This window comes from Physella acuta, unplaced genomic scaffold (assembly GCF_028476545.2).
Source record: "Physella acuta isolate Inbredline_101_S28 unplaced genomic scaffold, ASM2847654v3 ptg001628l, whole genome shotgun sequence".
Lineage (NCBI taxonomy): Eukaryota > Metazoa > Mollusca > Gastropoda > Physidae > Physella > Physella acuta.
This window is the reverse complement of record NW_026733142.1, coordinates 257,345-326,231: the sequence shown is the minus strand read 5'-3', so window position 1 is coordinate 326,231 and position 68,887 is coordinate 257,345. Positions and strand designations below refer to the sequence as shown.

The following is a 68,887-nucleotide window of genomic DNA, read 5'->3' as shown; positions in this document are numbered from 1 at the left end:
AGTGAATGGCCTTGATGTGTGTCCACGTGATTTTGTAATTATTTTTGTTGTTGTTGTGTTTGTCACGTGATGGGGGATGTAGATCAGTGGTGACGTAGGTGTATTGTAAGTCATCCGTCAAACAGGTGTTGCTAGACAGGTCATCCTTCATACAGGTGTTTGCTAGACAGTCATCCTTGCTAGTCAGTCATCCTTACAAACAGGTGTTGCTAGTCAGTCATCCTTGCTAGTCAGTCATCCTTCAAACAGGTGTTGCTAGTCAGTCATCCTTCAAACAGGTGTTGCTAGTCAGTCATCCTTGCTAGTCAGTCATCCTTCAAACAGGTGTTGCTAGACAGTCATCCTTGCTAGTCAGTCATCCTTCAAACAGGTGTTGCTAGACAGTCATCCTTGCTAGTCAGTCATCCTTCAAACAGGTGTTGCTAGACAGTCATCCTTGCTAGTCAGTCATCCTTCAAACAGGTGTTGCTAGTCAGTCATCCTTCAAACAGTTGTTGCTAGACAGTCATCCTTCAAACAGGTATTGCTAGACAGTCATCCTTGCTAGACAGTCATCATGCAAACAGGTGTTGCTAGACAAACATCAGTCAGACAGTTATTCTTAGTCAGCATAAATCACACGGGACGGTCGTGGCCTATGTGGTAGAGCAGAAGGCTTTTCTCCAGAAAGTCTCGAGTTCGAATCCAGGTCAAAGTCCCTGAAATGTAAAGACGGCTGGACCGCTAGGTCTATAGTAGAATCAATCACATATTATCAGTCATTTATCAAAAACTAAAAAATGTTAATAGGATATTTCGCGATCTTTTTCTACATTTTTTTATTCCACTTTTTTGTTTTACTTTGAATTAGATTTATATTGAGGTGGTGGTGGTGGGGGGGGGGGTGTGCTGTTGAGGGGGCTGGTTTATTCCTTAAGTTATTTAAACTGGTTCTTCTGAAGCCATTCTTGAGAGAAATCAGACAGACCAATACAAAACAAGCTGGAGAGGGGTGCACAGGTAAAATGACCGGTGTGTTGTCACTAGCGTGGTGTCGGATGGTGTGGTCGGATGGTAGAGGCAGTAGCGTAGCAAGGGGCGGGGGGGGGGGGCGGGGTGGTGGACATATGTCCCCGGGCGCCGACCTTAGGGGGCGCCAAAATAGGTTGGAAAAATAAATTGAAAGGTTGAGGGGGGTGCAAATCGAAATCTCGAGGGGGGGGGGGGTGCAAATCGAAAGTTTGTCCCCGGGCGCCGGGAAGGGTCGCTACGCCTCTGGGTAGAGGTAAGATGGCAGGTGTGTGGTCGGATGGTAGGGGTAAGATGGCAGGTGTGTGTGGTCACTGTAGCGTGGTGTGGGATGGTGTGGGTCGGATGGTAGGGGTAAGATGGCAGGTGTGTGGTCACTGTTAGCGTGGTGTGGGATGGTGTGGTCGGATGGTAGAGGTAAGATGACAGGTGTGTGGTCATTTTACGTCCCAGTATGACGATATTCTAACACAGCCTCCCATATAGAAAGGATCCTGCACCAAACGATCTTGAACCTACATCAAACGACCTTGAACCTGCCCTGAAGCGTCATCCGCTCTTATTGGTTATACACATCTGACCATCGACTTTTGCCCAGATAGGGTTGTTACAGTCTTTGCTTTCCTTCTTACTGCTAATAGTTGTTATCGACTGCTAACGAGTAAATCTGAGAAGAAAAAAAAATCTGGGGCTTCCAGCAAGAGAGTCACGTAACGTAGGGCTTGGGGATAGATAATTAGGGGTGCGCTTAACTTAGAGGAATTAACAATAATTACATAGAGTTGGATCCAACAAAGAGTTGTATTGGGCAAAGAGTTGTATTGGGCTTAAACCCAGGTTAAAATCTTCTATCTCCACCATGACAGAACGATGGGTGGTGTTACCTTAAAATGCTGGGAATACAAGTATGATATACGGGGGGGGAAGGGGGGGGAGGGGGGGAGGGGGAGTCGTAAAACATGGACGGACGAGGTGCACTTGAGGGGTGGCTGAAATCAAATAACTCCTGGACGACGACCCCCCTCCCCCCCCCATACACACATATTGGACATAGATCTGTTTTTGTGACTTAAAAATTCAAATTATGCATCAGGTGTAAAGTGGGGATGCGGCTGTAGATAAAGAGGATGTTAAGGTACACGTCAGGTTATTGGTCAGGACACCAAGGTCATTGACACACCCCCAATCAAATCTTATCACCTGGGTTATCTACCTTATCAAACGTTGGGGTACAGCTTTAGATCAAGGTCCTCACCTCAACAGCAGCTACCCCATGTTTCAGCTACAGCTATGTGATACCTTGTCGACAGCTGCAAGAAACCATATGTAGTTCAAAGGTCATCTAAGGCACCAAGAGATCCAAAAACTACTATGTCTATTTTATTTCAGACACTATATAGTTCGTTAAGAACTCAAGACGCTAGATCTATAATATAGATCTATCAGCTGCCTTAAAAGCTAGTCAGTACGCTTCTTAAGCGATGATAGAGTTTTGGGGCTTTTAAAGGGGGGGGGGGGGGGATTACACCAATTTAAAAAAACGTACCAATTACTGTCAAATAATTTTTTATCAAGTTAAAAATAATAAAATAGTAGAGAGGGGTGATGCAAAAAACGAAAATGTTAAAAGGGGAGGGGGTGGTGTGGAGCGATGCCCTTAGTATCACACCGGTGGATACCCGACCTAATAACACCAATGTAGCTCGTATCTAACTTTCAAATATCTAGATCTGTATCTACCCAGCTGCCATGGAGAGCTCCAGTACCCCCTGATACCGCCATCTCTCATGTAATCAACAAACAAACGTAGTAAATGAATTCATTGTCTGTTGATAGCGATAGTGATAGCCTACATATTTTTTTTTGTGTTCTTTACAATTCAGCTAGTTATTGAGCAGGTGACACATCTCACAAGTATTTGAGAGAAAACTAAAACAACTTTCTAACATAGTTACATGGGGAGGCTAGGTTGTAGGGAGTCAGGTGACAATTGTCAGTTATCTTAGACAGGTCAGTGACTTGTTGACCTAGGTCATTAACAAGAGGCTTAATTAAATCAAGAGTTTATTTTAATCTGACCTGGTGTAAGTATATGGGTTGCTGTTTATTTACAAGCATGTTACCTAGGAGCGAGCAGATTTTTTGTTCAAGGGCTGCACACAAAACGCAAGGTACAAATTATATGTGTTTAACCTATGTGGTAAAATAGCCGTTCATTTGTCTTCCTTTCTTTTTCTTTACAATTGAAGAGGGTTTCCTCCAACACAATTAAGTACTCCATGTCAATTGTGCCATAAGGCACGTTGAGTTCGACTTGAACCTGTTTTTTTTTTTTTTAATGTTCTTCTATAGCCTACATGCGACCAAGAGCTTTTTGATTTCAGTTTTCGACCGGAGCTGGGTTCGAACTCGGGACCTAGCAGTCATATGTTCTCCCTCTCGACCACGCCATCCCCTGTTACGACACTCAGATTCTAACACTAAATGTGTGCTGTTCAATGAAATATTTGATTTATCAAGGCGATGGACATTTGTTCTAGAATAACGGTCATCGGATGAACCTGAGCCAACCCAGCTCTAATCGGTACCTGACCGTGCAGTAAATTCGAATGGACATTGCCTTGTCATCACAATGGTCCTCCTCACCCACACTTACTCTTACCCTTGACCACAGAACCAGATGAACTCAGCGGCCCTACACCAGTCAAACAGTTAAGTACGGAAATCTCCCATTTCAATTATATAAAACCAGACAACTCACAGTTAAACTATGTTGTGACAACCATATGTACACATATTGACTGCACCGACATGTTGTGATTGCTCACACGTACCTGCAGCTATTACTCACCAATGCGTGATTACAAATCACGTGAGGCTTAAGATACGATCAATTCAAGAACCAGGACAAAGGGAAATAACCGCGACGATCGAATAAAGGGAAACAACTTTACATACAACAAATGTGTTGTATAAAGGACTGAGCATATGTAAAAATATATATGAGTATATGGGTAATATGTTTACACAACCTAATACAGTGTATCGAAGTCAGTTGAGTTTTCTTTTATACCAGGTTATAAAATCTTAACAAAGAAACTATTTCAGTTCTATGGTACGGCGTGGTGGAGTGGTAAAGTGTTGGATTGCTAACCCGAATGTCTTGAGTTCATATCTTGGTCTGGACTCGACTCTGTACTGAATACACCTAGATCTTTTTTCGGAATAAGTCGTATCTTTTATCAAATGAATGTTTAACACAGCCCCTCCATCCCCCCCCCCCCCCCCCCTCACTCACGAGGTCGTTAATGTTAGCAAACAGTCAGCTGACAGTTTAAAAACTAAATACCCTCTGTCCGTATATCTTATGTACAAATAACCACTAGAATTTGTGGCTAAGCCCCTGTGTCAACAACGTTTAAACCTCTTCGCTCCCACCTCCCCAGTTTCTGACATCAAATCACGTGACCTAAGAGACCACGTGATCGACGATGTGACAAGTCCCGACGTGGATTAGATCCCGGCGCCCGATAATGGGATGACGTCACATGGGTACACAGGTAGATGTCCGAGTCTGGTTTAATCCGCCCGGCCCATACTGCCACCCCCACCCCTAATGCCATCCCCCCACCTCTATATCCACCCTACCTCCCACCCCTAATGTCATCCCCTTTTACATCTACCCCTACCTCCCCATACCGAATGCAATCCCCCACCTCTACAACCACCCCACCCCTACTTCCACCCCCACCTCCCAATCTATCCTTACTCTTACTGCCACCTCCACTCCCACCCCCTTCATCCACCCCCCACCTCCACCTCCACATCCACCCCTACCCTTAATGCCAACATCCTCATCCACCCCCACTCCTACTACCACCCCTCACTGCCATCTCGACATCCACTCCACTCCACCCCACTGCCACCCCACCCCCTCATCCACCCCCACTCCTACTGCCACCTCTCACTGCCATCTCCACAATCACCCCACCTCTACTGCCACCCCCACCCCAACATCCACCCCTAGGTCAAACCTTTATCTCCATAACAATTACATTCTAGAATGTACCATTCCAATTCTTTTTCCCTCAGACCTCCTTGACCGGGTCATCGAGATATCAAATCTCGACAACGTTATCATCTGATCGATAACTGCAGGCACAATCAGCTAATCGATAACACATCAAACATTCCATCTGGCTAATCTCCATCGTCAGCCAACACTTTACCCGGGTACCCTCTGTATCTAAGCTGAGGTAGGGCAATGTCCGTCGGACACCACTACATACAAAGCTACAGTAAACATATAAACGTTGTTCATTATAGTAAAAACTAAAATGTAATACTATTTGTGAAATAACAAATAATTGATGGTTTTTAACATGTGTAGGCCTATTTAAGAAAAGTAATTTATTTTTTTAAAAAAGTAATTATTGTCCTTAATTATTGTCGTTTCGTCAATTAATGATTGTTGTTTGAAAAAAATAGGCCTAGTTTCTGGACGATTTCTGGACAATTTCTAGAAGTTTCTGGAGATTTGTGGACCGTTTCCAGACAGCGTGAGATATGACATCACAAAACATAAATTTGTCTTTAAAAATGTAGACACCTAACAGAGTTTCTTCCAGGCATCTCTTCGGGGGGGGGGGGGCAAAGCCCCGAAATTTTTTTACCGCCCCTCCGGAACGAAATGAAATTTATATAATTTATATAGAAAATATATACTTTTAACAAGTCCGTGCCCCCGGAGAAAGTCTACGCCCCCCCCCCCCCCCCCGAAAATTTGAAGTGCCCCCCCCCCCCCCGGAGAAAAAAGTCTGGAAGAAACACTGCTAACAAAGTCGACAATAGGCACGACAATTCGACATTAACACGACAATTCGACATTTGACACAATCCGACATTTGTCACGACAATTCGACATTTGACAAGACAATTCGACTTTAAAGCATTACGTAATGACGGTAATGTAATCAACTTACAACCTTGGACAAATGATGCCCCCCCCCTCCCACCCTCCCCGCAGACTAACTATAGCATTCATCACATATGCTTCACAAGATTTCAGAAAGTAGAGGGGCAGGGGAGAGTAAGCGAATTGAGTAAGTTATGACATCACTTTTGGGAAACCATGACGCGGCGTCTCGTGAGGGGTGGGTGAGGACGCGAGTCTAAAAACGAGAGCTTCCGGTGCGTCAGTACTGTTGCTATGTGTAGCGCTGGATCAGCGTCCCGCCTACTCCAGTGTGTTGTAACCGCGGGCTGTGTAGGAGGGGCAAGCGATTTGTTTTTTTGCCGTACTTGTTAAAAAAATAATAATCAATTGCTTTTACTTTTAATGAGATTAGATAACTGTGTAAAATATGTGTTACCATTTTAAAATAAAATAGCAATCATTACATAACTGTATTCATATGTAGTGTATGCCTATAGTATCATGTGTCGTATAAAAATGACGTCGCACTTCTAGGGGGAGTTTTAGGCTTCTATAATAAGATTGGGTGGGGGGGGGGGGTGATGAGTATAAAAAAAATACTATTAATTTTATATTGTCTTTAGGCCAATAATAGAGTGAAAAGGATAATTTTTGGTTGAATTTTGCTACACTGACGTGTAAAGATAAGGGGAGGGAAATTCAAATATAAGTGTTCATATAAAAACGGTTACTTAATTAAACATTATGAAGTGCATACTTATCGATACATGGTGCAAAGGGAAAAAAGGACAACTACATTACTTTAGCCTAACAGGCAGTGTGTCTTTCCTAAAAGAAACACTGCAACCAGAAAATGCAGAGTTTTTATTTCTGCCCCACCCTCACTACAACTACAATAAAGATGATGGATATTATAATTTGACACGAAAACAACAAAACATAATCTTTCGACTTAGAACAGGCCATAACAGACTAAATCAACACATGCATAAAAAAATAAAGGTTGGGTGTGGCGAAATGTGCCCTTGTGGCAAGGCCCCGGAAAATACGGAGCACGTCCTTCAGGAATGTTCTTTGTATAGCCAGGCGCGAGTCAGACACTGGCCCCTGCTCACCCCACTCAGGGAAAAATTGTATGGGGAACCTGCTGATCTGGAGACCACAGTCCGGTTTGTTCACGAAGTTGGACTTGTTGTCTAAATCCTCCACCATATTCTCAATTAAGAACGAAGAAGAAGAAGAAGAATTTCTGCCTGTTTGGCCATTAACAATTATGAGTAAGGTCAATCTATTTTAAGGGAACCCGAAGTAGGTCCCTGACAATCGAATGGTTGGTTGGAAAATTTTGCTCAACTGACCAGTACTCTAACCCAGAGGTGGCTTCAAACCCCGAAGTGACAAGTACTTTAAACCACGACCCAGAATTGTCTGGTAAACTGTCGGCTGACCTGTACTCGAACCCATGTGAGGCGGGTGAGCTGTTACTACTCAAACTTTGTATCAAGTATCATCACAAGACCAACTCGCTTTTGACCTTTGAACCGCGTGGTCGTTACCCTAGGAAGTGACAAATTATACTCGGGTCATCAGTGCATCCCATTTCAGTAATTTCATTCTCTTCACGCGAACACTAGTAGGTCAAGTTTAGCCACTCCAAATGTTATATTAAACTTAGCCCAGTGTTAAACCTTACTGACCTACCCCTACATTTGAAGTCTAACTTAGCTCAATGTTAAACCACATCCACCAAATGTTAAGTTAAACTTAGCCAATTGTTAAACCACATCCTCCAAATGTTAAGTTAAACTTAGCCCAGTGTTAAACCAAATCTTTCAAATTGTAAGTTAAACTTAGCCCAACGTTAGACCGTACTCACTTACCCCTACATTTGAAGTCAAATTTAGTCCAATGTATTGTTAAACCACATCCTTCCCACGTAATGTTAAACTTAGCCCAATTTTGAATGTTAATTAAGCTACCCGCACCATTCATTGTTTAAACAGAAGAGCAAAACAAATTCAGCATTACAAAAATTACTAGATCAATGACCAGCTAATGAAGTTTAAAAAATTGATACAACAGAAAATCAAAATTAATTGTAGGAATTATAATAGTCAACAGCATGTGTAAACGGGTAGATTTAATATTACTAAATAGAGATGGGCTAATTACATATTACTAAATACATGTGGACTAATTACATATTACTAAATACAAGTTGGCTAATTATAATTACATGAGACGGAGTGATCTAGCGGTAGAGAGCTGGACTAATAACCCGTAAGTCTCCAGTTCGAATCCGGGTTCAAATCAGTAGACCGCCCCTGAGTCCACCAAACTCTGATGGGTACCTAACTCACGTTAGGGAAAGTAAAGGCGGCTGGGCATAGTGCTGACCACACTATCTCTTCATATGCTGAGGTCACAGAAACAAGTGAACTCTACTTCACTTGCCCCAAAGACCGTCAGGTTTGAAAGGGAAACACACAAAAAATTATAATTAAATTTCAGTTCGTAAGTCAGTATAAAATCGTTATGAAAGGCAGTAAGCCTATAAAAAACTTGCTTTGACAGTTGTGATATATGGTGTGTATATGGTTGTGTAGTTAGGTTGTGTGTCTAGGTTTTGTGCGGCTACATTGTCCGGAGCTAGTTAGGTGTGGGTAGGTTGTGTGTGTGTGTGTGTGGCTAGGTTGTGTGTGTGTGTGGGGGGGGGGCTAGGTTGTGTAGGCTAGGTAGGTTGTATAGGGCTAGGTTGTGTAGGCTAGGTTGTGTAGGGCTAGCTAGGTTGTGTGTGGCTAGCTAGGTTGTGTTTGGCTAGCTAGGTTGTGTGTGGCTAGGTTGTGTGTGGCTAGGTTGTGTGTGGTTAGCTAGGTTGTATCAAACCAGAAGTGCACCAACATATCCGTGGAATGAGGAAGGTTAAATGTGAATCGAAAAATAACAACACGTGAACATGTTATCAAACATCAGACACTGGTTAAAATTAAACAATTGCCTTGAATATTTGTGTGTGTGTGTGTAAATCTAAAGAAATTAAACGATTAGGGACTAAAGAAAGCATTATGGGTTGAGTGTGTAAGTTTAACAGTATAACGTATATCCATTAAGAATTTATTTTGTTATTTTAAACCCGTCGTAGCCCAACCCTGTGTTTAGAGCACATCAGCATTTTATCATTCCATCTACATCAGTATCCTACCAAGTGGTATTCGAACCCTGGCCAGTAAACAACTGAAGTGGGACAACAATGCGATAAGCCTGCATCTCATCACTCTGGTAAACACTGACCTGGATACTTGTCAAATGTTTACAGTCTACAAAAAATTTAATTATCAAATCGAAACCGAAAAAAAAAATTGCTGTTGGGTTAAAATTAAAACTTGTGACTAACTTAGTTTTATTTCCTACACTTTTGTATTCTAATTTTATTCCTTAGTTCTGTTAAAAGACATTCACCTTTTAAACGCCATACAGACAAATCAGCCGAAATGTAATCTAAATCAGCTACGGTAAACATTACTTATTATTTTCCCACTAAGTGATTCAGTCAATGGCCTTGGTTAGCGTGACCTAAATACGACGAATGCGGTAACAACAATAAAGACATCATGTGACCCATTCAACAAATGGCGCATAAAGAAAAAAAACACGAGCACGAGGTGGTTACCAGTCCTAGCAGTCAATTAATGCCGGCTGAACAGCTGATTCGCATTCGGCCTTTGTTCGCATAGAGTTTATCATCAAGCATTAATTTAATCCAGGCAATTTCTAGCCCACTCCATGCTATAAAAGTGAGATGTTTTTCTCGAACAACGACATTTGTGACAGAGATCTTCACTTGTATTTTTACTAGAGCCGTGTCACGTTAAGTAGGTCACCGGTGAACTCTCAAGTCCACAGCACACTGTGCTGTTTTGAAAAAAAAGGGGGCGTTTCACTTCCTCGGTAGCAAAACAACTGAATGAGCCGGTAGGTGTTGTTACAGTTTTTCATCTTTCTCACTTAATATTAGTTTTATTTTTAAACTTATTTCAGCTGATAGTTTAAAAATAGTTAGTGTTCTGAAATACAGTATACATATTAATAAATCTTTTTAAAAAAGGAGCTTACGTAAGTTTAATTTAGTAGAGCATGACAAGGAAAAATAATGCACTTTAAAGATAAACTATTACTCAGTCATAGTTTGTTACGTTACCTTTCTGTATCGTGTATAATGTATGGCATACTCTTTGTAGCGAATGTGTGAAACTTAGGAAAAGCGTACAAAGAGCTAGATCTAGTGTCTTTCTTTAGCAAAATTAGCATGCATTTATTTATAGAATAGAAAAATATAACTACAAAAAAAATAATTATGTACACATTCATTCTTTCAATCCACCCCACCCCTCACCTTTAAGAAAAATTAAGGTAAGTGTGGGGCATGGTGAGAACAATATATTATTTTTTCTCTGATTACTCGACCGTGAAGTCTTATTTTGAAACTATTCCCGCTATGGATTATCTTAATCCAGAAAGTGATCGAGTTTTTGAACTCTAACTCAAACATCTTTCTTGTACTCACTCACCTTTACCCGACCGAGGCCTAGATCAAGCTTTTACACTCTGTTACATGGAGGATACCTAGGTAACACTTTCACACATTTAACCAGGAGAAGGATACCTAGGTAATGTTTTCACACTTATATTTACCTAGGAGAAGGAGAACTAGGCAGAACTAGGATAACTTTAAAAATTAGCCAGTTGTGGTCAATATTCGTCTATTATTATTTTCTTAGTCTACTGCCTATGATTGCCACTGAGCAATATATTACAGTATGCCTATATAATTACATTCTTGTATAGGCTATATACGGAGTATCGTCATTTAAAATTTTTTTAAGGTAAAGGTTATGGTATGGTATGGATTAATATTATGGCTTGAACATCATTGCAAGCTAAAATAGCTTCCAATTGTTATCGTGGTGATCGATAACTACCGATAAACCTAGTTGTCTGTACCATCGAGCTAGTTTTACGTTAAAGATCGTTTAAATAATGTGATGGGAGGCGGTGCTAAAGTATACTTGTGTTGTCTTTTGTGCGAAAAAAATATATTTCAAACTAATGTAGGCTAATGTGGGGGGGGGGTGGTGTCATTATCGCATCATGGCACGTTAGGGCGTTCACATCATTAGTGCCTGAATTGTGATGTGGTCCTGTAGGTAGGCACATAATACCTGTGTTTGGTGACTTAGTGCCTGTAGGTCCTGTAAGTAGACACATAATACCTGTGTTTGGTGACTTAGTGCCTGATGTCATAGGTCCTGTAGACACATAATACCTGTGTTTGGTGACTTAGTGCCTGTAGGTCCTGTAGGTAGACACATAATACCCATGTTTGGTGACTTAGTGCCTGATGTCATAGGTCCTGTAGACACATAATACCTGTGTTTGGTGACTTAGTGCCTGATGTCATAGGTCCTGTAGGTAGACACATAATACCTGTGTTTGGTGACTTAGTGCCTGATGTCATAGGTCCTGTAGACACATAATACCTGTGTTTGGTGACTTAGTGCCTGATGTCATAGGTCCTGTAGGTAGACACATAATACCCATGTTTGGTGACTTAGTGCCTGATGTCATAGGTCCTGTAGGTAAGCACATAATACCTGTGTTTGGTGACTTAGTGCCTGATGTCATAGGTCCTGATGTCGTAGGTCCTGTAGGTAGGCACATAATACCTGTGTTTGGTGACTTAGTGCCTGATGTCATAGGTCCTGTAGGTAGACACATAATACCTGTGTTTGGTGACTTAGTGCCTGTAGGTCCTGTAAGTAGACACATAATACCTGTGTTTGGTGACTTAGTGCCTGATGTCATAGGTCCTGTAGGTAGACACATAATACCCATGTTTGGTGACTTAGTGCCTGTAGGTCCTGTAAGTAGACACATAATACCTGTGTTTGGTGACTTAGTGCCTGATGTCATTGGTCCTGATGTCGTAGGTCCTGTAGGTAGGCACATAATACCCGCGTCTACTGACAACATAATGCAGGCCTGTTTTGTGTAGAAGAGACCGATCAGGTAGAAAATTCTATTGGCTTGTCGTGTATAGACATAATCACTTTCAAGTGCCTGCACACATATAGACTCCACGTACTCGTATACACACCGCCACATAAATACATACATACTACACTCGTACACACTCACTGCCACATATAGGTTACACACCCAACACACATACACGCAAATATACACGCGCTGACACATATACACCTATGGGATTACACACACACACACACAGTCTCGCACACACACAAACATACACACACACTCACAAACATACACACACAGATACGTCGTGTAACTAACTAACTCCGTTCAGTGTTTGCTTCGATTGATCAGCCAACAGGGCTAACTAGAGCCAGTGAACCGTGACTGAGATCAACCTCAAACGGCTGACAAGCCGGGTCTTAACACCGCTGTCTGCTGCTGTCTCATACCGTCTCGATTCACTGATCGGCCAGACTTCCTCTTAGAGGTGGCGTCCCTAGGACGAGTGTCGATTGGTGCGGTTGTTACCCCCCACCCCCAACCCAACCAACATTTTTTTTCTAAAATTTTCGGGTTGATGTTACTTACTCATCTCCCTTACCATTTTGATATTTTAACAGGATAAAACATTGTATTTACAAATATATTTTTTACTATTTTTGACTCGGTGTCACCCCATAGATGGTGTCACCCGGTGCGGACCACAGCCCCCTTCCTCATCTTTGAACGCTACTGCCAATACCCCCCCCACCCCCCCCCCCACGCACACACCTCAGCCTTCTCCCTGACCTTTGAACGCTACTGATAATACCCCCCCCCCAACCACACACCTATCACAGGTGTTTAACGCGACATGATGTTCGAAATTTCAGCTCACATAAACTGTCCTAAACCCAACCAATTATATTGATGGTGCTGTGAGGACATTGATTTGTGGTTGGGATTATCTCGAATATTGGTTTTGGATAGTGCCCCTCCCCCCTCTGCACAACACGAAATAAACCCTACTTCCTTTTAATTTGTTTTTTCTTTATTGAATCACATCACATTTTTTTAAAGGGGAAAGGTGGGGGGGGGGGGGGGGGTGTAATGGCTGCATACCTCTAGACTACCTTCAAAAGAAAAAAAAAGGCAAGAAGGTCTAAACTCTCTTATGATCCACCATGTAAAATTAAACTCAGTGAACCGAAAAATAAGAGGCACCTTAAAACAAAAACACACATAACGAGGTAGTGTGTTGTATTGTGTATTTGATCAGCCCTACAAAGAAGAAAGGCAAATAGACCGACACCTGCCCCCCCCCCCCCCCCTCCTTCCCCCGTTTTACAGCTGTGCCTCTACCTCTAATGTCTTGTATTGTTCCAAGTCCATTGTCGTCTGCGTGCTCTTGTCTGTTGGATGGCACCTCGGTGACGTAGATTCTTGACAGTGTCTACGATCTATTTTTAGCCTAGAGTGCAGTTTGTTATGTGCCGAAAACAAAAATAAACACTGAGGTGTTTTTTGTTGTTTATAATATGGATTCGAAAGGTCAAAGCTCCTATGTCGTTAAAACTGCACGTAAGGGAAAAAACACAACTCTCTTCAAGCCAATATTAAATAATATAATGTAAGTTAATATTCTGTAACATAATTTAAAGGAAGAGAGGTTAAGAATTTATAACTCGAAATCCCTTATCACACACATCTTTTTCTCATTTTTTGAGAAAATAAAAATAAAAAAAACATAACAGCTGGATGTATAAAGCGAGCAATCAAACGTTTAAAAATATCTTATAAAATTGTGTGTAGGTGTGTGGAAAAAACGTGCTCTGTTTGTTTTCTGTAGAAACATTTCTTCTCTGACCTAGTTACGCCTTACGGGGAAAACCCTCAGAGTTTCTTGTTCCTCGACTTTCGTTTCTCGCCTTTCGTCTCGGTCAAAAGCTAACGGTGTTTCCTGGGGTGAAAAAATGGTACCAGATATTGCACGTTGTTCTAGAATCACTGAACTGGCAAAGAGATGTGTGTGTATGGAAGGTATTTGTGTATGTGTGTGAAGAGAATATTACGTGTAATATCATGCTTGCCGTGCACAAAACACACACGCTGTGTTGGGATGATCGGGATTATCTATAGAAATGTAATATATTGATTTTTATTCGACTTTAGTAAGTGTTTAAAAATGTTGGCTTTAGACAAATCTCTTTTATTAAAAAAAAAAAGAAAAGATTCGTGTTTTTGTTTTATTGCAAACCATTAGTTACAGCTGATGGGACGGGAACATTTTTATATGCGATATATATATATATATATATATATATATATATATATATATATATATATATATATATATATATATATATATATATATATATATATATATATATATATATATATATATATATATAAAACGTAAGTCTGTGTTAAGATTAGTACCATTGACGTGTGATGTCTCAGCTTAATTAGTTTGTGGATTTTTGTTAAATGCCTTAGTTCCCCTTTCCATTATGAAGGCTAAATATTTTTCTAGAAAATTCGATAACCCAGAACTTTTAAGTAATGAACTATTTCGTAAGAACAATTTCGATTATTTGAGCAGTTGTAATACAGATTTACTTCCCATGTTTCATAACTTAGATTATTTCCCTTGAACAAGTTCGATAACCCAAGCCTTTTCATGCTCATATCTTTTCCCCTCCTATACAGGGTAGACAACTCAAACATCACAATGGACATGGGTCTCGCTGTTGAATGTCTACATTCGCTGGTTGTGATGGAGTCGGTGCTAGACGAACAGATCGAACGATTAGGTATGTTCGATCACGCTGGCTTATTGGGACTATTGATTCCTGGGTAGATTTAATTTAGTTTAAGATGTGCATCTTAATTAATTAATGAAGTTTAATTTTAGTGTGCGCTTTTCTAAGATAACGTGAATCACAATTATTAGATGTTGTTGGGAGGGGTGTATGGGTGAGATAGACTTTATACATATCCTGTTTATGTCTGGTGTTAGTGTTAGTAAACCTCAGTCACGTGACCTATATCAATACAGGGGTGAGGAGACAACAAGTGCAGCCCCCCCCCCCCCCCACACATAGTGTCGGTAAACACCTTTGATCAGCTGACTTGTGTTAGGCACTCTCATAGAACCGTATCTACCCACAAGAGCACGGTTTAAGCGTTCATTTATGTATTTATGACTCTTTAAGTCAGCTACTCTTGCTAATATTCAGTATCTATTTAGTTTTTTTTTTCCATACATTGTTCTACAATGTGTTAATTCCCCCACCTCTCTCTCCTCCTAGCTTAACGCATAGCACTTTAAGTTGAGCAAGTGTTACTTAAAAACTCATATGCGTTTAGCATAGTTTCCTTTAAAAAAAGAATTTAAATGTCCCCCCCCCCCCCTGTCTGTCGTGAGCAATTTTCCAACAAAAAAAAAATAATACTTGTGAATGAGATTTTAGTTGAACATGCAATACCACAATACCCCTCCCCCTCACACTGGAGAGAGGGCAGAAAGAAACACTGAATGGACAAACTATAAAAGATTGCTGTTCTGTAAGAAAATTAACAGACTCAACAAATCAACACACTGTTGGTCTAGGTTTAGTCATAAAGCTTCGAAGAACTATTTGTCAACTAGCAATTGCTAACAGTGCTAAAATTACATCTAAAGAATGCTCACTAATCATAGTTCATAGTGCGTCGTAGTCGTGTCATTAAGAACACGCAAGTGTGTTTTATGTCAGCTGAAAGCACGTCTGTACCCTAAATTACCGGTGGGTTCGAGGCTATGTACACATTTGGTATTGTCGTAAACACGATTAAAAATAGAATCAGGTTACACAACTCTTCGACATCCGGGCTTTTGTTCAGGTTTAATAACTAAGAAAACTTGCAGCAGAACTTGGATATGCAAATAATCCTTATCTGCCTGTCGTTTGTGTGTCGCTGTTTCCTATTTTAAAAAAAAAAAAGTAACTGTTTAAATAGGCATACATAATTTACATTAACATAATGTGTATTAAAGATACTAAGAAATGTAGGCTTGCATTAATTAAAATAACATGGCTCTTAATTAAATACAACGATCCTTTACATTGAAAACATTATGATTATAGGATAGGCGAATTCGCTTGATTAAGTGGGGATTTGGGGGGGGGGGGGGGTGTTAATACATTTTTGTAAAAAGGTCTTCCTGAAAGTAAGCAAAGTAAATTTTATTTTTAGATTTTCAAAATAACGATGAACTGTATAAATATTCAAGTATTCAAGACCCAATCAATGAAGGTTAATATCGATCAGGCTGATTTGCAATCGACTTTGCTTTACTGTGAGCTAACACACAGTTGTAATGCTAGACGATGCAGTTAAGAGTTGTCTAACCTGGTCCAAGGGAAATAACCGTTAAATTATTTTGTTGTTGTTGTAGAAATGGAGTTGGAGTGGGAGAGGCGGAAGTTTGTGTACCTGCAGGCACTGAACTGTGAGTCGACTCACCTGAAGAAAATTGTCATGAAAATACACAAGTCCCAGGAGATGACTAAAGTCTTGAGACGTCTGCTGAACGACACATTTGATGAGAAACTAGTGAGTAGGCCTATTATTTTTTAAACCCTGCATTAAGTGTTTTTTTTTAAAACTAATAAATAAGTTTTTATTCATGATCAGCCTCTGTTGTGTACCTCGAGTGATAAGAAATGATAAGAGATGTGTGGAATTAATTATTTTTTTTTACCAGTGTCTGATAATAGAATCTTTTTAAAATAGGGATGTAAGGTTACTGGTAGTTAACAATTATTAATGTGTCCCTGTCTGCTTGCGAGTGTTTTATAGAATAAAGTTCAATCATATTTTCAGGTGAACTAAAGAGTAAAGAGTGATCTCCCCTAATTTTGTTTTACTAAAATGAATGACTTTCACTGGGGAAAAAAATTCTTTTTTATTTGTAACCAAACTGTAAAATTTAAATCTTGATAATTAGGATTTAATTTTTGTTAATCCCAGTCTTACACATTTGATTTGATTTGTCTTTAAGGTGCTAATGGAGATGGTGAAAAGTGAACAGTCTCAAAGGTCGGAGGTCAACCCAATGAGTTCATGGAACTTAAATAAAATGGACTCATTTCATCCTCCCACCACACCTAGAGATAGGTTAGATCACAGACAGACTGTGAACAAGCACAACATTTCTTCAGTTAAATCCTTAACATCGAATAAAAAGAAAATTCTTCACCCGCACAAGGCAAAAAGACTTAGCTTGAAACATAAAGACCGTTTTGTTGTTAAATTAAAATTTAGAAAAAATGTTCGAGACAGATTCTCCGGCTCACGTAAATTACGCAATAAATTACACAAGCCGAGGAGACTGAATTCCAAAAAACTGTCAACGTTGTGCCACAGCCTACTCCACGACATCACCTTACACCACCAGCGCAACGGCAGGGGACGCAACCCCACTTTTAACCTCGACCCCCTGCTTAGCCTGGCCACTGAAAACTTTGACCGTTTTGAGTCCGCCTGCCTGGATACACTGATAGAGGGTGAGGACATGGAGTTGACAGACTGTATCCTAGAACTGGATGACGTGGATCACCTATGGTGGCAGGACATGGAGGCGGATCAACCATTACCTCCCTGCTCAAACTGTCAAAGTAGTTCTTTTCTGTTGAAGGATTTTTTATTGCATGAATCAAGAAAATGCATCTGTGATTAGGAAAAAAAATGTCTTTGAATATTTTGTGATAACAAAGAACGAGTAAGCATTAAAACAATAAAGACATCTGTGATCACAGAAATATAAAAATACATTTGAACTGCTGGATGACTAGCTAGCTTTCAAACACAGGCTTGCTTTTATCGTCATGGCTCAAAGCAGTGACTGGCGATATTTTGAAGCTATTTTATTTACTATTGCTTGATGCAATGATGATTATTAAGCAATAGCTCATGCAATAATGTTTTAAGTTATAGCTCAATGCAATGATGATGTTTTAAGCTATAGCTCAATGCAGTAATGAGGATTTAAAAAAACACTTAATCAAGTGGTGTGGTAAAAATTGTTGAATTCGAATAAACTGTTGACTCAAGCAAATGGGAAACCATGTAACAATTCATCCAACTCTGCACAGATATTTTGTTGGTTTGTTTAGTAGGAGATGGCATTCCAAATATATGAGCATTATCTTTTGTATTAGATGAACTATTACAAACGTTACAATAATATTTTATGTTGAAGATTAGTTTTGTTACAGATCATGAATATAAAATTAACCTATTTTCTAAAAGCTTTCTGAATTTATTTTTTTAAATTGATTTTCAGTCCTTGTTTTTTAATATCCTACATTTTGTTTTTTCACCATATTTCTGCTTATACTAATATATGGCATATATATATATATATATATATATATATATATATATATAATACACACACCCACACACATATGATATATATAGGGAAATATACAAATAGATTTAATATATATTCATTTATTTTGAAATGTAATTATTTGGGCAATTAGCTATTATGCGAAGTGGTTTGAATCAGACTACATAAAATTCACCTGTTTGGTATTGCTCCTGAATGACATGACATCTACTCTACAATATGTTGCTTAGCTCAAATTTGACATCATAAGTAAAACTAATACCCAGCCAAGCCTAGAGGATTTAAAATGGCAAAAATTTGAGGTCGCTATTTCAGTAGATGGAAGCACTGTTACTTTTAACTGATATTTTGATTTTTTGTTCTGGGGTTAGAGGTCACTTAACTCTCACAGTGCTTTGATACAAAAAGTAAGTGCATGTTTTAAGTGCAGTGTTATTTATAATCACATACAGCTGATGGTTTAAAACATATTTTACCAGGTTGATAGATGGTTTACTGGCACCAAGAATATCTCTTACTTCATACACCGTTTGCACATACGTGTTTATGTTGCCTGAGGATTCATAACATGGTGCATGTATGTTTATGTAACATACTATGCCTTTATTCCTCATTTTTTAACCAGCAAGTTTAATTATGGGTTACTAACCCTTCAATAAGGTTTTTTTTTTTTTTTTTTAAGTGTCACTATGGGTTTAAAATTCAACAATCCATTAATGTTTGTAAATTCAACAGTTTGGAACTGTATACAAATACTCAATCAACAGTGGTTGACTATTTTTTAAAAACGTAAGTCAAACAAGTAAAGAAGTGTAATATTTTAATAATACATAACATTGATCTAAACCATCAGACACCCCAAGTCATTAGACATAGCATCTTCATTATTATCATTATTATAGACACACAATTATTGTGAGAATATAAACAAACAATTGTATGAAAATATTCAAGGAAAAAAAAAACATGATTATATAAGTAACAATACAATTTTATGTAAAAAGTCAATCCCTTTACAAGTCATGGAAAGGGGGTGGGGGGGGGGGGGGGGCTAATATTTTTGCTGCTACTTAATTCTAATTTTAAATTTGGGATTTGTAAAGTTATCTTCCTTTACAAGACACAAACCTACGCAAGTACTTAAAAATTTTGCTAACATGCAGGCCAGACCATTTTCCCCAAAATTCTGAGGAAAAAAAAATACAATATACATCATCACTTCTATAAATTCACCTTAAATGTATGACAGTCTTATTTCAAATTCAAGTACAATTAAAATATAACTGCAATTTTAATTTTGAAACTATCTGAAACAATATCTGAACAATTAATTAACTAGAGCAGAGGTCAGCAATCCTTAATGAGTGAAGAAAGCCATTTTTATAAATTATTTCAGCCAAATAAATATATTTAGGGAGCTGGCTATGAAAGTTAGGGCATTTAAAACAGAAAAAATCAAATAAAGAAGGAGTGGGATTTATATTTTCTCCATTTTTTTTTTACTTTTTATATTGATTCAAAAGAGCTTTAAGTAGCTCCAAAACCACATGTTGCCAACCTCTGAACTAGAAGATCACTGACTACAGTCCCTAAGTGCACAAGTGAATTTAGAAGTGCCCTTAAAAAATTGATCTGGACATCCTGAAGGGACAAATCTAAACATTTGAGAACTGTTACAAAAGTCTGATCACTAACACCAGGACACACACATGCACACACACACACACCAATGGGCCACTACAAGTTAACACTCATTTGTTTAAGGAGGTAACAAAAGTTCTTAGGCAATGAATCAACATTACAACCTGGCATGTTATATTTGGAAATCACATTGCCAGGTGCTCAGAGGCAAGTCAAGCCAAGATACAGCAGTTTGTGGCAGTCATGAAAAAAAAAATTAAAATACAAAATGAAGCACTGGTATCAACTGCTAATTAACTGCTAACAAATTACTAATTAACTACTGGATTCAATCTTCCTTTTGCCTTGCTGTTCTTATTTTGAAAAGTTAAATTAATTTAAATTTTAAGTTACATAGTATATTTGATTAAAATAATTAAAATTTTTAAGTTTTGATTAATCCCACTTGAATAAAAATAATGCTCATTACAAATGTTTCAACCTCAGGTCTACATCAGAATTTAAAAAAAAAAAAACAACCAAGAAAACAAGAACAAATGCGCCTAGTTTTCTATGAAATATAACTTTTTCCAAACCAAAATACTTCTTCTAAAACCTTAAATAACAATACTGTTCAGTTGGCAAGTAAAGTAAAATGTAAGCTTTAGTTTGAAATACTGTATTGAGTTGTTTTTTCAAAGCTGTGATGGAAGTACAGGAAAAATATTTGCAGCACCACTACCAGCGTGGTGTATAGTGTTGACGTCCCTTGGTGCAGGTTTACCTCCCTCCCTCAATACTAATGCTTGTCTTAATGTAGAGTAGTTTTCTCTTGGTTCAATATGAAAAATGGTCAAGACATTGTGTCTAGTAAAACAGATTGTTAAAATTTTTTTTTTAGGCAGCAAACCAATTTTCCAATAAAATAAATTCATGTTTCTTCATCCTGTGATAATGTTAAGAAACTTTATCAATTAATTAGGAAATTTAGAAATTGGTTTTTTATTTCTGAATTTTTTTTTTACTGGAATGAGCAATCTAAACCCTATAACTTTAGTATAACTACATATACCCACATCATAGTTATCTTTAGTTCTCAGGAATGGTAATGAAGCTTTGATTTTCTTCAACCGAAACCCACAGCTGATTTTAATCATAGAGCCCCACCAAACTTACAGACTTAACTCATATTTTTACACATATTTACGCTGTCCCAGCAAAAAAAATTAACCTATAACACTTGCGGCTTTTATTTTACTAGTGATAAAAGTTCACTATTGTTTATTATTGCCTGGTGTTTAAGGCTTACTTATTCATGCTGTTGTAATACATTGCAATGTGGAAAAAACCAATGTAAAATTACCAGGCTTATCCAATGACAATTGAACTCATCAGTGGAATACACACATGATATGGGGGGTCAGAGTTTACATCCAACATTTTTTTTTGCTTAATTAAAAAAATACAATCATCATTAACTCCAATGTTGAAAAAAAATTTTTACCACCCTCCCCTCTTAATACACATATGCAAATAGATATGTAAATTGATTTTCCTTGAATTTATCTTTGCATTAATTTTATCATTTACTCTAATAGGTTTGTCAATGATATGCTGAAATAAAATTCATCTCAAATATTTTTTTTTGTTTAAACAGTAAAAAAAACTTTTCTTCTAAAATCAACGTATGAAATAAACAATACTTGGAATGTTTTTGTATGTGGTGTTAACATACCCATCACCCCGTAGTCAAACTTAAGGCTACATAAACTGTCCCAATAATTACCAACTGATTGAAGTGAAACTGACATCAATGAAACCAATAGCATGGCTTGATAACACAAATCAATACGCCTACATTTAACTACACATATACATACTCCCACTGCTAAAGGGAGATTACTCTACATGTCTACATTGTTATATACTAAAAGCTATATTCACACTGTAAAGGAATGTAGTTTCATCTAACATTCCGTCCATGTATTTGTGCAGTAAAAAAAGTGCAGTATTTGTGTACAGGTGTAAAGGTCACAAGCCAGCTTGTGATGGTGAGCAATGCTATCAACTACAGATTTGTTTTATTGACTTCATGGCATGCAAAGAATTGAAAGTTTCTCTTAGAGAAAAATTATGTGGAAGTGACAAGGGAAATGACTCCACAATAAATAAAAAAAATAAATCTATTCACAGAAGTTAGATGGTTACTTGTTGTACAATACAAAGTTTGATCAAACAATTTATTTGAAGAAAAAAAAAATTTTTTTAACCAACTTTTTAAAGGTTAAATTTTGCTAAACTTCAGAAATGAATTGATAAAACAGGATCAAAATCAAAACAACGACACTTTGTTTCACAAGCAAATTTAAAATTAAACGATTTCTCACACATTATACTTGAAATTCTGAGGCATGACTGAATCAAGCCATTATTGTAAAAATAACATGTCAGTTTACAAGCGGAATATAACCAGCATAATTTATATTAAACTCCAAGTATAAATATATACTAGTAATATTAAAAATAATTCCTCAAGAACCCTTTTATTTTACATAAAAAAATACATGGCATCAAACTTATCTGAGCAAAAATTGCAAATCTTGTCCACAGCAAACCAACCACTTCCTTTTTAGGTTTTTTATGGTCCAAAAGTCAAACCACAAACCATTCCATTATATTTTGGTTTCCAACTAAAACCCAGCAATAGCATTATCAAATGTACCGTATATAATACTAAAGGCCCACTACATAACAACAATAAAAAAACAAACTTTACACATGCAAAATGTGACTCATAAAATATATACAATTAACGAAACAATCTACATCATTGTTTACAAATTAAGGCATGCTCAGAACTAGAGCATTAAGAAATGTCGTCAATCACATGATACATAAGCAACCATGTGAAAAATAATTAATACAATTACCTGTACATTGTGTAATTTAAAATAATATATTAAAAAGAATACATATTATTTATTCTTACTGGGTTTTTATACAAAAAAATATTTTGTGTAACTAAAGCTATTTTATATATAAATTAAAATGCATTTGAAAATAAAATTGATGTACATGTTGAATATATCATGAATGAGCACTAGAAACTTGGGCTACACCATGTAACAAAAACACACCAAAATGTACAGAATTCAACTACAGGGGAGCTAACCTAGCTTCTGTTGTAACTAATCCAAGGGGAGTCAACTCCATCCACCTTCAATTACCTTCATTTAAAATAAACCCACTAGACATTGTTGCCAAATCATTAAAAAATATTAATGTTACTAATATTTTAAAAAAAATCAACTGGTCTCTATTAAATACCAACTAACAAAATTCTGGCCTGTATTAAATGCCAACTAATAAAACTAATTGGCCTGTATTAAATACCAACTAACAAAATTCTGGCCAGTATTAAATACCAACTAACAAAATCATTGGACGGAGATGTCTACATTAACTTTCATAAAGCCAGAACATTCTATCCAGACAATTCTTGAGGAAAATAATTGCATCTGGTTTTCAAATAAAATCAATCATTCGATCCTATTGGGTTGATATTAATTAATCAATCTATTTCTAAAACAACTAATTATGTTTAAAAAAAAATATATTTAAGAAGGTGGATAGAGGGGAATTAACTACATCTATGAGGAGTGGGGTGGGGGGTGATTGTCTTTCTACTCTATACTAAATATTTAGACAAAATAAAGCACACAAACAATACAAAATTATTGAAGAAAAATCTGGATGGAGAAGATACCTGGTGTTCAGAGTTTAGAAAACATTGTATTGCATCAAGTACAATTTCATTGAGCTGTCCCGAGGGTTAGAAACTGGGGGAGGGAGGGGTGGGGGTGGGGCTGTGTTGGGGTTGTTAAAAAAATTGCTTGGGGGCGAGAGACGAAACAAAACAAAAAATAAATTGTATTTTCTAGAACTGCTCACAGCAGAGGACTTCGCAGAACACACATGGGGGGTGAGCGGACATGGGACTGATAGCAGGCAATATGGTGTTGTCACAACTGTCGGCCATTGACAACAAGAGAGAGGGTCAACACCATTCAATGACATAACATAACATTTGTGAATGAATGAATGAATTGCATTTACTAAAGTAAACATCCATAAACTAATGGCTATCTCTAAAGTAAACATTCAAAAACTAACAGCTCTTTCTGTACTGTATTCCTAAAAAAAACAACCTTATTTCATAGCATAGTGATTTCACACTGATTATCAAGTACACCACTAAAGCTTTTCTAAGAAGATAAATAGTTTGCATAATCTTTACACTCCAATATTAAAAGAAATTAAAGTTTAGCAAAGAATATGCACTATAATATTGTGAAATAGTGTCCATTATATTAAATTGATGAAGATTATATTTATTAAACAAATCTAAGCTCAATATTTGATGTCAAGGTATTCCTCAACTAAAAAAAAATAATTTTTTAAAACAAATTTAAAACCAATATTTAGAAGCAATTTAGTTTTTGAGTTAACCTATGGCTAAAAAAATAAACTGCTATAAAATGGCAATTTAAGTGGCTGTGCTTCCCATAAACATTGGACTGCAGAGGAAAGAAAAAAAAAACTAATCATTCATAAGAAAAAAATTGATAGATCATCCAGTTTCTAAAAATAATGCAAAAAAATTATGACAGAAATTATTAAACTAAAAAATGGGGAGACACAATTGTTTCTTGATGCAAAAAAGAAACCTAATCAGATATCCTATAATTAAAAAATATTATTTTAATTAACAGTTGTAGGGAGCTGGGTTGAATTGTAAAAACAAATGCAGAAAATATGAATATTGGTGTTGAATTATCAGACTATGAGGTAACTCTACATACTTTCAACATTTTACTGAGGTAATGAAAAAAACTACTAACAAGGTTTGAACATATTGATGCTAACACGTCACAAGCATAAACATACGATACTAAGAAGTATTCTGAGCATAATGATATAATACTAGCATGTTAAGAACATAATCATATGACAATAACAAGCTACAAACATAATCATATGATATATGATACTAGCAAGTAATGAATATAATGATATGATACAAACAGAGTATGTAAATAATAATGTGATAGTAACAAATTATAGCCATATGATGCTTCGGATTGCATTCAGTGATAGGAAACACACTCAAACTGGACTAACCACATTGTGTGCACCAAACCCACACTTCTTATGTTAGAATTATATATCTCAAACAACATCCACAAAAAAGTAATAAATCTAGCTAAACTTGCTACCCACAATAATTCAACAAAGTACAATGTATGCTCTACATTCATTAGTTTAAAAAAAATTCTGTTGCCCCATTAGATTCAACTAATTTATTTACAAAGCAATAAATTATTTTTTGGGTAAAACATATTCTTAAAATAGTTAAAAATAAAAGTAATTTAAAGACTAAAATATTTTAAAATATGAAATTATAATATTAAATTTTCATGGATTTAAAAAATTGGTTCAAATTTTCACAGAAAAGTATAAATTTTATTTTAAAATCACCGTAAAAAAATCAACCAATGGGTGAGTGTCAAACTACCAACCAATGGATGAGTGTCAAACTACCAAACAATGGATGAGTGTCAAACTACCAAACAATGGATGAGTGTCAAACTACCAACCAATGGATGAGTGTCAAACTACCAAACAATGGGTGAGGGTCAAACTACACTCCAGTGGATGAGTATAAAAAAACCAACCATCCAGTGAACAAAGGACTAGATTAGTATCCAATTAAAATGAAGTCACATAGAATAGAGCTTCTGTTTCACAAACTATACTGGTTCAGCATAAAAACAAATTTTAAAATACCTCAAAAATAACAATTTCATGGCTCCCTCCTATCAAATATAACACAAGTGTAACACAGGTCAATGAAGTTTTTGGTTTTAAAACAAATGAAACACAGAACAATTTAAAACACAAAACAAAATGAATTAAAGTAAATAAAAAAATATTCAAAAACCTGAAAAAACTAAATACAAAAAGAAGACTACTTGGGTATTTTTTGTAATATTAAATTTCAAACTCGTAAATACACAAATGTTTAAAATTGCAGGGTATAAACACTCTCATTTAAACAACAAAAGTTTCATTTAAAATAATTCCTGTCATACGAACAAAGTTATCTCTCAGACCAAATCAAAACATGATTTAAGTTGAAACAGACCTAGGTCTGAATATACAGAAACTGCTTACATTTATGCTGGATTTCTTATCAATGATATGCCATTTAAAAATGCTGTAAGTATGAAGAAGAAAATTCAAAATTTCATAGAATTTTCTAGAAGTTATAATAAATTTTGATACAAATATGTTTAAAGTTTCAGTCTGAAAGGATTTCATTTTATCAAATTTATCAAGATCACAAAATGATTTGAGAATAAACAGAAAATTTAAAAAAAGGTAAGAGATAATTTTTAACTGTTATAAATTAAAACTTACAAAGAAAGATTGTTAAGTAATGGAAGACAATAATATTTAAAAAAAAATATAACCCAATTTCTAATAACACATAATTATGGGAAAGATAATTTATATTGCATTTAACTCATCATAATAAATAAAACTACCAGACTATGCATAAGTTCAACTTCAAATGTTGAAAATTTCTTTCTTTAATTTTTTAAATAATATTCATATATCAATGAATATTTTTTTTTGGTATAAATTTAAAAAAAAAATGTTGTAACTTAATACATAATAATGTTAAATCTTAGAGAAGATGACAAAAAATATCACAGAGTCCACAGGCTGATATGGGTAGGACAGCATACAAAACCTAATTTTTACTGCAATAACCAAACAGGTGTTTCCATACAATGGTTTCAAAAACAGAGAAAACAATCCTGGCATTAAAAATATATATACAAGATGTTACTAATCATGGTAGCTTTACAAAAGCTAACACAAGTATGGCACACTGAAATGGTAATCTTTCAAAAAAGATGATAAGTATTTCATTGTATTTCATCAAATATTAAAAAAAAAAAATTTCTATACAAAAGTGACAAAGACTGAATCTAATTGTGGATTGCATAGCTTTTAGGAATGAGTATACACCTCAAATGTAGATCATAGTAAGGGTGAGTCGGATGAGATCCTGTATCCCAGGCTGATCCAACATCCGAGCCACATCTTTATTCTGTGCTGCTAAGACTTGAATCTACGCTAGACAAACAGCTCAGATCTCTACAATGTTTATATACAGTTTAATATATCCCAGTCAAGTCGTCTCACACACAACAAGCCAGGATACAAGAAAGGACTGCGTTTCTTTTTCTCAAGCAGCAATGGACCATAAACTCTTGGTCACCAACAAGTCATGAACAAATATGAATGATTTCGTAAGGCTGTCTAATGGTTTATCTACCTCTGTTTTTTAATTTTTTTTATTGAAGAGTCTACCACTGAGATCAAAGAATAGCAGTGTCATTGTTCTAATACCCATAAATGAAAGATGACATTCTGTTTTTGAAGATACACATTTTTCTTATTTAAAACAAGAAGCCATGTTTTTTTACATAAAGATGTTTCAAAAGGATGTTTTTTCCCCCAAAAGGATGATTTTCTATGGGATAAATTCTGCAAAAAATGCAGTGGCTGCTAAAATTTTAAACTTGCAAAGTTTGAACATCATTTATAGTGTTTAACAATGGCTTTACCACAATTTAACCACGGTTAAAGCACAGTAAAACCATGGCTAAACATCATTTTACCAGTCTAGCCATACAGGAATGTGAATTTGTTAATATTATCAACACAAACGAATGAAAGCAATGGAGAACACAACCACTATTTTGTTAAAGGACTAATCAGCTGGTAGATTCTATCTGGGCGCTCTCTTCTTTATTGATTCCTTGATATTAGCAACGACCTTGTACGGGTCTATGTTGACATTGGTTGCCTGTGTGAGAAGCAATTAATAAAATATCACAAGAGTCAAAACAGCAAATTACTGTTTCAAAATTTTAATTCTTGTAAAAACTGCAATACATTTTTTGAATCGTAACATAAGTCGAACTTTTGTTTAGCAAATCAAGGAAAAATAAAACAGTTTCCTATAGTCAAAATAAAAATCATCACATAGCAGAAATATTGAAACCATTTAAACTTAATTGAGTGAAAAAAAAACTGAGTCTTACAGTAAACAGCTCTAGAGCACTTATATCTGTTCTAATCTCCGTCATCACCCCTCTGGTGATGATGCGTACGAAGGCAGGTATACGGCCATTCTTACAATTTTTGTCCTGCAAATTAAAAGCAATTTCATACTCAATCATACTGTCAGGAAAATACAAAATAATCTGATATTGTAAGGTAAATAAACAAAACATTTCAACTTTTTAATGTGACAATATAAATTCTTTTGCCAGGTAAACAGACAATTTTTGCCTTGTCAGGTAAAAAAGACAATTTTTATAACTAAAATGTTAAGGAAAATACAAAGACACTGGGCATCAAACTGATAATGTCAAAATCATACACCGAGGGCCTAGTGAACATCAAGTCCAGGAGTGTATCTTTATTATGCCTGCTTATACTGGAGGGTGCAGTCAAGTTACATAATGTATTGGTGCTATACTGGCAATCCTAATCAAAGCGTTAGCCTTGAATCAGCAGGACATCCATAGCCCAGTCAGCCAGGGCATGTACTGTGGTTAAGTATGGTTCTGACCACATTCACAGAGGTTATGGACACAGACTGATATATTTTCATCAACTGCAGGCCATTACATTTGACAAATTACAAACTTCACATGAAAACTGAAGCAGCTTACCATTGCTGGGTAGCCTCCCCCAAGAGAGAAAGAATATTTCTTTAGATCATCCATATAACCTGCAAGTAAACAAGGGAGGTAAGTAATAACACAGCTTTGACCTTTCATTATGGGATGGCAAGGTTGGATAGTAGAGCTTATGACTGGTAACCCGAAAGTTATTGAGTTCAGATCCCGGTCTCAATTTAGTAGGATGTCCCAGGGTCCTCCCAGCTCTGACGAGTGACTATTTTTCATTAGGAAAAATAAGGGGTGCTGGGCATAGTGCTGACCACACTTCTTCGTTCTTAATTATAATGTTGGACTGGATTTACTCCAACACAATTAAGTATTCCTTGTCAACCTGTTATACAGATTATAGGCCGTTGACTCAGCCTGCTTTTCTTTTTTAATTTACTTCCAAAGCCTTAGTTGCTGAACACACTATCATTTTGTATGTTTACAGAAAGAGATGAAATTTTCATCATTTACCCCATGGATGGCTAGGTTGGGAAGGGTAACAAGATTTCATTTCTTCATATGACAATTAACGCAATCGTTATTTAGGAATGTGTAGGATTACCAGAGCTAGATTTTAAAATACAGCACTTTTTTTGTCATTTTAATGTAATATCTCATTAATATAATCTTCTTGAAAAAATTATGAGACAAATATGTTATATAGCTTAACAAGGGCTGGTATTACAGTCAAAGTCAACTCACCACGCAACACATAATAAATTAGCTCAAAAAAGTCATCACTTGCTTCAGGGGCGATAATAACCACCTCGTTGTCTTTCCTTGGAGTCTGCAATTTAAAAAAAAACTATTTATGTCCAACCATTTAAGATTTTTTTTTAACATTACTATGTCTTAGTCACTTATATATATATATACTTTAGCTTTATTATTCTTTTAATGTCATTATGTTTCCATTTTGCAGTGTATATCATTAACAACATTTTTTTTTTATAAATATAAAAAATAAGATTATGAAATAAATAACAAAATTTACATTAAATAGTAAAGTAATGTATATAACCATCATGTGTCTCTTCTAAAAAGAGCAGAGTGTAACAATATTTGCTGAAAATACTCTTGATAAAGAGTTTTTTACCCACCAGACTGGCCAGAGCTACAGCAGACTTGAATGGCACAGCCAGCCCTAAGGCGGAGTAGATGGTGATCAAATCTGTGAAGTAGTTGCTGTGTAGGTCGCTGTAGTAGTCCTGTGCTGCTCGTCTCCACGACTCAACCATTCCTACACAAGATAAATGTGGACATTAGAGATATTCCTACACAAGATTAATGTGGGCATTAGAGATATTCCTACACAAGATAAATGTGAGCATTAGAGATATTCCTACACAAGATAAATGTTGGCATTAGAGATATTCCTACACAAGATAAATGTTGGCATTAGAGATATTCCTACACAAGATAAATGTGGGTATTAGAGATATTCCTACACAAGATAAATGTGGGCATTAGAGATATTCCTACACAAGATAAATGGGGGTATTAGAGATATTCCTACACAAGATAAATGTGGGCATTAGAGATATTCCTACACAAGATAAATGGGGGCATTAGAGATATTCCTACACAAGATAAATGTTGATGTTAGAGATATTCCTACACAAGATAAATGTAGGCATTAGAGATATTCCTACACAAGATAAATGGGGGCATTAGAGATATTCCTACACAAGATAAATGTTGATGTTAGAGATATTCCTACACAAGATAAATGTAGGCATTAGAGATATTCCTACACAAGATAAATGGGGGCATTAGAGATATTCCTACACAAGATAAATGTTGGCATTAGAGATATTACTACACAAGATAAATGGGGGCATTAGAGATATTACTACACAAGATAAATGGGGGCATTAGAGATATTCCTACACAAGATAAATGTGGGCATTAGAGATATTCCTACACAAGATAAATGTTGGCATTAGAAACATTCCAACACAATATAAATGCTAATATTAGAAAACTTTTATCGATGATAAATGTTGAGATAAGAATTCCTAAACAATATAAATGCAGACAGAAAATGTTTTACATAAGATGAATGCTGACATTAGAAAAATTCCTTTATAAGGTAAATGTTGACATTAAAAACTTTCTGTATAAAATAAATGCTGAGATAAGAAAACAAAATAAAAGTATCAAGTGTAAACAAGCATCTACAGCTTAACTATATTATCAAGTGTGAGAGATCTTTCCAAGAACACCAAGCTCTGATACCAGACTCATAGAGGAAAACTGAGTTGGCTGGTCAAAGTGATGACCCCTCCATTTCTTTTTATATTTAGCTCAAACAGATGCACTCTGATTTATTTACTCTTATTTTTCTTAAAGTTTATTAAATTGTAATATTGGAAAAATATACATTAAGTAGATCAGAATTATTGAATTTAATCTGAGAGGTACGTTTAGGTAATAAGATGGAATACAGAGGTTAATAAGTGCAAACATACTACCTTGATATCTGTTGGGACTTAGGAAGACCTGGTCATGTGGGTGGAGCTGGCTGGAGCCAGACTTGGGTAGAAGATCCCATATGATGGCTGGAAACATGGCGTCTGGCTCATTCCTAAAGGCTTTGTCAAGCCTGGGGATAGGGGAGGTAATCTCACAAACTTTCAAAAGTAACAAAACAAAACTAAAATATCAGAAACAAGGGAATTGGTATCTGGCTCTTTTCTAAAGGCTTTGTCAAGCCTGCGAATAGTGAAGGTTATCTTTAAGCAGTCAAAGGTAACAAAACAGCACTAACTAATGGGGAAAAAGGGGAGGAAATGGGCGTCATTCCTAAAAGCCTTCTGGAGGCTGATGATAAGGGAGGTAATTTTAAAGTCAAAGGTAATAAAAACATGTAAGAAAATTAGTGTCAGGCTCATTCTATAGACCAGGAGTCTCCAAACTACGGCCCATGGGCCCCATTCTGCACGCGGCCCCAAGGTCCTCTCATCCGGCTCGCGGATATCTTTTTGTCCACAGAAAAACATTTGTTGGTGATAGCTGAGGAACTTTGCCCAGAAAAATCAAAAACATGCCAGGAAGAAACTGGCCCCCAAACTGAAATTTGATAGTTAATGCGGCCCTCGGACTGAAAAGTTTGGAGACCCCTGCTATAGACCATATGCTTGTAGATAGGGGAGGTAATCTCAATTCAGTCAAGTAACAAAACAGCACTGTGATATAGAAAACAAAGTGAGACAACTCACCACACATTAGTCAGCCTCATCATGTCCATATACTGATCATAACTCCAGTTGACAGGGTCGTGGTCCTTGATGGTCACAACAGCGTGCAAGCGGTCCAGCTTAAATATGTTGGAGGCTGTGAAAGACAGTTCTGACTCCACTCTGCCAAACTCATCCTCGGCTGTGTAGCTACAAGATCATATGAGAATAATCTCCCTTTATCTTGGTTCTCATATTGTACAAAAAAAAAGGGACATCATTCTAACTACAAAAGTTATGTAACTCTAGGCTTATAGAAATATTTGAGTTATAAGTGTTACTGGTGTTTGGATACACTTCCATGCTAAAAAATTAGATGCAAAAAGCAAAAATATTTTTCCAAAAAAAAAATGCCACGAAAGGGGAGAAGCTATATATGGTTCTCATAGAAATGCGCAAACTGAACATTACACAACAGAAAACTGTGAAAGCACTCATCAATCATACTAATACATTTTAATTTTGCCATGTTTCATGGAAGTGTTTTATAATGCAACAATGTACATGTGTTCATTCTTTGTTGATGTCTATAAATGCTTATTTTAAGAAAACAAAAATGTCCAGGCACACTTTTTTGAGTCTAGTTTTCTGTTGGCAGTTTTCCATTGTGCATCACTCAGGACACCGCTAAATACACAGCTAAAACCTATACAATAGCAACTGTTTCTTCAAAACCACAGCTAAATACACAGCTAAAACCTAAACAATAGCAACTGTTTCTTCAAAACCACAGCTAAATACACAGCTAAAACCTAAACAATAGCAACTGTTTCTTCAAAACCACAGCTAAATACACAGCTAAAAACTATACAATAGCAACTGTTTCTTCAAAACCATAGCTATATACACAACTAAAACCTATACAATAGAAACTTTTTCTTCAAAACCACAATCTGATTTCACTCAAAACCATAAAATGAGCTCACAAAGTGTTGAGCAATATAAATAATATAATATATGTGTTGATGTTTCCAATAACACCCCCCCTACCCACTTTCATTTTCATTAAATAATTAGCATAGTTTAATTGGACTATTTTATCCATTTTTAACATGTTTTAAAATAAAAATATGATTAACACAACATTTAACATCACAAACTAACGCTTACTTCAATATGCGCAGCAGTAAAAAACTTAATAGCACATAAAGGTCTTATAATAGCAACATTAAATCTAGAATTTCTTTTTCCCACACCATATTTATCCGCTTGCTATAGCAGTTAAATTAAAATGACATTTATAGTCATGATTCAAGGGAGACAATGCCAGTTTATTTATATAAACGGAGTTAATGCCATTTTTTAAAGGTTAAACTCAAGTGGTATGAGAACAATAGGTTAGAATATCTGTTCAATTAAAACCACTTGAATCAAAATATTTTTAAAACCATGAAATTTAGAAAAAGTAAGCTCAAAGAAAATTGGAACATTGATAGTTTTTTCTTATAAGCCACATGGTAAATTAGTCTAGCTTTTTAAAAAAAAACAACAAGGAAATACAAAATAATAAGTAAAAAATAAAGAAAAAACAAACAAGCAATAGGCAACATACTTTTTATATTTACAGAAGTCACAGTTAACAGCAGACTCTTTGGTTATCCTCTCCAAGCTGAGAAGAGAAAAATGTTTTCAATTTAAGTTATGAAAATATTTTTTATAAAAACAAAACAAAACAAAAAACTTGAAAAAAAATTTAATAAAAAAAAAAGAACAAAGAAAAAAAAAGCAACTTAGTATAAAAAAGTAAAACAGACAAAAACTTACTAATCTTCTTCAGATTCTTTTGGTTTTGTCACTGGCCTCTTGTCTCTCAGTGGGTTAAATACAGTAGTTTCCCTTGTGTACATATTGCTTATGTGGATAATATTCTGCCAAAAAAGGTATAATGTAATCACAATGAAAAATAATAAACATTCAAATCCAGTAACAAACATGGTCCACCTGAAACCCATTTACAGTTATTTAAATAACCTTTGCTGTAAAGATTTGAATATGCCACCAGTCTAGATCTTAACTGAAGTAGAACATTACAAAGGGAGAGCACTATAAAAATGAAGTACCTGACGGAACAATTCCTCGTACAACTCATTTTTGTTGCCCAGCCATTCTTTCACCTTGAAAACAAATGTCCCAGGTATCTTGACTGAGCCAACACGTTTTTCTATCAGGTAGATGGCGGCAAACTTCTCATACAGGTCCCTGGTAGTGAAATGTTTGATAGTTTACAGTACAAATTAGTATAAATGGTTGATATATAAATAAAAACACTGAGGGGAAATTTGTGTATGGGTTACAGTATAATAGGTGGACAAATAAATAAATAACTTTTGAAATAAAATACATTTTATAAAAATACATATGTTTTTATATAGTTCACAGTATTAATAATTAACTGACAAACTTCTCATTCAAATTACTGGAGAAAGGTTTTCTAATTTTACAGCACATCTGTTTATTAAGTAAATAATTAACAAGTGTGTCTTACAGATCACCAAAGGGAAAATTTTAAATAGTGTTAATAACAGCTATAGTATGTTTCAACTGTTTCAACAGCCATTTGAAAATATTTCAAGCAGCTGCCTAGAGTGAGAAATTTAAATAGTTTACTGTAAAATTGGTTGACCTTCATAAAAAAACAGACTATCAATTCATCAGCTGAACTTTATAAGCAGATATTTTTTGGTGTTGTGCCATCCATAATATAACAGTTGACACATATCTTCTACGTTTGTCTGGTTGTTACAGCTAATGATTGGGGTGGTGACATAGTTGCTGTAGGGAGGGGGGATGTAGTGGTGAGAGGTTGTGGTGATACAGTGGTGATAGGTTGTGGTGATACAGTGGTGAGAGGTTGTGGTGATAGGTTGTGGTGATACAGTGGTGGGAGGTTGTGGTGATACAGAGGTAAGACAGATATTGTGGTACAAAAGTGAGAAAGATATGGTGATACAAAACTGAGATAAGTACAGAAGGTATATATAAGTAGAGATGTGGTCTTTTAGTAAGACAATACAATAATATAATTAGGTTAACCGGTTAATAATTGTGGGTGTGGTTTCAGTGTTGTGTATGTGTTTATACCAAGGTGGGTGTGGTTTCACCAGAAGGGAGATGATTTAAACAGAGGCAGAGAGTTTTACCAGATTGGGTGTGGTTTTACTACATGGCTACACAGTGAGCAAAACAGATGGTGAGCAAGATTGGACATGACAAAATTTATGACAATTGATTAAAAATAAAATAAAAATGTCAGGCATTAGCAGAAGAACACACATAAACATTGACCCAGTTCTTTTATGTACACTTGGCCTTATCAACATTAAAGCATCAGATAGGGGGGGGGGGAGGTTTTTTAAAATATGGGCAATGGGAAAAGATAATTTTAAGCTCATGTGTCTCTTCTCTACCAAACAGGATGTTAGTTGTTGCTGGATAATATTAAGCCAACTGTGGAACTGTGGAGGGTGGGGCTGGATATAACTAGGTCATAGTTCACAAATAGTTACCATTTTTTATTTATCATTGTCTCTAAAGTGGGCTAGCTGGTATGATGGTGGATACATGCAGCAGTGGCAGTTTGATGGATAACTTAATACAGTAGTTTTGTTTTGTGGATAACTTATTACAGTAGTATTGTTTTGTAGATAACTGATTACAGTAGTTGTGGTTTTGTAGGTCAAAACTAGCCACTGACAAATCCGGTGGTATTTTGTTTTATTTAAAACATTTAAGCCAATCAAAAATTTCCTTTTTATTTTCTGCCACAGACAAACTAGCACAGATAACACAGCACATCTGTGCACCAGATACTGTACTCTTAGCTGACCACAAGGTGCATGCTCTGGACTGATCTTCCAATTAGTAAACTGATGGGGGGGGGGGGGGGTGTTTGATAAATGACGTCATGAGCCAACCAGACGTCAACACCTACCTGACGTCACGGACCTACCCGAACGAAGGGTATTTAAGACAATATAAGAGCAGCTTAGCTTTGCATTCCTTAAAAATAACATTTGAAAACATTTTTTTCTTACGGTTTTTAATTTTTTCCAGAGCCGCACTGTGTGTGTGTTTGGGGGGGGGGGGGGGGATAAGATAGGGTTAAGGTGGAGCTTTCAAACGTGATATTAGATAATTGTATGTAGGAGAAGGGGAGGCTTACATTTTTGACGAAGGGAATGGTGGGGGGGGGGGAGGTTGCGTGAGGTGATTGTTTTGTACATATGGCTGAATGACAATATACCACAGTGTCGCGGGGTATTTGCCGTGCAGTATACCACAATATACCACAGTGTCGCGGGGTATTTTCCGTGCAGTATACCACAGTGTCGCGGGGTATTTGCCGTGCAGTAAGCAACAATATACCACAGTGTCGCGGGGTATTTGCCGTTCAGTATACCATAATATACCACAGTGTCGCGGGGTATTTGCAGTGTCGCAGGGTATTTGCCGTGCAGTATACCACAGAGTCGCGGGGTATTTGCCGTGCAGTATACCACAAGTCGCATGGTATTTGCCGTGCAGTATACCACAAGTCGCATGGTATTTGCCGTGCAGTATACCACAGAGTCGCGGGGTATTTGCCGTGCAGTATACCACAAGTCGCAGGGTATTTGCCGTGCAATATTTGCCGTGCAGTATACCAAAGAGTCGCCGTGTGTTTGCCGTGCAGTATACCAAAGAGTCGCCGTGTGTTTGCCGTGCAGTATACCAAAGAGTCGCCGTGTGTTTGCCGTGCAGTATACCAAAGAGTCGCCGTGTGTTTGCCGTGCAGTATACCAAAGAGTCGCCGTGTGTTTGCCGTGCAGTATACCAAAGAGTCGCCGTGTGTTTGCCGTGCAGTATACCAAAGAGTCGCCGTGTGTTTGCCGTGCAGTATACCAAAGAGTCGCCGTGTGTTTGCCGTGCAGTATACCAAAGAGTCGCCGTGTGTTTGCCGTGCAGTATACCAAAGAGTCGCCGTGTGTTTGCCGTGCAGTATACCAAAGAGTCGCGGTGTATTTGCCGTGCAGTAGACCACAGAGTCGCGGTGTATTTGCCGTGCAGTAGACCACAGAGTCGCGGTGTATTTGCCGTGCAGTAGACCACAGAGTCGCGGACAGCTGATGAGGAGAACTTACAAACTAAAACTTGCCATAAAAATCTGGCCAGATGAGTGGCCAGCAAAACCTGCCCGAATCATTCAACCAGCTAAACAAGGTCGACACGATTACAATTCAGCTGCGCTAGGTTTTGTGACTAGTCAGAGCCTTTGTCTTAACAATGTTTAGTAAGATGTTATTCTGTTTCGTTTATTCGTATCCACACTGCATTACACCATTTGCTGGATTTTATTTTGAAGAATCTATGGTTCTAATGAAACATTCCGCTAACATAATACTTTATAGTATCGACGCTCTTTATTTTTAGCCGAAATCGCTGTTTAGATCAGGATTAAGTTAAGGACTAATGGCAACGTTAATGTCTTGGATAGAGAAGAGTCCAGGAGGGTTTGTTCAACTCGCAAACAGCTGAGGCGACTAGTTCTGGGGACGTTATATACACCAAGAGACACAACACAAATGATGCTTATCCTTTTTTTAGCACCTTACAGTACAAGGGTCTGGTTCGAAAACCAACTAGACGGCGATCTTGCAAACATACCCTCATACTAACATCCCCACATATCAACACCAACCATCAACATCCACACTTAACAACAACACTCTCCTATCAACATCCCGATCAACAATGCCAACATACCCCTCCCATCAAAATCCCATGCTTTAAACACTCCTTTCCATCAACAACCCTCTTATCAAGGTCCCCCCCCCCCCCCCGCCCTCCGTACCATTAAACTTCATTAAACTTCGATCAATCTCTGGCGTTACAAGTAATGACATCATTTCATCAGCTGACCTTTAAAATCCCCAGATTTTTTTCTCGTGTCATGCTAAAGTAACGACGACCATTGCGCGTAATCTGGGCAACATTTCACCAGACTCAACCGTTTTACCGGCTCGTTTTGTGTTTGTATCTCATAAATTCCCCACCAATAAAAATATTCTTTCGGCTGAAACACATTTTCGGCTAGAGAGAAGAAAAAACATCATCCCATTTCATGCTTTTCTTAATCCTTCACATTCCTCTAGGCAAAAAATAATGATTAGCACTTAAACAACTTTCAATCCATAACTTATTAGAAACATGGCAGATAGGGAAAGGGGGTGAAAGGGGTTGGGAATGGGTTGCTGGATTGTTTGTGGTGATTTGGATGAGCAACATAACTGTAATGTTTTGCAAGATGGTCAAGTTTATGTTAGGGGAAGGAGTGGTCTAGCGGTAGAGAGCTTGACTGCTAACCCGTTCGAATTCCGATTCAAGTCAGTAGAACGTCACTGAGTCCACCCAACTCTGATTAGGGAAAGTAAAGGCGGCTGGGCATAGTGCTGACCACACTATCTCTTCATATGCCGAGGTCACAGATACAGGTTAACTCTACTTCACTTGCCCTATAGACCGTTAGGTTTGAAAGGGAACTTCACTTTTTTTTACAAGTTTATGTTGTCGGATGGTTAAGTGTATAATGTGTTGTCAGTTGATCAAGTTTGTAATGTGTGTCAGTTGATCAAGTTTGTAATGTGTGTCAGTTGATCAAGTGTATAATGTGTGTCAATTGATCAAGTTTGTAATGTGTGTCAGTTGATCAAGTGTATAATGTGTTGTCAGTTGATCAAGTTTGTAATGTGTGTCAGTTGATCAAGTGTATAATGTGTGTCAGTTATCAAGTGTATAATGTGTGTCAGTTGATCAAGTTTGTAATGTGTGTCAGTTGATCAAGTTTGTAATGTGTGTCAGTTGATCAAGTGTATAATGTGTGTCAGTTGATCAAGTTTGTAATGTGTGTCAGTTGATCAAGTTTGTAATGTGTGTCAGTTGATCAAGTTTGTAATGTGTGTCAGTTGATCAAGTTTGTAATGTGTGTCAGTTGATCAAGTTTGTAATGTGTGTCAATTGATCAAGTTTGTAATGTGTGTCAGTTGATCAAGTTTGTAATGTGTTGTCAGTTGATCAAGTTTGTAATGTGTGTCAGTTGATCAAGTTTGTAATGTGTGTCAATTGATCAAGTTTGTAATGTGTGTCAGTTGATCAAGTGTATAATGTGTTGTCAGTTGATCAAGTTTGTAATGTGTGTCAGTTGATCAAGTATGTAATGTGTGTCAATTGATCAAGTTTGTAATGTGTTGTCAATTGATCAAGTTTGTAATGTGTGTCAGTTGATCAAGTGTATAATGTGTGTCAGTTGATCAAGTTTGTAATGTGTTGTCAATTGATCAAGTTTGTAATGTGTGTCAGTTGATCAAGTTTGTAATGTGTTGTCAATTGATCAAGTTTGTAATGTGTGTCAGTTGATCAAGTGTATAATGTGTTGTCAGTTGATCAAGTTTGTAATGTGTGTCAGTTGATCAAGTTTGTAATGTGTGTCAATTGATCAAGTTTGTAATGTGTGTCAGTTGATCAAGTGTATAATGTGTTGTCAGTTGATCAAGTTTGTAATGTGTGTCAGTTGATCAAGTGTATAATGTGTGTCAGTTATCAAGTGTATAATGTGTGTCAGTTGATCAAGTTTGTAATGTGTGTCAGTTGATCAAGTTTGTAATGTGTGTCAGTTGATCAAGTGTATAATGTGTGTCAGTTGATCAAGTTTGTAATGTGTGTCAGTTGATCAAGTTTGTAATGTGTGTCAGTTGATCAAGTTTGTAATGTGTGTCAATTGATCAAGTTTGTAATGTGTGTCAGTTGATCAAGTTTGTAATGTGTTGTCAGTTGATCAAGTTTGTAATGTGTGTCAGTTGATCAAGTTTGTAATGTGTGTCAATTTATCAAGTTTGTAATGTGTGTCAGTTGATCAAGTGTATAATGTGTTGTCAGTTGATCAAGTTTGTAATGTGTGTCAGTTGATCAAGTATGTAATGTGTGTCAATTGATCAAGTTTGTAATGTGTTGTCAATTGATCAAGTTTGTAATGTGTGTCAGTTGATCAAGTGTATAATGTGTGTCAGTTGATCAAGTTTGTAATGTGTTGTCAATTGATCAAGTTTGTAATGTGTGTCAGTTGATCAAGTTTGTAATGTGTTGTCAATTGATCAAGTTTGTAATGTGTGTCAGTTGATCCAGTTTGTAATGTGTGTCAGTTGATCAAGTTTGTAATGTGTTGTCAGTTGATCAAGTTTGTAATGTGTTGTCAGTTGATCAAGTTTGTAATGTGTGTCAGTTAATCAAGTTTGTAATGTGTGTCAGTTGATCAAGTTTGTAATGTGTGTAAGTTGATCAAGTTTGTAATGTGTTGTCAGTTGATCAAGTTTGTAATGTGTGTCAGCTGATCAAGTTTGTAATGTGTGTCAGTTGATCAAGTTTGTAATGTGTTGTCAGTTGATCAAGTTTGTAATGTGTGTCAGTTGATCAAGTTTGTAATGTGTTGTCAGTTGATCAAGTTTGTAATGTGTCAGTTGATCAAGTTTGTAATGTGTTGTCAGTTGATCAAGTTTGTAATGTGTGTCAGTTGATCAAGTTTGTAATGTGGGTCAGTTGATCAAGTTTGTAATGTGTGTCAGTTGATCAAGTTTGTAATGTGTGTCAGTTGATCAAGTTTGTAATGTGTGTCAGTTGTTCAAGTTTGTAATGTATGTCAGTTGATCAAGTTTGTAATGTGTGTCAGTTGATCAAGTTTGTAATGTGTTGTCAGATGGTCAAGTTTGTAATGTGTGTCAGTTGATCAAGTTTGTAATGTGTGTCAGTTGTTCAAGTTTGTAATGTATGTCAGTTGATCAAGTTTGTAATGTGTGTCAGTTGATCAAGTTTGTAATGTGTGTCAGTTGATCAAGTTTGTAATGTGTTGTCAGTTGATCAAGTTTGTAATGTGTTGTCAGTTGATCAAGTTTGTAATGTGTGTCAGTTAATCAAGTTTGTAATGTGTGTCAGTTGATCAAGTTTGTAATGTGTGTAAGTTGATCAAGTTTGTAATGTGTTGTCAGTTGATCAAGTTTGTAATGTGTGTCAGCTGATCAAGTTTGTAATGTGTGTCAGTTGATCAAGTTTGTAATGTGTTGTCAGTTGATCAAGTTTGTAATGTGTGTCAGTTGATCAAGTTTGTAATGTGTTGTCAGTTGATCAAGTTTGTAATGTGTCAGTTGATCAAGTTTGTAATGTGTTGTCAGTTGATCAAGTTTGTAATGTGTGTCAGTTGATCAAGTTTGTAATGTGGGTCAGTTGATCAAGTTTGTAATGTGTGTCAGTTGATCAAGTTTGTAATGTGTGTCAGTTGATCAAGTTTGTAATGTGTGTCAGTTGTTCAAGTTTGTAATGTATGTCAGTTGATCAAGTTTGTAATGTGTGTCAGTTGATCAAGTTTGTAATGTGTTGTCAGATGGTCAAGTTTGTAATGTGTGTCAGTTGATCAAGTTTGTAATGTGTGTCAGTTGTTCAAGTTTGTAATGTATGTCAGTTGATCAAGTTTGTAATGTGTGTCAGTTGATCAAGTTTGTAATGTGTGTCAGTTGATCAAGTTTGTAATGTGTTGTCAGTTGATCAAGTTTGTATTGTGTGTCAGTTGATCAAGTTTGTGAAGTGCATCTTGCTAACAAGCTAAAAGACAAAAAAATAAATAAAAAATAAGACGGTACTGCAGCAAACAGTACCTCGAAAGTAGGCCCAAACCCAACCCCGCCCGAGTCAAAGACAAAGATGGCGGTGTCGTCTGCTAAAATGAATTCGTTTGTCAACAGCCGTAAACATGTTAAAATTTACATCTGGGAACTATCGTAGGCAATTTACAAACCGGGCGGGGGACTTAAAAACCTTGGTGGAGAAAACACCAACACCGTGAGTTTTGTCAGTAGGATTACCTATTGTAATGCCTGATCCATTGGCGGATGTTGAGGAGGAGGGGGGAGGGGGAATGACCCTGCAGCAGCAAAGAGCTCCTGCAGTTTAGAAAAAGGAAATGGATAATTTTTTATAATTTTTTTTATAACACGACAGAAATATATTGATGTAACACGATATACATATATTGATGTAACACGATACAAGTTTATCTGTGTAATACGATACAAATATATTGGTATAGCACGATATACACATATTGATGTAATAATCACATGAGCCCCATGCACTATATACCCCCACACACACACTCCACCAACAACAAAGATTAAACTTTATCGATAGGCGTATGTTAAAACAAGTTAATAAAAAGTCTAGTGACAATTTAAGCGCAATTTCCTTATGTTATCCATAACAATTTTAAATCGTGATAAATGATATATTCAGCAAATAAATAATGCAACACAAGTAGTTTTAATAATTCAAAACAAAATAGAAAAAATATTTATTAACGAGATTTAAAAAAAATATGCGGACGTGTAGGGGGTAATAGAAAATATCAACGGAAATAGTTTTATTTTAACGAGTAGGCCTACACGATGCTCAGTTTAAAATATCATCCTAGGCCTACACGATGCTCAGTTTAAATGTTCTTAATTAATTTTTTGTGACCGAACGAAAGGATATTTTTGAAAACTTTCTTCGGCAATATTGGTTTAAATTATGGCAGGAATCGATTGGTAAATGTTTCAAGTCGCTAAGTGGTCTGGTTGCCGAGATATGGAGCAAAAACTGCATTTGTTTGAGGTTTTTTGGGAAATCCAGGAAGGAATTCTGGGAATTTTTTTGGCCTATGTTCATCCTCGGAACTTGCTTAACATATTTGCTTTTGGAACTAGTCCTCGATATTGCTTCGTTGAGGAGGAGATACGACTTAAAGCTGCGCACATCCATCCAGAAATAACGAGTTAATAATCGCAATAGTCCAGTATGGAAATTGCGCTAAAAAAAACAGATGTATTTATAAAAACCTTTCGAGCTGTGTGAGTAGAGGGGGAGACTAGCAAACAATTCAAATATAAAACTTGCACATAAAGTTTGACAGGCTGACAGGTAAACTTGACACGGAGGGGGTAGGTCGTCTCAAAATGTTGCAAGATGACCTCAGGAGACAGGAGCACGTCTATGTCATCCTTGTTTACATACATACACACATATAAGCGACTCGAGTGAAGAGCAACAATGTAGATTTAACGCGGTGGCTGGCTCAGGGTTTTGACCCGCAAGTCGGTGTGAGCTCGGACAATGCCTTGATGGTCTGCCATGATGTTCTGCTAACATGTGTCTCATCTGCCCTGGGCATGACTCTACACAGTTTATCATAGCATTATATTTATAGGTCTCTCTCTCTCTGTACACCCAACTGCTATGATTAACTGACGTCTTTTAATGTCCGTCCAGCCTATATGATTAACTGACGTCTCTATGTAGACCCAGCCTATATGATTAACTGACGTCTCTATGTAGACCCAGCCAATATGATTAACTGACGTCTTTATGTCCACCTAGCCTATATGATTAACTGACGTCTTTATGTCCACCTAGCATATATGATTAACTGACGTCTTAATGTCCACCTAGCATATATGATTAACTGACGTCATTAAGTCCACCTCGCCTAGTAAAAATGTTCAGCCCTAAATAATCTACATAATCCAAGATTTATATAATTAACCCCTAAAAAGTTGCAAAACGCAGGATTAAAGGTATAAGAAAAGAAAACGCCCCAGGTGGTAAAATTAGTGATAAAACGCAGGATTAGAAGAAAAAAAAAGTGCATCAGATGGCGGTATCGATCACACGACGCGCGCATAAATCCAAGCCGTGTTTTAATTACCGCCTGCTGTTTTGTGGCCGCCCTTGTGTCAACATGGATCTTATCGCCACAAATTGGGACAACCACATCAATGACATACAACCACCTTCTAGACATACACCTACCTCCATGACATATAACCACCTCCCAGGCATACAACCACCTCCAGACATTCAACCACCTTCCTGACATACAACCCACACACACACATACACCCCCTACACACACCCACCCACAGATATACAACCACCTCCCTAACATACAACCACCTCCATGACATACAACCACCTCCCTGACATACAACAACCCTCAGACATACAACCACCTCCATGACATACAACCTCCATGACATACAACCACCTCCATGACATACAACCACCTCCATGACATACAACCACCTCCATGACATACAACCACCTCCATGACATACAACCACCTTCCTGACATACAACCCCCACACACACATACACCCCCTACACACACCCACCCACAGATATACAACCACCTCCCTAACATACAACCACCTCCCTGACATACAACAACCTCCCTGATATATAACCACCCTCAGACATACAACCACCTCCATGACATACAACAACCTCCCTGACATATAAACACCTCCATGACACAACCACCTCCCTGACATACAACCACCCCAGACATACAACCACCCCATACATAGCAATGTCATGGCAATTAAGACGAAAATCTATAAGAATAGAAAATGTACCGTACCGAACATTTTATATTTCTAATAGTAAAACCAATGAAAACCAAGACGAGATTTGTTAGAAATACGGTATGATATAATGAGAGGGGAACTGATGTGTGACGTTTTTGTTATGTGTGACCACGTGTGACGACAGATACTACAATCACCAGTAATTTATTTTTAAAAATGCAATGCCCGCCTACATTTCGTATTTAGATCTCCGTATCTAGTGAAGTAAACATTATTCTACCAAACGAACATAATAGAATGAAAAGATCAATGCAGAGATCAATTTACCACACAAATCAATACCCAATGCACGAATCTATTAACAGGGGTGACTAGTAAATAAGGATTTAGGTCAAGGTTGTGTGCTTTAAGGTCATTAAACAATGTATGGTTGGGGTTCATAGCATGTTTGTATTAGATGCAGACCACTGTGCTTGTACGTATGTATGGAGTGCAGATATGGTATTATGAGGAGAGAACTGCAGGAAGCATGGTCAGTCGTTTTGGTCAATATAACCAAGTAATAGGCGAGTGTAATAATTCAGTCATAATTTAGGTCAATACAACTGTCAGTCATGTGACAGGTCAGTCAAGCCTTCAGTCAGTAAAGTCTTAGGTCAGTAAACAAGGTGAGTCAACCATTAGGTCAGTAAACAGGGTCAGTCAAGCATTAGGTCAGTAAACAGGGTCAGTCAAGCATTAGGTCAGTAAACATGGTGAGTCAACCATTAGGTCAGTAAACAGGGTCAGTCAAGCATTAGGTCAGTAAACAGGGTCAGTCAAGCATTAGGTCAGTAAACATGGTGAGTCAACCATTAGGTCAGTAAACAGGGTCAGTCAAGCATTAGGTTAGTAAACAAGGTGAGTCAATCATTAGGTCAGTAAACAAGGTCAGTCAAGCATGAGGTCAGTAAACAAGGTCAGTAAGTCTTCGGTCAGAAAACATGGTGAGTCAACCATTAGGTCAGTAAACAAGGTCAGTCAAGCATTAGGTCAGTAAACAAGGTCAGTCAAGCATTAGGTCAGTCAAGCATTAGGTCAGTCAATCCTTAGGTCAGTCAAGCATTAGGTCAGTAAACAAGGTCAGTAAATCTTCGGTCAGAAAACATGGTCAGTCAACCATTAGGTCAGTCAAGCATTAGGTCAGTAAATAAGGTCAGTCATTCATTAGGTCAGTAAAGCCACTTAAGACAGACCACGTACCTGCATTCTTGTGCTTCAGCTTTAGCCCACACAGGTAGAAGATCGGGTACACCTGCAATGGTAAACTCCGCTCCTGGCGTGCAAGTCGTCTTGAACAGCTCCTGTAGGAGGTCACATACAACATACATCAACATACAACATACATCAACATACAACATACATCATACATCAACATACAACACACATCAACATACAACATACATCAACATTCAACATACATCAGCATACAACATACATCAACATATAACATACATCAACATACATCAACATACAACATACAACATACATCAACATACAACATACATCAACATACACCAACATACATCAACATACACCAACATACATCAACATACACCAACATACAACATACATCAACATACAACATACATCAACATACAACATACATCAACATACAAAATACATCAACATACAAAATACATCAACATACATCAACGTACATCAACATATAACATACAACATACATCAACATACAACATACATCAACATACAACATACAACATACACCAACATACAACATACATCAACATACATCAACATACAACATACATCTACATACATCAACATACATTAACATACATCAACATACAACATACATCAACATACATCAGCATACAACATACATCAGCATACAACATACATCAACATACAACATACATCAACATACAACATACATCAACATACAACATACATCAACATACAACATACATCAACATACAACATACATCAACATACAACATACATCAACATACATCAACATACATCAACATACAACATACATCAACATACAACATACATCAACATACATCTAAAATACAACATACATCAACATACATACAACATACATCAACTTAACGCTAGCTCGATTGTTCAATTAGCATTGGCTGGAGCATAAGATTGTCTAGTACCTAAACATTGTATTAAGCTGATTCTCACATTTTCACATATAACTCACTCCTAATCAGACAATTTCCTCTCCTTATCGCATACTATCTCTTCATATACAGAGATCACACAAACATGTGAACTCTACCTGATCTATTCCCATGGACCGCCGGTGTAAAAATTATAACTTTTACTTTTTCATTACTTAGCGTCTTAAAAACTTAAGTTAGGTTCCATTATTCGGGCCTGACGATCCCAAAGCGAAGATGAAGTAGAGTGCACCTGTTTCTTGATAACTACGTATAAATAGATACCATTATCAGCTCTATGCACAGCCGTCCTTACTTCCCCGAACGTGAGTCAGGTACCCATTGAAGCTGAATGGACTCAAAGACGACCGACACACTCGGGTCCCAGATCCTAACTCGAGACTTTAAGGTAGCGCTCTACCACCCGACCTCGCCATCCCGCTATAAAAGAAACTGAACCTTAACTTCATCGTCATCATTCATATGGACCCCTTGTGGAGCAAAGGGACGCAACCACACCTCTCCATTGAACTCGCTTTTGGGCGATTCCTCCCAGTTGGGTCAATAACATTCAGACGGCTTGTGCTTCACTGACAATATAATCATTTGTTTTCTCCGTACCCTGGGCATTCCACTCTAGTGCCTATCTAGTGGTGTTGCTAATTAGCTTGAACCTTAAGTTATTAAAAATAAAAAACAAAAAACAAAATAAAACACAAAACATACGTGATCAGTGAGTTTAAGGGCAAAGGGCGGCCACTCGTCATAGACCCTGTGCAGCCCGGAGTGCGAGCCGGCCGTGAGGTTGCAGCTGTTGAACCTGGGGATGATGGCGAAGGCCGGCCACTGCGAGTTGAGGCTGAACATGTACAGGAAGAAGAAGACGGACACGATGCCGCCCACAAACAAGAACTGGCGCCGGAGACGGTTTCTGATGAAGCTTTCGGTCATGTTGCACAGAGCCTGGGGGTTAGAGGAGGGGGTCAGGTTAGAGGAGGGGGTCAGGTTAGAGGAGTCGTTGGAATGTGGGGAGTGGGTAGGGTGGGGAAAGGGAGGATTGTGGGAGTGGGTGAAGTGGGTGGGGTGGGGAGTGGGTTCGGGGAGTGAGTGGGGTGGTGAGTGAGTGGGGTGGTGAGTGAGTGGGGTGGTGAGTGAGTGGGGTGGGGAGTGAGTGGGGTGGGGAGTGAGTGGGGTGGGGTGGGGAGTGAGTGGGGTGGGGAGTGGGTGGGGTGTGGAGTGGGTGGTGTGAAAGAGTGGGATGGGGAGTTGGTAGGTGAGTAGTGGGTGGGGTGGGGAGTGGGTGGGGTGGGGAGTAGGTGGGGAGTGGGTAGGGAGTGGGCGGGGTAGGTGGATGATAAGGAATTTAGAAAGAAGAGAAAGTTGGGTGTAATTTACTGTAACATGTGATGGAGTATTAAGTATTAAATGTGAGTATTACAATAATAATTAGGATATTACAGAAAGTTGTATGTTAAAGAAAGTTGTATGTTATTGATATTTATCATATTAAGCTGCATGTTAATCAAAAAGTTAGAAGTTTTAAAAAAGTAGTATGCTAAACGAAATTGGAAGTTACACATTTAATTTTACAAAGAAGTTTAATGCATGTGATTTGGATGGCAAAGTTAGATTATAAAGAGGTTTGTTATTTTTTTTATAGACAGCTTTATGTTAATAAGAAATTTGGAAGTTATAAAAAGTTGGATAAACTGAATGTTATATAAAGCAGCATGTAACAAGAAGCTCAATGTTATAGATCGTAAGTTGTTATACTGAAGTGCATGTTATACAAATTCGAATGTTACAGAAACATAAATGTTGATTAAAAAAGATGGGTGTTACAGAATTTACTGGGAATTACAAGAATAATATAAAAAGTTACATACACCAGAACATGCATTTAATAAAAATTTGGGTGTATAAAAATGAAATACAAAATTTAGTTTTGTACAAAAATATGTTTAAGAAGGCGGATACAATCTATAATAATAGTTTCGCTGTCTGTCTATCTATCTATCTATCTATCTATCTATCTATCTGACAAGAACGCTGTAGAGAAAACATAAGCAAAATAAAAACATGCACAGTAATTCGAAAAACGAAGTATGACGCGGTCACATTTAGCATAGAGTAGAAAATAATCTCAGTAATATGACGTCATTGTTTCTCGAGTATAAACATTGAATAAAAAGGCAATTTTGTCTAATCTAAGTGGTTTGCGTGTAGAGTTTCTTTCATACAATTCTTCGGGTAGGGGCGAAGCCCCACCCCGCGTAAGAACGTCTGAGCCCCCCCCCCCCTCACTAACTCAAAAGAAATTTCTTCATCGATACTCTATAATAAAATTACCGCCTAATTAATGTGTCTAATCTAAAAAGTGGTTTTCTTGCAATTTCTTTAATGCAATTATTCGGGTAGTGGCTAAGCGCGACACCAGTGTTTCTTTCAGACTTTTTCCTCCCCGGAGAGGGGTGGGGGGTACTTGAAATTTTCGGGGGCGGGGTAGAATTTTCGTTGAATGGGACGGTAGACATGTTTTTTTTTTGGGGGGGGGGGTGGGGGGTGGAGGCGTGGGGGAGTGGGGGTGGGGGTGGGGGGCGGTGTTTGGGGGGTGGGGGTGGGGTGGTGGGAGTGGGGGTGGGGGGTGGGTTGGTTTCAGTGTTTCTTTCAGACTTTTTCCTCCCCGGAGAGGGGTGGGGTACTTGAAATTTTCGGGGGCGGGGGGTAGAATTTTCTGGGAGGGGGCGGACACTGGAAAAAGTATATAATTATATTTCGTTGAATGGGACGGTAGACATGTTTTTTTTTGGGGGGGGGGGGGGGTGGAGGGGTGTGCGTGGGGGGGTGGGGGGTGGGGTTGGTGTGTGGGGGGGTGGGTTGGTTTTAGTTTAGAGAAAAGAGACAGCACTATCAGCCTAGCGCCCGTTGTACCCTTCCTCAACGGGCCATTTTTCTCGTCTATAATAATAGTTTCGCTGTCTCTCTATGTATCTATCTGTCTGACAAGAACGCTCTAGAGAAAAGACAAGCAATTTAAAAACATGCATAGTAATTCGAAAAACGAAGTATGACGTCGACACATTTAGCACAGAGTAGAAAATAATCTCAAACCGGAGAGTAAACATTGAATACAAAGGAAATTTTGTCTAATCTAAATGGCTTGCGTGAAGATTTTCTTGCATACAATTCTTCGGGTAGGGGCGAAGCCCCACCCCCCCTCCGCGTAAGAACGTCTGAGCCCCACCCCTCCCCAACTCAAAAGAAATTTCCTCATCGATACTCTATAATAAAATTACCGCCTAATTAGTGTGTCTAATCTAAAAATTGGTTTTCTTGCAATTTCTTTAATGCAATTCTTCGGGTAGTGGCTAAGCGCGACACCAGTGTTTCTTTCAGACTTTTTCCTCCCCGGAGAGGGGTGGGGGTACTTGAAATTTTCGGGGGCGGGGGTAGAATTTTCGGGGAGGGGGCGGACACTGGAAAAAGTATATAATTATATTTCGTTGAATGGGACGGTAGACATGTTTTTTTTTGGGGGGGGGCGGGGTGGGGGGGCGGGGGGGGGGTGGGGGCGGTGTGGGGGGGGGTGTGTGTGGGGTGGTGGGGGTGGTGTGTGGGGGTGGTGGGGTGGGGGGTGGTGTGTGGGGGGTTGTGGGTTGGTTTAAGTTTAGAGAAAAGAGACAGCACTATCAGCCTAGCGCCCGTTGTACCCTTCCTCAACGGGCCATTTTTCTCGTAGATAATATTAAGCTAAACACCAACACAACAAATATAAGAAATAAAAAATATAGATGTACAAATCTGACCAAAACTATAAATCTATCACAATATAACAGCCTGTTCATAATATACAACTACACTCAACCATTATTTAGAAGTTTCATAGTAACACCGTTAACACATCAATCCTTCCTATCTTGTTATTGTTAGGGTTTTGTGTGTGTGTGTGTGTGTGTCATGCGTTGATCATCTAGCGAGAGGCAGGTTCAATATACAGAGACGGGCATCTGGCAGCGTCAGATGATTCAACTGTGATTATATTTTTCTCATTATTCAAACGATGGCATTGAGGATGTGACGGTTGAAGAGACGTAAATGGTCGGGGGGGGGGGGGGGTTATGCGGAGGATGGGGGTCATTGGGTGTGCGGGGAGGGGGGTCGAGTAATAAAAATAAAATGTGTTTTCCCCTGGTCTTAACGAAATACTGCCGAACAACTGTCTTACGTGTTTGGTGGAAGCTTGGGGACAGGTGGTTTGTCACATAAACCACATGCCTGTCACAAATTGTCACATTAACCTACTACATACACGCCCGTCACAAAATGTCACATAAACTTACTACATACATGCCCGTCACAAATTGTCACATAAACTTACTACATACATGCCCGTCACAAATTGTCACATAAACTTACTACATACATGCCCGTCACAAAATGTCACATTAACCCACTACATACACGTAAGTCACAAGATGTCACATTAACCCACTACATACACGTAAGTCACAAGATGTCACATTAACCCACTACATACACCCGTCACAAAATGTCACATTAACCCACTACATACACGTAAGTCACAAGATGTCACATTAACCCACTACATACACCCGTCACAAAATGTCACATTAACCCACTACATACATGCCCGTCACAAAATGTCACATTAACCCACTACATACACGTAAGTCACAAGATGTCACATTAACCCACTACATACACCCGTCACAAAATGTCACATTAACCCAATGCATACACGTAAGTCACAAGATGTCACATTAACCCAATACATACATGCCCGTCACAAAATGTTACATAAACCTACTACATACACGCCCGTAACAAAATGTCCCATAAACCTACTGCATACACGCCCGTCACAAAATGTCACATAAACCTACTACATACACTTCAGTCACAAAAAGTCCCATAAATCTACTACATACATGCTCGTCACAAAATGTGACATAAACCTACTACATACCTGCCCGTCACAAAATGTCACATAAACCTACTACATACACGCCCGTCACATAAAGATACAACATACATGCCCGTCACAAGATGTCACATAAACCCACTACATACACCCGTCACAAAATGTCACATTAACCCACTACATACACGTAAGTCACAAGATGTCACATACACGCCCGTCACACTACACTCTATACATACACATCCATCACAAGATGTCCCACCACCCCTTCCATCACACACGCCTAAACACTTTTACTGACTTTAAATTATTTAAATTGATACCTGCCAACTGTTCCCCTTAATCAATACTTATGACGTGCAATAGTAAACACGGTATATGATGAATCAAGACACACCAACAAACAAAACGAACACATGTGTTGCGACACTGGACCAAACAACATGAGAAGTTGTGTGTCCAACACAGTCATCCGGCTGTAATAAATTTATAAGGTAGACACTCGATCTCACATGGGTATAGGGAAATTTATGGGCGTATAGTGAAAAAAACGGCTACATTTTTTCAATCACCCCCAGCTACCGATTTGAGCAACATTTACCGAACACCAACCTTTCTTTAAAGGGGGGGGGGAAGTGATACAGGCAATTAATCAGTCTTTAAAAATTATAACTAGGCACGTATTAATTATGTGAATAATTTAACATAATTTTTTAAAATTTTGGTTTTAAAAAGTCCGTAAAAATTGTGTTTGCATAAAATTCTCCCATTTGTTAAAAAGAATACCCTCTATTGTATTTTAAATTTTGTCTTATTTTAGAACCATCAAAGGGTGCTTTCGTTGGCGTCCCTTAACATTATAGGTTCCGTGGAATATAGAGGTACAGTCTTTCTTTACCGTTAATAAGCGCTTAATATTCGTTAAAATAACTCTAACAATTCAACTAAGGAACGCCGATATAGTGTAACATCGTTCAGTCGTTGTTCGCCGAGATTCTTACCAAGTGGTTTCAATTTTTTAATTTATTACATTGCCTTCACTATACACCAATGAATAAAGAAATGGCTGAAAGACTGACACACTACCTAGCGCGTTGCTTAAAGGAATATCTTGATCAAAAGTACATCCTATATGTTGAGCGCGATGAATGAAAATAAAACGATCTCTGCTGGAATATTGAGGTATTATCATTGATCTTTTCCACGGGTTATGTAAAAGTTCACATGTAACATACATACAAGGTCACATCTCCTGGTTTTAGACCATTGATTGCTCCTCAACATAGACGTGTATTTGGACAAGTTGAGTGACGACATGTATTGATTGGTGTGTCCCATTAACTGGACATTTATCAGTAGACTGACGGTTGGATGGCCTGAGCCCAATAAATATGTCACCATTGAATGACAGTTACCTCTCCACACGTACCCATGTGTAATGGCCTAAGACAGGTGACTCAGTTCAACAAACCCCACAGTGTATAATCATAGACGGAAGCATAGACAACATGCACCGTTGCTGTATTAAGTAATCGAAGCTACCATAACGCAGTCAACCAGAAGGTAAAAAGAAATTATTTCTATCCACCATTAGAGTATCTCACGTCATAGAACCCCCCCCCCCCCATTTAAGGGACAAAGTTCCTACAACACTACCTTTCATAATGTCTAATTCATATTCGTTTCAAGGCATACCGAATTTGAGTGTCCATGTTCCTATTCTGCATCTAGCCGATGTAAAGACCCGTGTCCCCACCCTCAGTTTGAGGACACTCCCCCACGGGCTCCAGAGGTCGAGTGACCAAACTTTAAGACGGACAAGGTGTAAACGTTAGGCTCGCTATGACGAGGCTATGACGGTTCTCATGAATGTCAACACAGCACCGGTATTTAGTGGATGAATTCTGTTAGACCAGTATATCTGTATAGGCGGCGCATTTTATCGAATTTAAACCTGACTTTAGTGACAGACGGCAAAATGCAGCCCGCTTTAATGCAAATTGTACTTTTAAAAATCAATACTGAATTGTGTTCAAATATTACATCTTTTATGTTTCGTAAAAAAAATCACGTACTTTCACATCAACCACTTAAGATAATACAAGACTTGATGTTACGGTTCAACAAGCTAAATTATCATTTTAAAACACAAATCTTTATAACGGAAAAATTAACTCGCAATTTTTCTAAATAAGCATTCGGGCCTCTAAACACCAGAGGCCCTGGGCTGTTGTCTAATCAGCCTTTAACTGTCACTGTTGTTTTACAGAAACAACATCCTCGAATTGTTAGTATCCCCGCCAATGATAGTTCACAGTGAAGGATGTACTCTAGTAAGTAGTACTCGTCAAAGCTAGCGATGGAGAAAGGCCAGTAATTGACCAACTGTGATCGAGTGAGGGTAGTAATTGACCAACAAAACAGACTTGAACTCTGGAGAATTTTACACTGGAACTAGCTTCTAGAGCTTCTTACTAACAAATCATTTGATTGTATTTACTTTCGTCGGAATTGAACTTAAAACGTTTTATTACTTCATTTAAACATATCATGTTCTTTTCATGTTATTTAGACGAGATTTTGTTGTGATCTATCTTGTATTTACACAAAAATATCTCTCAGAACGGACACTTTGTCAATATTTACTTACTTTACTTAGATGCGGGTAACTTTCCCGAAGAAAAAGCAAATCTCAATATAAAACCAAAAAGAAAAACGTTTTTTGACATATTACTGACAAACATCAATCTTCCACTCCTATGTCAAAAATTTTGTGAACTTGTCATAAAGGACTAAAATTACAGCAACACTTGTTAGACAAATAAGACCCCCCCCCCCCCCAACATCAACCTCCCACTCCTATGTCAAAAATATAGTGAACTTTGTCACAAAGGTCTAAAATTACAGCAACACTTGCTGTTAGACTAATAAGACCCCCAACATCAACCTCCCACTCCTATGTCAAACCATCAGCATACTTGTCACCATGCTCACATCACTATTGCTCGCTCACAAATACAGCAGGAAGAGATGGCGTTACACCCAGCTATGTCTATCTAAACTTGACATTGATATGCCTGTATTTTAATAGCGTTTAACCTTATCTGCATGTCAACGTTACTACACTGCATGATAATTTCATGGAAGAATATAAGATAGAGAAAAAAAAAAAGAGAGAGAGAGAGAAGGGGTGGCGCTTGCAGTGTCAGTCGTGTTTTTAAACCTTCAAGGGACAAGACATTGATAATTGTCGCTGTAGGTTTAATCAAATAATTAAACGCAAAAGTTCACCTAACAAATCAAGGTTTAATATTAATTTTTTTTGCATATTTTACAACTCATAAATTAAATCTGTAAGATTGATATCAAAACATTTTTTTTTTAATTTAACATTTATTTTTGAGGCAATAGTAAATCTGATTCGAAATAAAACAATAGAAGCAGAATTTGAATGAAACGAACTTATAAAACGATTAATTTTAAATCCCATGCTTCTAAGGTATTTGGAGACCAGTGAAAATGAACACAATATTCGTTCATTAATTGAATTTAACACCAGATGTACCGTTATTAAAGATAAAACGGTAATTTTTAAATGCCACTTAAAAATTCGATCAAACGACGATAACTGAGTGCGATGACAATACCGTATTTTCCCCAAATTACGGTCAACTGTTTGCTTGGAGAAGCTGTAAACAGCATGAGATTTTTTAATGTTACTGTGACAAGTTTTAATACACTGCAGCTATACTACTGACATTCGTATTTCACTTACTGAAAGTTTAAGGAATTTAAAAAAAAAATCATAGCTTGTTTCATGGACAATAACGATTGGCATTTTGCATTACGTAATCTATTGTAACATAGCTCCAATGTATCATTTTAGACGGAAAAACAATAACAAATACGATGCTATTTCTAGTTCGATTAAATACAGTGTGTATGTATATACATTATTTATATATGTATATACATTATATATATATATATATATATATATATATATATATATATATATATATATATATATATATATATATATATATATATCTAATATATAAAGCTCAGTTCTGTATGTAATGCATTTGTATATCGTTGGAATTGTACGAATTTAAGTGTTAGAAAATTATCGTGCGCATTTGTCTAAATTTATGAGCTAAAAAATTACCATTGAAAGTGTTGGGAAATAATTTTCATTTTTCAAATTACAGTAATAATTGTCGGCATGTTCATTAAACACAAGTTTTAAAAAAAATATCATCTTTTACAAAAATTCTAATTATGTCTTTATTTAGTCCTATAGCACTTACTTCCCTTTGATAAATTAGGAAAAACACAATTACTTCCCTTTATAAAATCATTGCATTAGTCGAAAATAATTTACTTTTTAATTACTTTGTTTTGGTGTTGGGAAAAAAAAATAATTACATAATTAGCGGGGATTGATCAAGTGCAAATGTTGTAGGTATTTTACGGATAAGCTTGGAGTATTAAAATTGTTCATCAAATTGAAACAGGCGCGTTCGTTTAAGTGAGTGCAAAAGACTATGAATAAGTTGGGGTACTATAGTCGTTCATTAAGCTAAAACAGGTGATTCCGCCCCGGGCGTTTATGTTCGCGTTAGTGTTTTCTTTGTGTTTAGGTGGGTTTGCGTTAGTGGTTGCGTTTTGATTTGGTTCGTTTTTGTTCTTTCTTTTTTCGTTTTTGTTTGTGTTTTTTTTTTTTTTGGGTTTGTATTTGTGTTTTTGGTTGGTTTTGCGTTTGAATTTGGTTTGTTTTCGTTTGCTTTTTCGTTGTTTTTTTTTTTTTTTTGTTGGTATTGGTGCTTGTGGTTGGGTTTGTTGTTAGGTTTTTGTTTTCGTTTGCTTTTTTGTTTGTTTTTTCTTTGTGTTTGTATTGGTGTTTGTGGTTGTGGTTGGGTTTGTTGTTAGGTTTTTTGTTTTCGTTTGTATTTGTAATTGTGTTAGCGTTATGTTTGCGTTTTGTTGTTTTGGTTTTGGTTGGTTGTGGTTTGGGTGGGCAATGCCGGGTTTATGATGATTACTAAACACACAGGTAATGGTCTTTAACAGAAAGGTTTTTCACAGAAGCCAGAGCAGGGCCTGGCCGGGACGGCTAGTATATATATATATATATATATATATGTATATATATATATATATATATATATATATATATATATATATATATATATATATATATATATATATATATATGTATATATATATATATATATATATATATATATATATATATATATAAATAAAATGTATATATAATATATATATATATATATATATATATATATATATATATATATATATATATATATGTATGTATATATATATATAAAATGTATATATAATATATATATATATATATATATATATGTATGTATATGTATATATATATATATATATATATATATATATATATATATATATATATATATATATATATATATATATATATATATATATATATATGTACATAAATTTCATATGAATAAGCTCTGTCATGAAGACAACAAATACTAATAGATTCTACAGATCAAGACTTTGTATTGAATTTTTAAAAAGACGATGACAGTATACAGATGGTGTGATCAATACATAGATAAAAAAAACATGTATGGTTATTCAAATGAAACACGGTAGTTGACACTACTACGACGTGCCTTAAGTGTTGTAAAAGAGAAAGTATTTTTATTTGTAACGTGATCTAACACGAAACATTGATCGAATTCGTGTTTTACATTATAAAAAATTTGGATTTTTTTTTAATTGAAGCTATTCAAGAACATTCTTTAGTCCAACTTAAAAAAAATATTTCAAGGTCTAATCTTTATGAAATGAAGGGCGTCGGTATTTTATTAAACGCTGCATGTAAGGTCAAGTAAAAAAAATGCCACTAAATATGTATAGAACTACCCATGTATGTGCGTCAGAGGATCCTAAGATTAGATCTCAATTCTTAATATCTGTACACTTGTAATGTGCAGTTCTAGACTCTACAGTTCCGTACATGCTATTTAGACCAAAGTTCGGAGTGCGACAATCTCTTTATGGTGTGTACTAGCAGATAGGCCCGTACCTCAAATACACACATACGGGTTCATCTAAATACTTTAATTTTTCATCGAATATTAAACATATTTAGAAGTAGTGATTAATAATGTAGGCTTAATAGTCTGTACATGTGTTTTTTAATAAAAAACGAAGCAATTTATAACAGATTATTAAACAATTTTACCGTTTATAATAATGAAATAGAAATACTGCGAAGAAGCTAGTGTTGTTAAAATATACTTAATAATGTTAAAGCTATTTTTTTTTAAATACATCAGACTAAAAGTCAAACTCACGTTTCTACCATTATTAACTCCTTGTACCGATATCCACATGGAATACAAATACCTCGTTAGACGGTCGCTCTTTATCAAGACAGCCCTAGGCTATCTCTCCAGTCGCCTCAAGTTTTACACGATTTACAGCCAGGTGACGTTAAATGGGTGGTTACCACTAGGGTACTACGGGCCCACCCTGAGTGCTGGAAAACGTGAGGTACCAAGCCCAGCCTGTTACGGATAAACACTGGTTGCTTCAACCTTCAAGTCACAGACCAGATTTGTACTAGAGATAAGCACGACTATCTTAGGCACGGCTTCAGAAGTAGGCTAAACACATGCCGGCGATCATCTAAAACTACACAGTAAAATAAAAGGAATCAATAACAATGATTGGGTGGGAATAGATTGTATAAGAATGTGGACTTAGTGTGGAACAGACGGCGTAAACTGAATAGGCAATACGGGTTTGATTTTTATAGCCTTCGAACTGAGAGGGGATTGATTTTCATTTTGGTTGTCCAAAACACAGGTAAATATATCCTGTGGTAACGGACTTGGTACATAAAGGTAAACGTGAGGTAACGGACTTGGTGCACAAAAGTAGACGTGAGGTAACGGACGTGGTACATAAAGGTAAACGTGAGGTAACGGATGTGGTACATAAAGGTAAACGTGAGGTAATGGACGTGGTACATGAAGGTAAATGTGAGGTAACGGAAGTGATAGACAAAGTTAGACGTGAGGTAATGGAAGTGATAGACAAAGGTAAACGTGAGGTAACGGAAGTGATAGACAAAGGTAGACGTGAGGTAACGGACGTGGTAGACAATGGTAGACGTGAGGCAACGGACGTGGTAGACAATGGTAGACGTGAGGTAACGGAAGTGATATACAAAGGTAAATACGTCGCCAGGTAAGGGCGGTAGAAAACATGAGGTAAATACGACACGATCTAACTCTGATAACAAAAGAGACTCGGTGTATGGGAGGTAGTTAGCAAAGGTAAATACAACGCCAGGTCACGGCAATCTGATGTAGTAGGCGTAACAATACACGTCACAGAATCTATTAATAGCTGACTTGGACACGTGGAAAAAGGCGAGCAAATTATTGTTGATTTAACGCACAGGTTTAATTGAATTACCTACCAAGCTATCAGTGCGTCGTGGTTATTGACTGCACATGAATGTATTTATCATAGCGGGTTGGGTAGACGCTAAGTAAAAACAATTGGCCTAGTATTGTCGAGACCCAACCCAATAGAATGACAGTCTTGCAAGCAAACTCGATAGCGGATCTAGTCATGCATGTACTAGCACGACATGCTCTTTTAAGAGGTGTTCCGGGTTGATTCCAGGGGCGTAGCGAGGGGGTAAATATGTCCCCTGGCGCCGATCCTAGGGGGCGCCAAAATGGGTTGGAAAAAAAAATTAAAATTCATTTTAGCTGCAGTTTTGCATTATAAATATAAAAAAATATATGGGGGGGGGGCGCCAACATTTAAAGTTTGTTTCCGCGGGGGGCACGCCAAATATAAAGTTTGTACCCGGGCGCCGGGAAGGGTCGCTACGCCTCTGGTTGATTCTACACCCCCTTTCACTAATTACTTGAACGCTCTTCATAATAAACACATTTTAACTATGTGTATAAAAAAACACAATATGTGTATATGTGTTTTACTGGCTACCGATTCATCTCAAACGTCAGTCGTGTGTGACAGGCCCGCGTCACGCCCAACACGTAAACACAAGAAACACCAGGGGACAGAACTCCCGTGTAAACTAGCGAGTTATCTCCCGTTGTTGTTGTGTTTCGTACGGCGATGGCTCAGCTGAAACAATGCTGTACATACATTTATTCCCGACTTACGCGCATGGGGCTGGTGTATCCATTACACCTACGTAGTACATTGATTAAAATGAAATAAAAACACTATTAAAATATTTATCTTTGAATCGCAAATGTCGTCAGCAGAAGGATCAATTTCTTAATAAAACAAATAACAATACTGGATAGGGGAAAAAAGGGAATGTTTTAAAATAAATACAGACAGGACTATATTCTTTAACTGTGCACAATAAAATGGAAAAACAATTGTCTATCGTGGTATAAATTAACTATTAGCTAAAGCCATTATAAGTCTTACCATAATACAAACAAAAAATTAATTATAGCCATTAAAATCAAGTCTGATTAAAACAACTTTTAATTAATTAAGGTCGTTAGAATCGAATTTGATTCAAACAATCCACAACTACTTAAGGCCATAGAATTCAATCTTACCTTGTTAAAAATCCACAATAAATTAAAGCCATTAGAATTAAGTCTAATTAAAACAATCCACAATTAATTAAGGCCATTTCTAATTAAGTATTACCATGACAAAAATGCAAAATTAAGTGAAGCCATCAAAGGCTACAGTGGGGAAAAAAGTTTTACGACGATAAAAATCCAACAAGAGTAAAGTCATCAGAATATACCATGAACACATTCTAAAACAAATTACTACTCGCTAGAATCAACTTTTTACCATAATAAAAACCTACAATTGATTAAGTAAAGCTATCAGAAGTTATCATGAACTTGAACACATTCTCAAACAAATAGAATCAGGTCTTTACCTTGATAAAAACGTACACTTAAGTAAAGCAATTAGATCTAGAAGCTGTCATAAACACATTCTAAAACAAATTTCAACTCACAAAAATCAAGTCTTTACCTAGACAAAAACGTACAATTAAGTAAAGCTACCTTAAGCTCGACCAGGAAGAATCTGACTAATTAAAGCCATCCCAATCTTACCATAAAAAAACAGCTCAGCCTGACTATAAATAACAGCCTTTCCCTGGCGTCTGACTACGGCACTACTAAGCGGGGGGTGAAGAGCCTTGCGTCCTAATTACGCGCGCGCCTCAATCAAGTGCTAATTTATACACGTTATAAACGCACCGAGTCCCGCCTTTGTTTACTTTAAGATCCCGTGGGACGCTGCGATTGGCCCACGGCAACAGATACTAACTCGCCTTGACCTCAACCTTGGGGGGTCAGTCCAACGGCCAGTCCCACGTGACCTGTGTCCAGATGGCCTGACAACCCCAGGCTTCCGAAACTGCAACTGCACATTTCAGGAACGTCAAGAGGTGAACTATCATGCGCCGTGTCACTTCAGTTAATGATGAGTCGAGCGGTAGATTGGGTGAGTGCTAACCCACAAGCCTAGGGTTCGATTCCCGGTTCTAGCATAGAAGACATCGCACGGTTGTCAAGTGGGTATAATGTATACACTACAACTGAGAGATAGTAAATGACCATTATACTGACCCCCTAGTCTTGCTTTAGTTGTGGCGATGAAACATATCCTGTATAACTTAATTGCAGTTTAGTGTTCAATAAAAGCGTTAATTCTCCTTAAGTTAACATTTATCTACCCACACATTCAGACCTTTCAATGTTAATCGCTATCTTATCTCGGCATGTAAATAAAAAGTGCCCAACCACTTTAACTTTCCTCAACTCGTGCCAGGTACCAAACAGAGCTGAGGTGGACATGTAATGGATTCAAACGCGGAAATCGAACTTGAGACTTATTGGTTATCAATTAAGGACTTCACATCGTTATTACATTCTTTGTAACAAGTAAATTAATAAATAATGTATATTGTATTGAATATTATACAACGTCAGTGCAATATTAAATACAACTATATGAAAACCTACTGAACAAAAGAAAGGGGTTGATTAGAATAAAATTAATAATAATACTGAATATACAAAACAGAAAGTCATTGAACTGAATAAAGTGAATTGAATAAAAACCCACTTTTAATCAACAGAGAATATATATATATATATATATATATATATATATATATATATATATATATATATATATATATATATATATATATTTAAAAACCTCACACCAAAAGAATGTCTCTCTTACCGTAGACAATCGTCTCCTAGCCATGATCGAGTCAACAGACGCTATGCCCTACGTTTATGTAAGACAGGGCCACTATATGCAGATAGTCTTCAACGAACCGTGACTAGCGAACTAGTTAAAACAAAATTAGCGCTGAATAATGCATCCAAAACTATTGCTAAACTACGCAAGTCGTGTGAAGAAGAAAAAAAAAACAATACAATCATGACATGAGATTAATAATAAATGGTTTAGGAATCAGTTTCATGACGGTTGTTTCAGTGATTTCAAAATACGTTTTTCATTGCGCACTCTACGGAGAGAAATAAATTAACTAAAAAAAAATGCAACACATACATTCTTGTCACTCCATGGTTACGTTTTAGGCTGTCCGCGTGTAAGGTGTTCCTTATCTGCAGACCGTTGACAATACAGAACGTGGACAAAACAAAACGTTGACACTTCAGAATGTAGACATTACACAACGTTGACAGGGTCTAGACAACGTGCGTTGATTAGTTCTAACACTAACGCCTTTTTTTTGTTAACGATCAACTATCGTCTTACACAGATATGTATAAGTATAAGTATAAGTATAAGTATAAGTATAAGTATAAGTATATGTATATGTATATGTATATGTATATGTATATGTATATGTATATGTATATGTATATGTATATGTATATGTATATGTATATGTATATGTATATGTATATGTATATGTATATGTATATGTATATGTATATGTATATGTATATGTATATGTATATGTATATGTATATGTATATGTATATGTATATGTATATGTATATGTATATGTATATGTATATGTATATGTATATGTATATGTATATGTATATGTATATGTATATGTATATGTATATGTATATGTATATGTATATGTATATGTATATGTATATGTATATGTATATGTATATGTATATGTATATACCATACAGCAATTAGATTCTTATATTTCTATACAACCTATCGGAGATATTTAGCCTACTTTTATACACCAACTGTCGCCGGAAAACAGGTAGTGCTGAGAACGTACCGGTACAAGACTATAATTAGAAAGTCAGACTGAATGAAATGCGGACGGGTTAATGGCTCGGTTGTCTACATGGGGGCGGGATTGGGGGTGAGGTAGGAGAGGGGGGTTGCCACACGGCTGTTATTTTCTGATCACGACAAAGACGTTTAATCAGGGGGTGTCGTATAAATCAAGGGGAGTCAATGGGATAGGTGACAGGTGTTGTTGTTTTTTTACATATGTTTACAGACTTAAGATTTCTGTGTTTACTCATGTTGTATTTGTGTGTTTACTGATTTGTGTGATTTTTTATTAAACTTAAGCTCCACTCGCAATGGTTAAGGTTTGAGCTAAGGATCGGGGTTAAGGCAGTAAACAACTGAGAGTATCTAGGCCTAGGTCAAAGTAGTGAGTTAAATGGTTGGAGACGTCAATGCTGTAGTACAACGTCTACTTAGGGACGTCAATGCTGTAGTACGTCTGCTAGGGACATCTATGTCGTAGTACTATTTCTACTAGTGACTTCAATGTTGTAGTACCAAGTTTACTAAACAGAAATAGGAAGGGCAATCAGGGTATTTCAAACAATACGTGATATGCTGCAGGGGGAAGGTCAGAGATCACCTGATATGACATCTGAACTCTAAAGATAACAGTCGTGTCTCCCCCCCCCCATCATTTCCAAATCAAGATGCATCAGCAATCAGACTAGACATGTTGGCACAACGTAGCATTAGGTCATGGACCACCGTCAGATCAGTCACGTGAGTACTACGTTGAACCAGGTCATGTGTCACCATCACATGTATCACCATCAAATCAGTCACGTGGGCACTACACAAAACCAGGTCATGTGTCACCACCAAATGTATCACCATCAGATCAGTCACGTGGGTACTACGTTGAATCAGGTCGTGTGTCACCACCAAATGTATCACCATCAGATCAGTCACGTGGGTACTATGCTGAACCAAGTAATGTGTCACCACCAAATGTATCACCATCAAATCAGTCAGGTGGGCACTATGTTAAACCAGGTCATGTGTCACCATCAGATTAGTCACGTGGGCACTACACAAAAACCAGGTCACGTATCACCAACAAATCAGTCACGTGGGCACTACACAAAAACCAGGTCATGTGTCACCACCAAATGTATCACCATCAGATCAGTCACGTGGGTACTACACAAAAACCAGGTCACGTATCACCAACAAATCAGTCACGTGGGCACTACACAAAAACCAGGTCACGTATCACCATCAAATCAGTCACGTGGGCACTACACAAAAACCAGGTCATGTATCACCATCAAATCAGTCACGTGGGCACTACACAAAACCAGGTCACGTATCACCACCAAATCAGTCACGTGGGCACTACACAAAAACCAGGTCACGTATCACCATCAAATCAGTCACGTGGGCACTACACAAAAACCAGGTCACGTATCACCAACAAATCAGTCACGTGGGCACTACACAAAAACCAGGTCACGTATCACCACCAAATCAGTCACGTGGGCACTACACAAAAACCAGGTCACGTATCACCATCAAATCAGTCACGTGGGCACTACAGCACCAGGTCAGGTATCACCATTAAATCAGTCACGTGGGCACTACACAAAAACCAGGTCACGTATCACCAACAAATCAGTCACGTGGGCACTACACAAAAACCAGGTCACGTATCACCATCAAATCAGTCACGTGGGCACTACACAAAAACCAGGTCACGTATCACCATCAAATCAGTCACGTGGGCACTACACAAAAACCAGGTCACGTATCACCAACAAATCAGTCACGTGGGCACTACACAAAAACCAGGTCACGTATCACCAACAAATCAGTCACGTAGGCACTACACAAAAACCAGGTCACGTATCACCATCAAATCAGTCACGTGGGCACTACACACAAACCAGGTCACCTATCACCAACAAATCAGTCACGAGGGCACTACACAAAAACCAGGACACGTATCACCAACAAATCAGTCACGTGGACACTACACACAAACCAGGTCACGTATCACCAACAAATCAGTCACGTGGGCACTACAGCACCAGGTCACGTATCACCAACAAATCAGTCACAATCGAACGACGTCACGATCTCACGTCAACAACTGGCACCGATCGATGGAAGCCTACCGGCGTATTTACTCATGTCACACCCAAGTGAAACGGGAAGGAAGATAACGCGGACGTCCAGGGAACTAAACATGTTTTGTCATACCAAATCAAATGCCTGCGCCGAGAGTACAGAACCCTCCACAGTGGACGTCATGCTGCAGTGAGCCTGGGGGTTAGAAGGTAGGCCGGGGAAAGACATAGACAGTCACCTTGAAGTATATAGGTGTGTGTGTGTGTATGTGTGTGTGACAACACAAGAAGGAGGGAGGGGGGGTATTACACGGGTGAATTATTGCGCTTAAGTAAGGGTATGTGTTGTTCTATTAAAAGCAGCGGTTGTGTGATAAGGGTGATTGCGTTGTGGATATCAGGTGACGAGTTTGTATGGTTGAATCACCTGAAGTTATAGGACAGGTGAAGTGGCACTGAGTTATTGGACAGGTGGTGTGACTTGGTTTTTTATAGGACAGGAACAGTGGCATTGACAATTTGTTATGGGACAAATTGTGTGACTTTTATTTTATAGGACAGGAACAGTGGCATTGACAATTTGTTATGGGACAAATTGTGTGACTTTGTTTTTTATAGGACAGGAACAGTGGCATTGACAATTTGTTATGAGACAAGTGGTATTTATATTTAATCAAATAGCAAGAGAAATACCATTCAATTTTTTTAAAGTCTCTATTTTTAAAAACGTTTTTTTTTTTCAACAATAACTAAATACAATTACTCCCAGCTTTCAAACGAAAACAGTTTTAAAAAGTTGAGTCTAGACTAGAATGCTCAAAACAGTATAAGCAATACGTTTAATCCACATGAAAAAAATAACATCAACAATAGGCCAAGATACAGGTTTTACCCCCAAAACCCGCCTATAGATCGCATGGAACGGATACTCAGGAATGTCGTATTCCCGGGTCTATTGCCAAGATATGCTCCTAGCGTCTTCACCTTCTAATAACTCATGCCATGTTCACCATAATACTGGAATAATCGTATTCATTTTCTGCTGTTAGAAATAAAACCTGCATCAGTATTAATCCACAAATACGAATAATTAACACCTTAAAATACGAATAATTAACACCTTAACTTAATCATACCATTAAGAATAGCAGAGATTAAATTGTTATGTCGCTCGCGCATGCCCGGAAATGCGGGCCCACATGGAAAAAAACAACAACTGCATCAGTATTGAGCTACAAATAAGAATAATTTACACCTTTAAGTAATCATACCATTAAGAACAACAGAGGTTATATCAAGATATCGCTCGCATGCCCGGAAACGCGGGCCGACATGGAAAATACAATGGCGCCTAAACAATACGAGCAGGTTACAGCAAAGCTCGTTGTTTTCAATAAGATCCACATTAGCGCGACGATTATTGGTTGATTTATATTTGTGGTGGTGGTGCGGGGGGGGGGGGGCGTTGGCGACAGACTGTTCTATCAACGTCTCAGATTATCATTAAAGCAACATAAACTTGTCTTTTAATGTGTGCTGTATCGGTTCAATAATTTGTCAATAAATGCAGTGAAATCAGGGAAATAAGACAGAGATTAAAGGCGTATCGACGACAATCTTGTTGCCAGTCTTTCTAGAGTAATCTTAACAGCGGCTATACCGACTAAAGCAAATCATAACCTTAAATCAAATGACCCCCAAAATTAACTCCGCTCTCTACCATACACCTAACCCACACGGCGATACCGGCAGAAAAAATACATTTGCAGCGTTTTTATATCACTATTTATTGGAATCAAAATTTCACAAAAAAAAAAAAGTACAGCTTAAAGACAGCGTCGAATGGCACGACAGAGTAGCCCGGCATAATGATGAGTAGCATAGCAGAATAGTACAGAGGTATGACATGTGGTCAGTAGTAGATGAGCAGTGTTTTTTTTTGTCGGGGGGGGGGGAGGGGGGGGGGATAAATGTTCCGGGGAGAGGGGTGGACACTGGTAAGATATTTGGGGGGGGGGGGGGCCATAGATGAGTATCGTGGCGTAGTGGTAGAACGTAACTGTTAACCCGGAAGTCATGAGCTTGAGTCTATAAGAAGCCACTGAGTACATTCAATATTCTACTAACCTAACTCTAAACTGTACCCAACAGTCTATCAAACTAACTTAAACTGTGCCCAACAGTCCAACTAACTAACCATAACTGTATCCCTACAATCCTCAAACCTAACTTTAAACACTGCCTCAACAGTCCGCCTAACGAAACTGTACCTCAACTGTTGAACCCAAACAGTCCATTTAATTAAACTGAACCTCAACTGTTGTACCCAAACAGTCCACCTAACTAAACTGAACCTCAACTGTTGTACCCAAACAGTCCACCTAACTAAACTGTACCCCAACTGTTGTACCCAAAGAGTCCATAAGTCCATTTAACTAAACTGTACCCAACTTTTGTACCCAAACAGTCCATTTAACTAAACTGTACCCCAACTGTTGTACCCAAACAGTCCATTCAACTAAACTGTACCCCAACTGTTGTACCCAAACAGTCCATTTAACTAAACTGAACCTCAACTGTTGTACCCAAACAGTCCACCTAACTAAACTGTACCCCAACTGTTGTACCCAAAGAGTCCATAAGTCCATTTAACTAAACTGTACCCAACTGTTGTACCCAAACAGTCCATTTAACTAAACTGTACCCCAACTGTTGTACCCAAACAGTCCATTTAACTAAACTGTACCCCAACCTCTGTACCCAAACAGTCCATTTAACTAAACTGTACCCCAACTGTTGTACCAAAATAGTCCATTCAACTAAACTGTACCCCAACTGTTGTACCCAAACAGTCCATTTAACTAAACTGTACCCCAACCTCTGTACCCAAACAGTCCATTTAACTAAACTGTACCCCAACTGTTGTACCAAAACAGTCCATTCAACTAAACTATATCCCAACTGTTGTACCCAAACAGTCCATTTAACTAAACTGTTCCCCAACAGTCCACTAACTTAACCTTCTATAGCTACATCTCAATCCACTAACACTAGAAAGGTTGAAAGACCTAGTATGTCCTACTTGTTTCCTATTATCTGACACCAAACAAGTAGAAAGACATAGAAGGAAGATAATAATTGATATGAAACCAACACGAGCACTGATACAGATAACCAGGTATTTTGTTTACGTTTCTGTTCATCAAGGGTCAGCAATCAGAAACATTCGTTAAAGTGTAATGATGTGAAGAAAGGCATGTACGGCAAGAGAAAAAATGACCGTCCCTGAGTAAAGGTGAAATGTACTTTAAATTCTGCACAGATAATACAACACCGCTGGGCACTTTCGAACCTGACGGTCCCTGTGGCAAATGTAGCAGAGTTCACCTGTTTTAATTGCCTTGGCGCATGAAGGAATAGTGTGGTCAATCGCCTTTACTTTCCCTAACGTGAGTCAGTGCCCTTCAGAGCTGGCTCCACTCAGGGACGTTCTTCTGACTTGAACCCGGATTCAAACTCGAGACTTAGCAGTTTCGCGGTAGCGCCCTAGGTTTCAGCCAGCAAAACTTTCATTTTCTATCTAAACAACTCGCTTAACTCTAAATATAGCATTTTCATTGACAAATCGTTCGCCCCACCCCACTCACATACACACATCATTCTCAGTGAACACCTAACTTGTCTCAACCCACCCCCCTTTTTCACTACTACCCCATGTATAGCATTTCTAGATAACACCACCTCTTTCCCCACCCACACACAAACGACAACACATTTTAATACCATAAAACTGTAACTATGCAAAATAAACATACTATGCGAATCATTTCCTTTGAAGGCAAACTTCATTTAAAAACCTTCATCAAACACAATTGTAAAGCCGTACACTGT

At 37.4% G+C, this 68,887-nt stretch overlaps 2 protein-coding genes across 3 annotated transcripts; one reads left to right on the top strand and one right to left on the bottom strand.

The window, feature by feature from the left end:
* The first annotated feature begins 9,595 nt into the window (after positions 1-9,595).
* LOC131929439 (uncharacterized) lies at positions 9,596-18,250 on the top strand. 2 transcript variants are annotated; one of them, XM_059285648.1, is made up of 4 exons: positions 9,596-9,916; positions 14,672-14,775; positions 16,404-16,561; positions 17,010-18,250. In XM_059285648.1, the coding sequence occupies exons 1-4, from the start codon at positions 9,909-9,911 to the stop codon at positions 17,685-17,687; spliced, it is 948 nt and encodes a 315-aa protein (XP_059141631.1). In that variant the 5' UTR covers positions 9,596-9,908; the 3' UTR covers positions 17,688-18,250. The 2 variants fall into 2 exon arrangements, with proteins under 2 accessions (XP_059141631.1, XP_059141632.1); XM_059285649.1 differs by lacking the exon at positions 9,596-9,916 and adding an exon at positions 14,028-14,105.
* An 8,253-nt stretch (positions 18,251-26,503) lies between these two features.
* LOC131929436 (uncharacterized) lies at positions 26,504-61,898 on the bottom strand. The gene is made up of 13 exons (XM_059285644.1): positions 61,869-61,898; positions 47,360-47,596; positions 45,702-45,802; positions 34,098-34,236; positions 33,802-33,905; positions 33,590-33,646; positions 32,020-32,187; positions 31,273-31,403; positions 29,899-30,038; positions 29,501-29,585; positions 28,799-28,857; positions 28,163-28,267; positions 26,504-27,924 (listed from the first exon to the last, which is right to left on the bottom strand). Exons 1-13 carry the CDS (start codon positions 61,890-61,892, stop codon positions 27,847-27,849), a joined length of 1,428 nt encoding a protein of 475 aa, XP_059141627.1. The 5' UTR covers positions 61,893-61,898; the 3' UTR covers positions 26,504-27,846.
* Positions 61,899-68,887: the final 6,989 nt, after the last annotated feature.

Excerpts from the sequence above, each read along its gene's own strand:
- LOC131929439 (XM_059285648.1), top strand. Across the intron at positions 14,776-16,403 it reads CGAACAGATCGAACGATTAG|AAATGGAGTTGGAGTGGGAG; the intron begins GTATGTTCGATC and ends TTGTTGTTGTAG. Across the intron at positions 16,562-17,009 it reads ACACATTTGATGAGAAACTA|GTGCTAATGGAGATGGTGAA; the intron begins GTGAGTAGGCCT and ends TTTGTCTTTAAG.
- LOC131929436 (XM_059285644.1), bottom strand. The coding sequence starts at position 61,892 with ATGGCTAGGAGACGATTGTCTACG. Across the intron at positions 45,803-47,359 it reads CCCTTAAACTCACTGATCAC|GAGCTGTTCAAGACGACTTG; the intron begins GTATGTTTTGTG and ends GACCTCCTACAG. Across the intron at positions 32,188-33,589 it reads GACTTCTGTAAATATAAAAA|CTACACAGCCGAGGATGAGT; the intron begins GTATGTTGCCTA and ends ATGATCTTGTAG.